Source organism: Mangifera indica, chromosome 2 (genome assembly GCF_011075055.1).
Source record: "Mangifera indica cultivar Alphonso chromosome 2, CATAS_Mindica_2.1, whole genome shotgun sequence".
Taxonomy (NCBI): domain Eukaryota; kingdom Viridiplantae; phylum Streptophyta; class Magnoliopsida; order Sapindales; family Anacardiaceae; genus Mangifera; species Mangifera indica.
The window spans coordinates 271,856-343,944 of record NC_058138.1 but is presented as its reverse complement, the minus strand read 5'-3'; the positions used below and the strand labels follow the sequence as shown (position 1 = coordinate 343,944).

The 72,089-nt window shown below is 32.1% G+C and overlaps 6 protein-coding genes across 8 annotated transcripts; 3 read left to right on the top strand and 3 right to left on the bottom strand.

Annotated features, from left to right (window-relative positions):
• Positions 1-2,136: 2,136 nt before the first annotated feature.
• LOC123209486 (hydrophobic protein LTI6A) lies at positions 2,137-2,957 on the bottom strand. The gene is made up of 3 exons (XM_044627561.1): positions 2,798-2,957; positions 2,600-2,699; positions 2,137-2,313 (listed from the first exon to the last, which is right to left on the bottom strand). The coding sequence occupies exons 1-2, from the start codon at positions 2,882-2,884 to the stop codon at positions 2,616-2,618; spliced, it is 171 nt and encodes a 56-aa protein (XP_044483496.1). The 5' UTR covers positions 2,885-2,957; the 3' UTR covers positions 2,137-2,313; positions 2,600-2,615.
• Positions 2,958-19,213: 16,256 nt separating this feature from the next.
• On the top strand, positions 19,214-22,385 carry LOC123199376 (3-methyl-2-oxobutanoate hydroxymethyltransferase 1, mitochondrial-like). The gene is made up of 5 exons (XM_044614349.1): positions 19,214-19,714; positions 19,984-20,190; positions 20,271-20,417; positions 21,599-21,652; positions 21,736-22,385. The coding sequence occupies exons 1-5, from the start codon at positions 19,319-19,321 to the stop codon at positions 21,979-21,981; spliced, it is 1,050 nt and encodes a 349-aa protein (XP_044470284.1). The 5' UTR covers positions 19,214-19,318; the 3' UTR covers positions 21,982-22,385.
• A 7,564-nt stretch (positions 22,386-29,949) lies between these two features.
• Positions 29,950-34,782, top strand: LOC123196852 (transcription factor PIF3-like). 3 transcript variants are annotated; one of them, XM_044611004.1, is made up of 9 exons: positions 29,950-30,157; positions 30,709-30,809; positions 30,945-32,178; positions 32,268-32,372; positions 32,497-32,562; positions 32,747-32,812; positions 32,908-33,453; positions 34,293-34,359; positions 34,513-34,782. In XM_044611004.1, exons 1-9 carry the CDS (start codon positions 29,996-29,998, stop codon positions 34,521-34,523), a joined length of 2,358 nt encoding a protein of 785 aa, XP_044466939.1. In that variant the 5' UTR covers positions 29,950-29,995; the 3' UTR covers positions 34,524-34,782. The 3 variants fall into 3 exon arrangements, with proteins under 3 accessions (XP_044466939.1, XP_044466932.1, XP_044466946.1); XM_044610997.1 differs by having other exon boundaries at positions 29,952-30,157; positions 34,293-34,410; XM_044611011.1 differs by having other exon boundaries at positions 30,022-30,809; positions 34,293-34,410.
• A 2,132-nt stretch (positions 34,783-36,914) lies between these two features.
• On the bottom strand, positions 36,915-39,317 carry LOC123198773 (neurofilament medium polypeptide-like). The gene is made up of 2 exons (XM_044613546.1): positions 38,992-39,317; positions 36,915-38,751 (listed from the first exon to the last, which is right to left on the bottom strand). Exons 1-2 carry the CDS (start codon positions 39,025-39,027, stop codon positions 37,198-37,200), a joined length of 1,590 nt encoding a protein of 529 aa, XP_044469481.1. The 5' UTR covers positions 39,028-39,317; the 3' UTR covers positions 36,915-37,197.
• Positions 39,318-50,348: 11,031 nt separating this feature from the next.
• On the top strand, positions 50,349-52,248 carry LOC123206828 (transcription factor MYB61-like). The gene is made up of 3 exons (XM_044624089.1): positions 50,349-50,670; positions 50,758-50,887; positions 50,978-52,248. The coding sequence occupies exons 1-3, from the start codon at positions 50,538-50,540 to the stop codon at positions 51,990-51,992; spliced, it is 1,278 nt and encodes a 425-aa protein (XP_044480024.1). The 5' UTR covers positions 50,349-50,537; the 3' UTR covers positions 51,993-52,248.
• A 4,172-nt stretch (positions 52,249-56,420) lies between these two features.
• On the bottom strand, positions 56,421-61,471 carry LOC123201654 (pectin acetylesterase 12-like). Its single transcript, XM_044617248.1, has 12 exons — positions 61,145-61,471; positions 60,524-60,606; positions 60,201-60,330; positions 60,008-60,081; positions 59,233-59,319; positions 59,022-59,146; positions 58,840-58,900; positions 58,211-58,264; positions 58,003-58,080; positions 57,764-57,869; positions 57,520-57,665; positions 56,421-56,763 (listed from the first exon to the last, which is right to left on the bottom strand). Exons 1-12 carry the CDS (start codon positions 61,347-61,349, stop codon positions 56,653-56,655), a joined length of 1,260 nt encoding a protein of 419 aa, XP_044473183.1. The 5' UTR covers positions 61,350-61,471; the 3' UTR covers positions 56,421-56,652.
• Positions 61,472-72,089: the final 10,618 nt, after the last annotated feature.

The following is a 72,089-nucleotide window of genomic DNA, read 5'->3' as shown; positions in this document are numbered from 1 at the left end:
TTATTTTACGAGTAAATTACATTTTTCCGACTATGGTTTGGCTTAAAAATACAATTTTACTCTAGATGAAATAAGTAACACGTTGCTATCTAAAATCAAACCTACTAATGAAAACAAAAAACCAATACAATGTTAAAAGTGAAATTATTATTTCATCCTTACTATTTCCTTTTTTTTTAAAACAAATTATCATATATCCCAAATTATTAAAAATTAAAAATAAATTTTTTATGTATTCAAATCACATAAAATTCCACTTATTCCTCTTTCCTTTCATCATCACCCTCTTCTTTCTCTTTTTTCAGTTTCAGGCCGAGAATGATTACAAGTGACATATAGTTATTGTACTGGTAGAAGTGTAGATAGATAACATATAATCGTACGTTTAAGGGCAAATTATAATTTTTTTAATATATTAAGGGTCTTCATAAATTTTGTTCAGCTTTTTTATTTTTAATTTTAAAAAAGTTCATGGATTTTTGAAAATTTTAAATATTTATCTATTCATCAATAGTTTCAAAAATAATAATTAAAACAAAATGTAAAAAATTAGGTTTACAAATGTCATATTATAAACTATTAGGCTCATAATAACATTGTAAAAAAATATTATATGAACATAATAATTTTCCAAAGAACAACGAATTTCAAAAGTTTTAAAAATTTATTTATGATTTTTCAAATTTTCTTAAAGATTAAATCGTTACATTTGAAACAATTGATTCAATTGAAAGTAGTTATTTTTATTCTTTTTCAAAATTAATAAATAATAAAAATATTATTTTACCTGTACTCGGTTAGATTTTTCTAATTGGTTTTATTTTTTGATAAAAGTATTATTTATTTTATATAAAATGGACAAATATTTCTTTGGCAAGTTCATTTCCTGTGTGCCACCATGAATGACTTTGGCAAGTTCATTTCCCAATTAGATTTTATATTATTTTACCAATAAAATTATCAAAATCCAGACCTGGCAATTGTTTTGTCAAAATATTTCAGTTGGTTTCAATTTTGGATACAAATAATTAAATATGGTAACAAAATCTCTATCATGATATGGATATTATTGTGACCTGTAAAGTTCATTTAACGTGGAAAACCATATAGAATAATCAATTTTATTTATGGACTATAATTCAGTTTTTTTAATATTTTAATGTTTATTTATTCTATCTGCAGTCGAAGACCCCGACCTCGACTAAACTGTCAATATCATGTTATATTCTTTGATATATTATGCGTATATATATTTTTATCTAAGGTTGTAGATGAACTCGTCCAGGAAATTTGTAGGAGAAAATTCTCTCATGTTAATTGACAGCAAGGGTGTCCCTTTAAGCCAAATTTACATCACAAAAAATGAAGAAGTATATGATGAGATACATGGTAAGTTTTTTTTTTTTTAAATTAAAATAAAAAAGCCTTATGCGTATCAAATTATCCTTTTCAATTTGAAATGATCACATCAAACAAGAGAATCTCAAAAGTTTAGTGATTTACTCTATAATTATTGTATTATATAAGTTAAAAATTTTATTTTTGTATATTTATAAGTGAATTTCAAATTCAAACACTTTTATTTAGATACTCACTTTGTGATTTATGTTGTCACTCGGATGTCAACAGACTTATTTGTATAAATTACAGTAATAAATTATAATTAAGTGATCTAATTATTTATTTTTTATATTTTAAAATCATTAAATCAAATATTAACACATCAAATCATATACTAAATTTATACATTTTATTTTTACAAGTAATATTACTTTTTCGTGTTTGTTTTAGTCTTTGTTATCCTTTCAATAAAAGGTATCTAAACATCGAATATAGTATTCATTATTTGATTTGAAATAATTTATTTTTTATCCAAACTATTCATGTTTAAATTTAAATTCAGGGTAAACAAATTCAATCCAAATTAAGAATTTTATTTATTTTTATAAATGGGTCGCATTCAAATTAATTTGAACATGAATACTACAATTGAAAGATAGGGAAGAAAATGACAAAAATGCGAAGTAATGGATAAATTTATTTGGTGCACAACATGATAAACATTTTTGAAGAAAAATCTAGTACCGGGGGACAATAAAATAATGCAGTGGAGAATTGACAACCCACTAAGCTTAATTAATCAGAAAACCAACCACTCAAAATAATCCAATTAACCCCATATAATCAAAAACAGAAAAATCAAGAACATTGATTCACAGTACAAAATCATTAACAAACAAAAAAAAAAAAACTGTCCATCGAACTATTGTTAATCACTCTGCATCTTCAACCTTGGCCTCTGTTTCTCTCCATCTGCAGCAGAAAACAATTTATGTGAGAAACAGCATGAATAATTTACAGTATAACAGTACAGTCAGGTTGTGGAGTACAGGAGAGGGTAAGGAGAGTCATATGCCCTCTTACCTGAGTTTATATCCAACCCTGTCGAGAATATATTGAATTGTGGAGATTGAAAATATATTGATTTTTGTTAAATCCAATCTATCACACTTATTTGTTACTCACTTTTATTTGATATGAAAGTCTTTTTTTTTAGTCTCCAACAAACCCGAACATTAAAGGATAAGTGATTGCTTACCGGATATGGAAGATGGTCACTTGGTGATGGCATAAACGGCATAAATAATTCCAGGGAGATAACCCAAGATTGTGAGAAGCAAACATATCCAGAACTCAACCTGCAAAAACAAACGGACCCGATCTTTCAATATGGAAAATTAGAAAAAAAAATCTGCAAACGAAAAATCATTCAGCAAGTTCTGAAACATGATCAAACCCCGCAGCCATATTTGAAGAAGACGCCGAGAGGAGGCAAGAATATGGCCAAGAGGATGTCTACGCAGGTGGCGGTGCTTTCTTTCATTTTTTGAAGAGAGGTTTCAAGTGATCGACAAATAAATATGAAGAGGAGATTTTGAATTCTGAAGTAAATTATTTATAGCCAATGGAAAGGGGACATTGGACCCCCCACGTGGCCTCTCCATGCGTTTGGCGGTTTGAGTATTACGTTTTCTTAACGCGGTTCACTTGCTTAGAGGATGAACATGTAATTTTTTAAAGTTTGATTTGTTCTTTTAGGTGTTAATGAACCCTAGAAGTTTCACTACATGCCGTCAATATCTATGTAATCGTAAAGATATCATCACCTAATTTCAGCTCATATCTAGGACAATCTTCTTAATCTTGAATCACATATTGACCAAATCAAAAGTTAAGTTTTGACAAGTTAGACTGGTTTGATCAGTACTCAAACCAATCAACTATTTGAAATATAATACTATAACAATATTCGATTAAATAGAATTATGGTTTGATAGTATATGATATATATATTTTTACTAAATAGACTTAACTCGAGTTTCAATAATTATAAATTTTTTAAAACAATTTTATCTATTTAATGATTAAATGTGAAATTTTAATTACATTTAATTAAAACCAAATTTGGTGTGATGACACACATGAATATGTGTCATTAGTTTGGGTTTGAATCCAAATTATTACAAAATTTTATAAACAAAAATTAGCCCACAAACATGTTAGGTTGATCAAATCGACCTGATGGAGAAGCTTTTTGTTGAGCTTGATCTCCATGATTTTATCAACTTTTTTTTTTTATATGAGTTCAGGTTGGATTTAATCAGGATAAACTCAAATGAGTAATGTTATATGTACTCATTTTTTATACACAATTCATGTATACAGTGATATGTCATCATGTAATTAAATGATTTTAAAATATGTGTCATTATATGATAAATAAACCCTCAATCATATGATAATATCTCCTCTGTGTATATAAATTGTGTATTAAAAATTGGTATATATAGGTTCAACTCAAATCAATTCTAATTCTAAAGAATTAGTTTGAAATCGATGAATAAAGGTTTAAACTCAACTAAGAAAATATTAACTTTGGATTTCGGCTCTTTTTGCATTTTAAAATGATAAACAAATTGGATAGTAATGATGATATTTAATAGATTGATTTTAAAATAAAGATTAAATATTTCAAATTAAAAATAAAATATCATTCAAATACATAGTTTTATTGTTAATGTATAGAGTTTTGAAATGGTTTTATTATTTTTTATTTTTAGTACATAGTTTAATGAGAAGAAAAAGTTGATAAAATCACAAAAAGAGTCAAATCTAAAATTAAGAAGTTTCTTAGTCGAGTTTGATCATTTAGTATTCTAGTGCGTGTGCTAATATGGGGACATAACGATTTGGGAAATAAGTTTATGGGATTGAACAATGTTATACGTATCCACTTTTGGATACACAAATGAGTACATATATAATGTGTTATTATGTGATTGGTTGTTGTTTTATCTTTAATTCAAAATTATCTAATCATTTGATGATACATATCAAATGTATACTTATTTATATACCCAAAGTAAGTTTACATAATTTTATTATTGTTGGAGTAGATGTTTCAGTCTTAACAATAATCCCATAAAACAATACTATGTGTACATATTTTTGATATGCAATTAAGATATATAGATGATATATTATCATGTGATTAGATGTTACTTTATCTTTAATTCAAAATCATCTAATCAAAAGATGACTCATAATCTATATACTCAAATTATGTATAAAAAATGTGCATGCATAGTTCTATTATTGGTCGATGGACATGTAATGTGGCATGGATTATTATGATCATGGTAACAAATTTCCAGTAGCTTGTAATTTTTTTCAGTCATGAGGTGGTAGAGCGTATTACCTGATTAAGCATCATATTCTACTGTTCTTCGTGCTTCTGCTACTACAGGAGAACAAAATCAAGGAATATTGATACATGGCCATATGATCAAAACTGGATGGATTGATGAAAAGTATGTCTGTTTCGAGTTCATGGGTTACAATGCATGCAAAATGTAGGAGCTTGGTTGATGTGTCTCAGGTGTTATAGAAATGGGTTTGTTGGACGGCCATGATTGCTGTTTTTCTGTAACACGGATGTCCAGATCAAGTGATTAGACTGTTCGAGGAAATGCCAGGAGAGAAGTAAAACCTGAGTGCATTACTTTCATTTGTGTCTTAGGTTGTAGCTACAATGGGACTGTTGAAGAAAGATATACGTCAATTCCATGAAAAAGGTTCATGTCAATTAGGTGAGGCCAAGAAGATTATAGCATCAATGCCAAGCAAAAGGGACAGTCAGTCTGGCGAGCCCTGGCTGCAGCTTGCTCATATTGTGGCAAACTCGAAATGGGTAGAGAAGCTGCAGAGAGGATTTTTGAGTTGGGACCAGAAAATTCATGAAACCATTTGCTACTTTGTAATATGTATTCATGCAATGGAAGGTGTAAAGAAGCTGATGGAGTTTGCAGATTCATTAGGGTTAGTGGAGTTAGAAAGGTGCCTGGATGCAGTTGGATGTTAAGTAGGAGAAGTTGGTGAAGAAGAAAGAAAATATAGCTGCAACACTAGCTGTACAGATTGAATAGTTTAATGCCTCATAAACACCAGAATCCTACAAACCAGACCTTAAGAGTTTAACCATTGAGATTGAAAAATCCAAAACTATATAAACCCCACACCAAAAAGTTATATTTTTCTATGTGGGATTCAGCTCCTATTCCTTACACTTGGGATACTAACCAACGCCAATTTGTGATAAATAAGAACCTTATGACTTTTGGTGGTTGTCATTGGGTAATGAAATTTGCTTCAGAAATTTTTGAGAGAGATCACCGTAAGAGATAGCAATTGGTTCCATTGGTTCATTAAAGTTTCTTGTTCCTACAGATATAATTGGTGATTGAATTTTGAATGAACTCCTGCAACCATTTTTTAGTCCTTTTCTTTGTCACACATACAATTTAATAAGTTACCTCAATACAATTTAACATGGTAAAGATATCAAGCTTTACCAGGTTTCTGGTTCAAGCAGGAGATTTTACAGGGCTGATACTTCTGGTTCCAAGCATATGAAGGCAAAAGCTGATAGGTCATCAAGATGCTGTTGGAGGCCTTCTTAAGATGCTTCTGTCAAGTTGTGACTACTGACTAGTGAATGTTGGAACAATATTGGCTAATTCACAGTCCCAGATGCTCCTTTCTCCACATGCTATTTGGAAGACCAATTCCATTTATAGCTTTTTTATATTCACAGAGCAAGTAATTCTCAAGGATCACTTTACACCTTAATCACTAAACTTCTCTTTCTAATTTCCATTGCTGAGAGCTACTCTCTATTTTATATTGTGTTATTTATTGTCCATATTATCAAAATTTATGCATGATAATGCAGAATGATTGACATATCTGTCAACTTCATCGTGAACGGCTGACCTCATGTGAGCATCTGCATCACTTTCTTTTCCTTTCAACTAAAGGACTCTCCACTTATGGACTAAGGCCAATTGCACACATGATAACTGCACATCTTTTTGGATTTTGCTTTTTGGTTACTTAAAGGAATCTTGCTACTGCTGAAATGTATCAAGCACATATCCTATCATCTTCCTGTCCCTAAAAGTCTCTAGCACAAAAACATAGGATGATGACAGCGTGAAGGCAATTCTAGATTCATCAAAAATTGCCTCCACCACCAAAGAAAGTTGGATTTGAGCAGAGTTAAAGTTAAGGTTGCCTAAGTTCGAGTTCGAATTTGTTTTAGTGAAGTTTAGTTGTAATTCACTTTAAAGATGTTTGAACTTACTTTGTTTGTGAAGAGTCAAACTCAAGTTTGATTCAATATTAAAAAGACGTTATTTTAATATGTATTAATCAAAACAATATCGTCTTAGTCGATTCATATTGAAATTTTTAAGCTCATAAATTTTACAAGTCAAACATCTTTATAATTCGAACTCGAAAATATTAAACTCTCAAACTTGAATTTGAGTTTAAATTCGTTTGAGACAAGCATATTTTGAACTTGTTTAAACTGAACTCAAACTCAAATAAACTCGGTTTGAATTTAACCTACCACCAACCCCATATCCCAAATAAATGTAATTTCATGAGTCATCATAATCTGTATTACTGAGATCTTTTCTGATTCTTTTTATTGGTTCATTTCTTGGCTCTATTATATTTACTTGTTAAGATATTTACTCCGTTTGCATATACATTCATTTTGATTTTATGATCAAATCAAGATAGGATGTGTAAGATTCACAAACTTGTATTCAAATCAATCTGTAATATATACAAAAAATTGAGGTTAGATACGAGATTGACTTGAGAAACAGTAAGTCTTGTCTTGGATTTAGTAACTTTGTGGGAATATGTACAAGTAAATACAAAGCGTTTTTTAGGGGTAGAAATCTACACTAGGCTTAACCAGTTGTTTATGCATGAAGAAGCAAAATCATGAGACAAAACCAAAGATTCTCTCTTCAACAGTGTTTTTCTTTCCTTGGTTTCAGCTGCAAGGTCATTTCCAAGAACCACCATGCCAAAAACCTGAAACATCTGGAAACAAAATAAGGGTTTGCCACAAAAACAACAAAAGAGATTAATCAACACAACCCTCCATGCATGCTTCATAAAAACAACCATCCATACATCCATCTATCCATACATACATGCATATAATCAAAACATAGTGACAAAAATGAAATAAACTAGCAAAAATGGTAGCGTCTGATCATGGAGCAACAACAGCTCCTTCGACTAGTAGAGGAAGTTTTAGGAGAGGGAGGAATAATGGGAAACCTATGGCATGGGTGGAGTAGGGAAGGTATACAAAATCTTTAAACTTATAGTCACTTTTATATATAAAAGTAACTAAAAGCTATGTCTACATAAACCATGTATCTTCCCTACTCACCCACACCAAAACCTTCCCAAAATCCTGAACTCCCTTTCCATTCTCTTCCATGGAGGCTAAGCTAAGCAATGTTAGCTACTTGCTCTTGTGTTGTGTTTGTAGTATGCTCATTTGCTATACATGAAGGCAGTTTATATAGTGGCGTGAGATGTGGAGTTTGCAGCAACCCTAGTTAAGGAGTTTGGTAACCAAGGATATAGCTTTATAAAAAGGCTTGAATCTTGTCCGTTCATTTTTATTGTGGTTTGGTAAGGTTACTTTGATTCTAATTGCGTGTTTCACTAGTGTCACTCTTTGTCACTTTGTGTTTTTTTTCTCTTGCAACGCGTTGAACCAGTCGGTCAATGAGGAAATGAAGTCATCAGGACACGGATGTATCGAAGAAACATGAAAAAGATGCTCATTATTCGGACTCCAAACCCAATTCAACAACCTTTAGCATACACCCATTTCATTTTAAAGCCCAAAACCCAATATGCTATTGGTGATATGAGACCAGTGAGATGAATAAATCGAGGCTCGAATTTGGCTTAAAAGTAACTTAACTTCAGATTCAATTTAAGTCAAGTTTGAATTTAAATGTTTGTTAGAGTTTAAGTTTGACCCATTCATATTCATTTGATTCAATTTGTTATTTGAGTTTGAACTATTCAAATCCAATCCAACCTTTACATCTTGAATAATAATTTATAGGTTTTCGAGGGTGTAGCGGTGTTCAAAATTAATTAACTAAACCGGTTTAGCAAATTTTTGAATTGAACTAAATTTTTAATTTAAAAAAAATAATAAACCAAAACCTTCAAGATGAACTGATTTTGAATTGAACCGAAAATATTAATTAACTAAACTTAGTTCTCGATTAATTGGTTTTGAATTGAATTTTAAAGGATTATTCTATTTTGTTATTATTTTTTAATTTTTTTAAATTAGTTCGCCTCGGTTGACCAATTTTAAAATTTTAACAAACCAATAATCATACCCAAAAAGTCAATTTTTCTATATTTTTTAATTGATAGCTGAATTAATTTTCATATAGCTAATTTTTTTGGGTTTGATTTTCAATTTAAAAATTGATTAGACTCATACAAGGGGGCGTGGGTTTGCTTCCCTTAATCCAAATCATGACTTATATAACTTTCAATTAGCAAAATCAGTACTTGGCGCAGACAAAACATTCGTCGAATTTTTATCGCATTTTTTTTAAAACACTGACATCGAACCATTAGTGGGATTTATGTAATTTCATAAACTTCAAAGAATTTTTTGTAATTCAATCAAACTTGGGGTACTTTACTTTTCCTGAATAATTAAAGTTTTGCAATCATATAGTCAGCTAATGACAACGTGCCACGTGCAGCTTTCCCATGCGCTGACGGCCTGATTCTGCTTTCATAATATACTGGCGATGTTATGTACCTAGTTAGAGAATAATGGATGGTATACCATCAAAAATATAATCATAAAAATATAAAATGTGTATATATAAGTTTAATACAACATGTCATCAATAATACGTTTAAAAAAAATAACAATATTAATTATAATTTTAACACTTTTTATAAAACATCTTATTAAAATTAGTATAAGATTTTAAATTAAATTATTTAATTGAACATTGGACCTAACATTATATATTATCAATTTTCAAAATATAATATTAATACTTTCAAATATAATATATATTCAAAATTCAATTGTAATCTTTCAAACATGTAACATAATTAATTAAACATCACGACAGTCTTTTTTTTTTTCTATTTTACATGAAGATATTTAACAAAAATAGATGAGTAATTTATATCATATCTTTATCTTCGATAATCAAGTCAAGTTAAAGTCATGTAGATATTATATAGAAGAACAAAAAATTAAAAAACAATTACAAGTAAATATTAATACCTATATTAAAAAAATCTAGAAAATTTATATTATATTTCTAAAATTTTATCTTGACCTACATAATTTGCCTTGGTTGAAAAAAACTTCAAATCCTAAAGATTGTGTTGCAAAATATGATTAATTAAGTTTGTATATATTTTTATTTACGGATCAAGATTGATCTCTAATATCAAATAATAGATATAAAAAAGATAAATTCAACCATTAATAATCAAGTTCAAGTTTCTGATTAAAAAAAAAGAAAAGAATTTTAAAACACATATTTAAGTTAATAAAAATTTGTGATTGATTGTAACAAAATTAAAAATAAGGGGACAAATAAATCTAAAATAATAACAAATGTCGTTAGAACTTTAAAAGATATATATACATAAAATGAAGCATCACATGGGTGGAAATATATGAATCCAAATCTACGGAATCACTCATATAATGATCTTCCACTTCTTAGGTCTTCTAGTTTTATCATTTGACTTTGTTTTTTATGTAGTATTCACATTATATAACCATATAAACTTATGTCAATACTTTAATATGTTATAAGTATCGTAAAAGATATTTCTATTTTATTCCTCTGAAGGGATCATTGATTTTATTTTAGTACTTAAATCTTCAAGGTAAAAGTTGTTTCTGAAATGAAAAAAATTCCCCAATGGCTAGTAGACTACTAAATGCTTATATTATCATGAGTTGATAAACATTCGCCGAATTATTGGTGGTCAAGATTTTAACACCGAAATCAAACAACTAGTGGGATTTGTCCAATTTCATAAACTTGAAAGAAATTTTTGTAATTCAATCAAACTTGGGCTACTTAAAGGGTTATGGAATCATGTAGATAGCTAATGACAATATGCCACGTGCAACTTACCCATATGCTGATTGGCTGATTCTGTTTTCTTCTTAAAAAAAAAACTATTTTTCTTATATCGTAAAAAAAAAAAAAAAACAATATGCAGCCGATTAGGTCACTTAAATTATATATATATATATATAGTATTGTTATTTATCAACATAAATATATATGAATATACTAGGGGTCTTTTCTGTAAAATCCTTCGGAATATATACTCAACTCGATCAAGCAATCAAATTTGTATTAGAATTTCTAATTTTATAAGGATAATTCTAGTTATTCCTGTAGGCAAATGTGTATAAATTTTGACCACCAAATCTACTTGTAAACTTGCATAAATAGTTAATTTTAATCTATGTTTTTTCCTTCGTTTCAAACATAAAAAGTAATAATACGAAGTTTTCTTTCTAAACTTTGTTCTTCCTGTTGTTGAACATTCTTTGAGAATTGTGCATTACTCCCATGAAAAATACACCCGAAGTCGAAGATTTTAGGTATAAAAAGGAAAATTTCACATGTTCTAATGGTAGTGGAGACTATTGTCTTTGCAATGTATGAAAAAAATGATTAATTAAATTTTATTGTGTCCAATAGAGTGGTAATGGATTGTGTCAATCCACAGTAATTTACAACGATTTGATTTTGATATAACTTATAAATTTATAAGTCATACCAAAATTCACAAGTATGACGATTAGGGTAGGGATTCATGAAAAAACCTATAGGCCTACCTAATATGGATTACAAAAATTATAAAAAATTAATTCTTGATAAGTCAACTCACCAAAAAACCTATGAAAGCACAATCTATCTATTTTATAGCCCTTACACCTTCAAAATTTGTGGTTCAATATGACCCATTAATGCTCGCATTTTTGCGAGACTTGACCTAGCATGACCCAGGACACCATGAGTTGTGTCAATTTTGATACAGTTCAGCTTGGCATAGTCCACCATAAGGTTTAGTGTTGATTATAAAAATGACTTATACAAATCAATTGAGTGAATATCTTGTAATAAGGAGCATGTTACCTATAAAACGTTCATTAACTAGCTATCAAACTTTATACCAACCCTTTCAATATGAGGTGATTGCTAGCATTATTTTAAAATCCAATAAAATTATACATATTTATTTTAAGTATATAAATATGTACGTATTTGATATATATTATTATGTAATTTGATAATTTTAAATTAAAGATAAAATAACACTCAATTATATGATAATAAATATAAGTATATACTTATTTGTGCATTCAAAATAAGTATACATAATATTACTTTTTAACATCTAAATTGAACCTCTTAGTCGTAGTTATGAATTTGGAGTTGATTCTTAGTTCAACTAGTTGAACTAGTCAATCTAGTTCGATTTTAAAATATTGTTTTGGATTTTGTCATTTGACTTTATTGACCGATTTACACTTGAACCTCTAACTTTGTCACGTTGAGTCTAAGTCTAAAAATATTGAAATAATATTATATATGAAAATAAATTGTACAACTAAAATAATGGTTTGTGATTATATGGTAAAATTATTTATGTTTTTCTTATTTTGTTTTATCTAAATGTTCTCAAATACGAACACCAAATATCTAAACGTTTTCAAATAAGAACACCAAACATGTATATAAATTATATATATAAGTGTTTTGATTATATGCATGTATGTATGGATAGATGGATGTATGGATCAGAAGCTTCTCCCGCACGCCTATAAATATTTTCAAATACGAACACCAAACAGGAGAATAAATTAGTAAGTTAGTAAGCAAAATTCAAGTCCACATGCACGTGCTTTTCACTGACAAAAGGGCGCGTCAAGTAAAAAACTTGCGGACCAGCTGTCAGAATCTGACCGCTCATAGATTGCCACGTATACGAGAACAAAAGGAGCAGATGAGGGTTAAAGTACGCTCAGCCAATCAGGCGATCCCACTGTAAAACTGTTGACGTGATGTAACCGTCTTCCAATCTTAACGAACAAATAAATGAGAAGACGTAAGCCGCCCTGTCACGGAGTGCGTGATTACTTTTGGCTTAATTAAGATTAATTAAAATTAAAAATGAAATTAAATAATTAAGGAACTGATTTGAAATGGAATTCGGAATACTTTATGAGCTGTTGATGGAATATCTCTTTACAAAAGGATAAAAAGTATGTAAATGGAGAAGCTTTTTAGATCATGATCTCTTTATGTTATTTTATCTCCTCCTTTTTTTAACATGAGTTAGAGTTTGATTTGATTTAAGTGAAACTTAAATAGACCTAACTCAATATCATTTCTAACCCTAGTTTGAAATGGATAAGTAAGGTTAGATTTGATTTTTCGTATTTTATATTTTCTTTTAAACCATATGTGATGGCAATAAATTTAGAAATACTTAAAATGACAAATAACTAGGGTATTTATGATTATGTGAATTGGATACTTATTATTGACGTTTAATCTGGTGTGTACAAAGTTTTATTGTTAACGCATATAGTTTTTGGGCAAGAAAAAGTTAATAAAATCACACAGAGAGATCAAATCCAAAGTTAAATGGTTTCCTAGTGGAGTTTGATCATGTTAGTTTTTCTAGTGTTCTCAATTTTTTTAGCATTGATCAATGTTCTAGTGCATGTGGTAATATGGGAAGGTAAGAATTTGGGAAATAAGTTTACGGAATTGGCGTTAAGAACAGTGAAACATCTCTCTCCGATTATCCAGTCTTCTGTTAAGATATTTGATATAATCCATTTTTGGGTATACAAAAGCCAAAGGTTTGCTTTTGAAGAGCTTTGTTAGTCAAAACATATACTGAACTCATAAAATATTTTAACTAATATTGTATTATCATTCCTAAGTAATGTAAGATATCTATGGGTACAACATGTGTGATTTGACTATGGTGTTCAAATGGTTTGTTTGATATTGACTTATGCATAGTGTTGGTTGTACATACAATGTGGCATGGATTATTATCATCAGGGTAACAAATTTCCAGAAGTTTGTAATTACTTTCAGTCATGGGGAGGGAAGGCGTATTACTTGATGAAGCATCAAATTGGACTGCTCTTACATGCTTCTGCTAGTACTCCAGAACTAAATCAAGGAACATTGACACAGGACCATATGATTAAAACTGGATGGATTGATGAAAAATATGTCTGTTTCGAGTTCATGGTTTACAATGCATGCAAAATGTGGGAGCTCGGTTGATGTGTCTCAGGTGTCTGAAGAGATTGAAAAATAGTAATGTGGTTTGTTGGAAGGCCATGATTGCTGCTTTTTTAAACCACTGATGTGCAGACCAAGCGATTAAATTGTTTGAGCAAATGCCAGAGAGGGATAAAACCTCAGTACACTACTTCTACTTGTGTCTTGTCAGGCTGCAGCTACAATGGGACTGTTGAAGAAAGATATACTCAATTCATGAAGAAGGTTCAATTCAATTAGGTGAGGCCAAGAAGTTTATGGCATCAATGCCGATCAAAAGGGACAATCAGTCTGGGGAGCCCTGCCTGCAGCTTGCTCATATTGTGGCAATCTCGAAATGGGTAGAGAAGCTGCAGAGAGGCTTTTTGAGTTGGTACCAGAAATTCAGGAAACCATTGGTTGCTTTGTAATATCTATTCATGCAATGGGAGGTATAAGGAAGCTGATGAAATCAGAAGATTCATTAGGGTGAGTGGAGTTAGAAAGGAGTCTGGATGTCGTTGGATTGATGCTGGAAACAAAACCTTAGTGTTTATAGTGCAAAATATTCTAGGACACAGGAGATTTAGGAGATATAAAGTTAGAGAACTTGGTGAATAAGAAAGAGTATAAGGCTGAAACACTAGCTCCTGAGATTAGAGAGTCTGTGTCCCATATCGCCTATACTCCTATACTCCTATACTTTTTGATGCAGAATCCATGTCCCATACCTTACATATATCACACCAGAAGCTTGCGTTAACCACATCTCAGGAGTTAGCTATTGAGATTGAAAGTCTCAAAGCCTTATAAATCCTATTCTAAAACGATATTTTATACTTGAGATCCTATCAAGCTCTAGTTTGTAATAAATAAAAACCTTATGATTTTTTGTGATGGTCATTAGGTATTGAAATCCTTCGGGAATTTTTGAGAGAGAGACCATCATAAGAGATATCAACAGGTTCCATTGGTTCTTTAAGGTTTTTTGTTCCGACAGATATAATCGGCGGTTGAAATTTGAAGGAACTGCAACTATTTTTCAGTCCTTTCCTTTGTCATACATACAATATATTAAGTACCTCAATACAAGTTAACATGGTAAAGATATCCAACTTTACCAGGTATCTGGTTCAAGCGGGAGATTTTACAGGGCTGACACTTTGGTTTCAAGCATATGAAGGCAAAAGCTGATAGGTCATCAAGATGCTGTTTGGAGGCCTTCTTAAGATGCGTCTGTCAAGTGGTGACCACTGACTAGTGAATGTTGGAACAATATTGGCTCATTCTCAGTCCCAGATGCTCCTTTCCTCACATGCACTTTTGAAGACCAATTCCATTTATAGCTTTTCTATATTCCCATAAATGAGGGCCAACTTTACAGAGCAAGTAAATCTCAAGGTTCACTTTACACCTCAGTCACTGGACTTGTCTTTCTAATTTCCATTGCTTAGTGCTACTCTCTATTTTATATTGTGTTATGTATTGTCCATATTATCAAAATTTATGCATGAAAATGCAGAATGATTGACATATCTGTCAACTTCATCCTGAAAGACTCATGTGAGCATCTGCATCACTTTCTTTCCTTTCAACTAAAAGATTCTCCACTTAGGGACTAGGGCCAATTGCATGCATGATAACCGCAAATCCTTTTGGATTTTGCTTGGTTGTTTAAAAGAATCTTGCTGCTCTTGAAATGTGTCAAGCACATGTCCTATCATCCCTCTGTTCCTGTTAAATCTCTAGCACAAAAAGATAGGATAATCATAGCATGGAGGCAATTCTAGTTCATCAAAACCTCAAAAACTTGCCTCCACCCGTATCACAAATAGATGTAATTTTGCATAGAGTAATGTTTTGCGCATAAATAATATATATAAATAATCATATATCATTGTATGATAGAGAAATTTTGAATTAGAAATAAAATAATATTCAATCATATAATGATATATTATTATTTATGCATAAAGTTATACAAATTATTTATGTACATAGTTTTATTATTTTTCATAAGTCATTTAAATGAGTTGTAATACTGAAACCTTTTTCTATTATTTTGTATTGGTTAATTTCTTGGCTTTATTGTATTTATTTGTTAAGATATTTACTGCTTCTGCATAAACATTTAATTTGATTTTATGATAAAATAAAGGTAGGATGTGTAAGACTCACAAACTAGTACTGAAATCAATCTCTAATATATGCAGAAAACTGGGGTTATATACAAGAGCTGATTTGAGAAACAAGAAGTGTTGTTTGGGATTTAGTGACTTTGTGGGAATATGAATATGTACAAGGAAAATACAAAACCCTTTCTTAAGGCTAGAAATCTACACTAGGCCCTGACTTCATTTGAGATATCTTTTTAACCAGTTATTTATACATGAAGAAGCAAAATCATGAGCCAACACCAAAGATTCTCTCTTAAACAGTGCTTTTCCTTCCCAGGTTTCAGTTGCGAGGTCATTTTCAAGAACCAGGATGCCAAAAACCTGAAACATTTGAAAAAACAAAACCAGGGTTTGCCGCAAAAACAACAAAAGAGATTAATCAACACAACCCTCCAAGCATGCTTTATAAAAACAACCATCTATCCATCCATCTATGCGTCCACCCATACATATATACATGCATATAATGAAAACAAAGTAACAGAAATGAAATAAACTAGCAAAAACGGTAGCTTCTGATCATGGAGCAACAACAACTTCTTCAACTAGTAAAGGAAGTGATTAGGAGAGGGAGGAATAATGGGAAACCTATGGCGTGGGTGGTGTAGGGAAGGTATACAAAATCTTTAATCATTTAGTCACTTCCATACATAAATGTAACCCAAAGCTAAGTCTACATAAACCATGTATCTTCCCTACTCACCCACGCCAAAACCTTCCCAAAATCCTGAACTCCCTCTCCATCCTCTTCCGTGGAGGCTAAGCTAAGGAATGTTAGCTACTGGCTCTTGTCTTGTGTTTGTAGCATGCTCATTTGCTACACATGAAATTAGTTTATATAGTGGCGTGAGATGTGAAATTTGCAGCAACCCTAGTTAAGGAGTTTGGTAACCAAGGATATAGCTTTATCAAAAGACTTAGATCTTGTCCGTTCATTTTTATTATGATTTGGTAACGTTACTTTGATTCTAATTGTGCTTTTCACGAGTGTCACTCTTTGTCACTTGGTTTTCCTTTTTTGGCCTTGCAACGTGCTGAACCAATCGGTCAATGAGGAAATGAAGTCATCATTCAGGACAGAGCTGTGTCAAAGAAACATGAAAAAGTTGCTCATTATTTTGGGTCCAAACCCAATTTAACAACTTTAGCTTCCACCCATTTCATATTAAAGCCTACAGCCCACCATGTTGTTGGACCCAATCTGTTATTGGGACAAATCCAATATGTTATTGGAGATCCGGCTTGAATGATATGAATAAATCAAAACTCAAATTTGGCTAAAAAGTAACTTAGTCTTAGATTCAATTCAAATATAGTTTAAACTCAAATGTTTGTTGGAGTTCAAGTTTGATCTATTAAAACTTATTTGATTTGATTTGTGATATGAGTTAGAGCTATTCTCATTCTACCAACCCCTTGTCTTGAATCATAATTTATAGATTTTCAATAGGGTGTGGGTTTACTTTGCTTGAATTTAAAAGAGTCACTATTATGTATAACATATCTATGGCCAAATGAGTTATTCTCACCCGAGGTTTGATTTAAACTCAAACTTATATTTGTTAACTTTTGAAAATCTAAATACTCACCATTTTATTAAAATTTTTAGTTATAGTGAAGGATAAACTTATCATTTAAAAAATATATAAGGATATTAAAATTTTATTTCATTTCTCTTCCTTAATTTAAAAAAAACTAATAATTTTCTTCATCCAAAGTTTTAAAAACTCACCTTTTCCACCTAGAGTTTATATTTTCCGCCTTATTTCTTCAGTGCTCTTTTTGGCTAATGGCCAACGTTCTTTCTTTGCCCCTAACAATGACCTTATACTCCAGCACTCTTTGTCATTCTCAATGACACACGGTGCAGAATCGATCTCGGTCTCGTCGTCACACATCTCTTCGTCTCCTCTAGTTTCGTCGCACATCTCTTTGTCTCCTCTAGTCTCATCGCGCGTCTCTTTCTCTCCTTTGGTCTTGTCATTGTGCATCTCTTCCTTTCCTCTAGTCTTGTTGTTGCACAACTCTTTTCAGATGAAGAACGAAGAAGAAAAATGTCAAGAAAGAATGTCGTTGTGCGATTCTCATTCTGCTGTTGTGTGTTGTCCAGACAAAAAGTGCTAGAGATAGAAGGTGTCGTTAGCAGCAGAGAAAGAACATTGACCATTTGCTAGAATGAGTAGCAGAGAAACAGACAGAAAAAATGTGAGCTTTCAAAATGTTGGGTGGAGAAAATTCTTAGTTTTTTAAAATTAGGGGAGAGAAATGAGATAAAATTTTAATATCTTTATATATTTTTTAAATAATAAATTTACCCTTTACCTTAATAAAGAATTTTAATAATAGAACATATATTTAAATTTTTAAAAATTAACTAATACGAATGGGTTTACACAAATCCTAGGGTGGGAACAAGTCTTTTGGGTTATATCTTTGTTTAATGAAAGTGTTTACTCATAGAATCATCCGATAGAGTCAATCGACAACATAACTTTTTATATAACTTTGGTCAAAGGACTATTTCCCATTCAAAGTATACTGTAATCTCAAGTTTCCTCTTTTTATCTTTGATAATATCAAATACTCACTCATGAGCAGTTAAAATTAACGGAACTCTAATTCCTTAAAATTTTATCTCTTTTTGCCCCCATAAGCTTTAAAAACTAAAAGTTTTTCTCAGTTTAAGTTTTAAAAAATGGCAGTTTCACTCTAGAGTTTCGTTTTGAAATCTTCGATGTCATCTCCGGCTCCATTGTCGGTGGTCTCTCCCTCCCGAAGCATCCTTTCCCTCCGGCGGTCTCTATCCTCCCATTTGGACCCTCGCTCAGCATTGGAAAAGTCGTGGAAGATAAAGAACTTTATTGAGGAAGACAAAAAACTTCATCGTTTTGGGAGGACGAAGATTCGTCCTCCTAAACGAAGACGAAGCTGTCATCTTCGTCTGGACCTCTGACACTGATTGAGTGTTCAAATGAGAGGAAAGAGACTGCTAGAAGGAGAGGCCGCAGGCAATGGAGCTAGAGATTTTAAAACGAAACCCTAGGATGAAACTACCATTTTTTAAAACTTAGGGTGACGAAAACTTTTAGTTTTTAAAATTTAGAGGGGTAAAAAGAGATTATATTTTAATTTATTTTTAATATTATAGAGAAAATAATGATTTTACCCTTACTACTGTTAATTTTAACTATTTATAAATAGATATTTTGTATTATAAAAAATAAAGGAGGAAAACCTTCAATCGCAGCATACCTTGGGTGGGAAATAGTCCTTTGGCCTATAACTATCAATTTACTGTGGGACTAAAAGCAGCCGCTGGCGTTGGCAAAATACTCGAGTCGTTAGCTAGACATCTCTTCAGAAGAGAAGACGATACCCTCCAATATGTCGCTCCTGAGAACTCGGAGGATTCCTTCCCTTCTCTCTAAGATTCGGTGCATGAGCAACATCCCTGAAAACTCAGTGTACGGTGGGCCAAAGCCGCAGAACCCGAACCAGCGGGTGACTCTAACCCACCTGAGACAAAAACACAAGAAGGGCGAACCCATCACTGTCGTCACCGCCTACGACTACCCTTCTGCGGTGCACCTCGATACCGCCGGCATTGATGTGTGTTTGGTGGGTGACTCCGCAGCCATGGTGGTTCATGGTCACGACACCACATTGCCAATCAATCTCGATGAAATGCTCGTCCATTGCCGCGCGGTTGCTCGTGGTGCCAAGACCCCACTTCTTGTTGGCGACTTGCCTTTCGGATCTTATGAGTCCAGCAGCAATCAGGTACTTGTTAATTCACATGAGCATTTGGTCAAGAATAGAGCTTGCCCTGAAATTTATGATATAAAGGTTTTGACTTTGGAATAGATTGGTTGTAACATCTTGCTTTGCCTGGGCTTTGGCAACCCAAAACGTGTCTTATCTCTCCCATGCTTTGCCAACGTGGGATTTGGCTGGAGGTGTTACATTGGTGTTTGGTAGATGAGATCAGTTTTGTGTTTTGTCGGGTTGGGTTTATGTTTTGTGATGGTGGGAATCTGAATTATGAGCAGGCAGTGGACACAGCTGTTAGGATTTTGAAGGAAGGTGGGATGGATGCTATTAAACTGGAGGGAGGGTCACCTTCGCGAGTCACGGCTGCAAAAGCAATAGTTGAAGCTGGAATTGCAGTAATGGGGCATGTAGGACTGACGCCTCAAGCTATCAGTGTTCTTGGGGGATTCAGGCCTCAAGGTAAAAACGTTGCCAGTGCTGTCAAGGTTTGTTTGACTCTTGTTGTTTCTATTTGTTATGTAACTATGGATGTATTTGGGATATGTTAAATTTGTTTGGTTTGTAGGTTGTAGAGACTGCATTGGCTCTGCAAGAGGCAGGGTGCTTTTCAGTTGTTTTAGAATGTGTTCCTGCACCTGTTGCTGCTGCGGCCACTTCTGCGCTTCGAATTCCGACCATTGGCATTGGGGCAGGACCGTTCTGCAGTGGCCAGGTTAATTTGGACTCTAATTTTTTGAAGATTTTATGTTATGTATTGATTGTGAAAAAAGACTTGTTTATGTTTAACTATTCATTGTGAATTAGATAGAAGGATTATGAGACCAGTATTAGCAAGTAGTGATGTATGGTGCTGTCACAATTTTTAAAGACAAATTGTGATTCTGCTTTCAGAACAGTGATAGAATCCATAGGTTCGAATTCAAGAGTGAATTTAACCCATTCTAGAAAGTGTTCCAGGTTATAAGAATCATGAATTTGTGCCCAATTAGGAAAATCTAGTCATTTTTTGTGATCATTTTGAGAAATGCCTTGAGTACATATGGTTGTAGTAGTGAAATAAAATTGAGTTTTAGGGTTAAATTCTAATGAACATGTATATGAGATTTCAAATGGTTCTAGGGTGTTATTTATGCATTGTATGATTTTAGTTCTTATAGAGCTTGGTTTTTGACTTCATCGTAAGGAGCCATACCTTCCTTGGAATTTCTTATGGAGATCAAAACTTTATTGATTACCCTATTTAGTTCTGTTGCAATTCTAACGCTGCATGTAATAGCAGTTTTCTTGAGGCTTAGTCTCTGGCAGAAATTTTGTGGATATTGTTTTCAAAAGTTACTAAATAACGTCTTTCTTAAGGTGGGAAAAAAATAGTGTTTCATTGGGAAGCTAATGCCACCTACTTATCGTAGAAATTGAGTAGGTTACTTCAAGGTTGGAAGATATGTTCTCAATTCAGCCATTCCATAGGCTAACAGTCTCATATGTGTGGGTGTTTTGTTCCTCACTAATTTTCTGTTTGAGAAATTTCATAGATTTCCACTCTGTTTTCTTCTCTGACATGGGACAGAGGAGAGGGATTGGAAGACGATGTAGTGTTTATTATATGGCTACTGGTAAATCAAGTTTTTGCATTGTTGAAAAAAAGTATCCCTAGAACTTATGTTTGGAGGAAGGACTAAATAATAGTGTGAAATTCTAATACACACGTCCACGTATAGGGTCAGTTATACTTTATCATTCAGTCTCACATTGACCACTATCACTTGCGTGGCAATTTCACTAATACAATGAAAGTTTTTTACAAGATTCCAGTGCAAGACATCCTGATGAGTTAAAGTTTGATCAAGATCAATCCCATCAGTTTGACGATTTTGTTATCTTATCACTATGCAGGTTCTGGTTTACCATGATTTGTTGGGAATGCTGCAACATCCACATCATGCCAAGGTTTAATCTTAATTCTTGTGTGTTTCTGTTGATCATTTTCTTGTGCAAGCAAAGTTGACTTAAATCTGCTTTCACTTGTGCAGGTTACCCCAAAGTTCTGCAAGCAGTATGCACGTGTTGGAGATGTGATTAACAAAGCTCTTTCAGAGTACAAGGAAGAAGTGACAAATGGTTCATTCCCTGGTCCTGCCCATACTCCATATAAAATCTCTGATACTGAAGTCAGTAACTTCTCTAATGAGTTACAAAAGTTAGGTTTGGACAAGGCGGCTGCCGCTGCTGCTGATGTAGCTGAGAAGATCAATATATCATCTGAAGAAAGAGACTGAATTTCGGTGAGTTCAGTAGCTCTCTCTTTTCACGTATAGATGATGAATAGTCCAACAACAATAGCATTTTTCCTACCATTAGTAGTTATTACTTATCATTAGTTATAAAGTATGCAGTTAGCATATAACAAACATTAGAACATAGAATCTAATCATCTATGAGCTTCCAAATTCTGTGATCGGCATTTTTTAAGCTGTCATGTCAGTAGGGATTGTTTGATAGGTTAAAAGTAAGGAAGTATATTCATAAGAGTATGAGATGGGATTTACAATGTTACAAGGATAACGTTGCTCCCATATTTGTCCTCGGTCCATCCTTTGATTACATTCTGAGGGTTGAGAAGGCGGCAAACTTTACAGTAATAAGGTCCTAATATTATATTTTGGTTGGAGTTTGTTGAAAAGAGGTATATATATACGACTAGTGATTAAAAGTCTGAATTCTCATTCCAACAATTCTCAGCTTCTCTTCCCGCCAAAAGGGAGTGAAGTAATTGAGAATGCAACATCATCAACAAGATAATACATGGTATCTATAGTTAGATATTGGATTAAATTCAAGTGTTACAATAATGGTTTCCTAGACTAAAATGGTACTAATGCTTGAAACGATTACTATAAATCAAGTAGATATTTTCTGCTTTAGAGTTATGGAAATCTTGCGCGCTTTCGGATTGCAGTTGCAGTGCCTCAACCCACAGGTTGCAGCGTGTGATCAAGTTGCATTATAGATTTCATCAACATGTATCTTGAAGGATTCCTTTTAAAATTATATTATATCTCATACAGTCATAATCTAAAAATAGTAGACTAAATAAGTTACTGTCTCAATGATTGATGTATTCTATTTAGTGGCAAGTCCTGTACATCTTGCTGCCAGGCACCACTGTTTTAAAACCCAGGACCAAATCAGTTCGATCAGAAACAAATCAGGTCTGGGCCATGACTAAAGTTTTAGCCATTGAAACCCCCCACGAACACCGCTCTCCTCCCCCCTCTTCCCCTCCACCACACACCCCCACCCCCCACGGGGGCAAAAAAAAAAAAATGCAACTTAATTTGGTTAGTAACTATTGTCAGCCATAATCAACCTTGTGGTGGTAGAGATGAATTCAAACTTAGTCGAATTTAGGAGTAGTTTGAGTTCTTCTTAAATTCATAATACCAACTTACATTGGTGTACAATATCACTGAGAAGTTATTAATGTGATGAACAATGCAATAGTGTTGTTAGATAGACAAATGAATTAAGTTATCATATTGAAGTTGTAACTTGAGTTCGGCGCAAAAATAAAGAATTTGAGCTGAGAAGCCACCCCTAGCCTGGCGGGGAATCTGATGAGGCTTTAATTGAAGGTGAGCCTGGGCAAACCTGCCAAGAAAACAACCACATTAACACCTCCCACCTCTTACTATTACTTCCATTACAGTTAACAGTAACACTTCTCTTCTTCTGCACAAAACAAAATTTGTTCATTCAGATCATTTTCTCACACCTGCACTCGCTGCAAACCTGCTAAAACTCACGTCCAGGTGACGAATATTTCTCTATTTTTCTATCTGTCAATCCTCAGAACAAATGTTATGGGCAGGCCCTCACCTTTATATTTCTTTATTCTTCAAACGGCTCCCATTTCATATGAAATCCTGTAACAAGTACTTTTATATTTTAGAAAACACAAGAAATTTTCTGATTGTCAATCTCCTTTTGTTGTTTTTTTTTTTAAAACTATAGCCATTGTTGTGCTTTGCATAGCAAAGAACTAGACATTTTATCTACATACGGGTAACGTTAAGTGAGTTTTGTCCATTTCAACCGTTTTCATGATCTTTCAATTATGTTAATATCGTCTCATTTTCTTTATTTGAGGAGATTAACCTGGTAATTCACTGTTGAAGTATTCCATTTCAATAGATACATATTAAAAAAGGGTATTGTGAATACTCAAGTTTATTTGTGGGACAAAGTGTGAAGTTGAGTACGAGTCTTCTGACTCTTATGTTTAAAATTTTACACTTTGACAAATCCTAATCTTGTATATTATAATATTTATAAGGCACATGGCAAGTAGCAAGCTGAGAAAACTATGATATCTCAGTGTAACCGTGCATAGTCTGGAAAATATTAGCAATAGAAGAAGACATAATAATAATAAAAAAATCTTATTACTTAAAAGCAGTATCAGCAAGCTGCGGTGATGAAATAGCGAGCTAGCAAATATTTAATCAGTTTTGTTTAAGTGATAAAAGAATGTAATGCCCATGAACAAAGCATATTGAGTACATAACATCTTATATTGTTTGAGAATCATAAGGTAATATTGATTAAATATTATATAATCACTTAAATTCTCAGGATAGTTAAAAGGAAAACCATGACACAAACAAAATTTTGATAGTGAAGAGACCATCAGACGAAGATGTTATAATAATATCAAAACTATTTCGAATGTTTATTTTAAGGCCAAACGACTATTTCCCACCCAAGGTTTAGCGTTTTCTCAAATGTCCCCCTTTTAACTATGAAAACACCAAACACTCATCCATGACCGGTTAGATTTAAAAGAACCCTAACGCTTAAAAATTTAATCTCATTTTCCCCCCTAAAAGTTTAAAAACTACATTTTTTCCCTAAGCTAAGTTTGCAAAGATTACATTTTCCCCCCTAGGGTTTATTTCCAAACCCTTCCAATTTCCAAACCCTTCTCCGTCGCTTTCTTCGACGCCATCACCGGTCGTCTTCCTCGACGAAGTTCTTCATCTTCCACAGCTTCTCCGACTCCGATTGGAAGTGTAAATGGGAGGAAAGAGATCTCCAGAAGGTGAGGATGCTTTGGGAGGGAAAGACCGTCGACAATGGAGCCAGAGACCGTTGGCAACGCTTCGGGAGGGTGAAACTGCGATTTTTTAAAACTTAGGCTGGGGGAGAATTTTAGTTTTTAAAGTTTAGGGGGGTAAAATATATTATATTTTAGTTTATTTTTAATATTCTAGAGAAAATGACGATTTTACCCTTATAGGCGTTAGAGTTTTGTTAAATCTAACCGGTCATGGGTGGGTGTTGGGTATTTCCATAGTTAAAGGGGAGACATTTGAGAAAACGCTAAACCTTGGGTGGGAAATAGTCGTTTGGCCTTATTTTAATGATAATATGACATCCTGTTATTAGAGTTATTAAAATAAGATTGTTTAAATAGTAAGTTAAGATAAATCATCATAGACTTTGTATTTAAAACAAATAATATTTTAATAATAAATCTCGAACCAAAATGTTGAAAAAAAAGAAAGTTGAAGTGGGCATGTGCAGATTGCAGAGAGAAGCATAGCAAATGGGCTGCAGAGGTTGTGTTAACAGTGAGAAAAGCATGCTTCATGTTGATGGTCCAACATTAATTCTGCACTAGTCTTGGCAGCACCAGCAGCCATGAAGATTATATTATTTATTTATTTATACGATGGATTGGAGGTCTATCATCTCCTGGACCAGGAGCCAGCCACCCTTCATTTGTTTATATTATCCTTTCTGTTTCTCCCACATCTTGGTACTAGACACTCTGCTTATTCTTTATATTTTACTATCTACTTTCCGTCTCTCCACTTTTTTATTTTACTTTCATTTCGTTTATAAGCTTTATGCTGAAGTATAAGGGGGTTTTGTTGCCTGGTCAATGGGCGAGCGCCTCCCTCTTTGGTGAGTAGGTAAGGGTGTTGGGGGCAGTGCTCCCAAGCCTGTAAATGGTGTTTAAACTACCACCCCTTTATTATTTTGCGGATAGAGTGCTAAATGTTGCTAATCACTATCCAATGTTTGAAATTTAAGATTTTTCTTAAAATATATAAGTGAGTAGAGTTCGGTTTAATAAAAAGAGCCATGATACGATTTGACTTAGGGATGCCAATTCTAATTAATATAAATGTATTATTTTTTTGCATAAGTCTTTATGTTAATGTATACCGTGTTTATTGCTCAATCAATAGATAAAAGTCTCACTCTTTGGTGAGTAGGACGAGCGTAAAGGACAATACTTCTAAACTCCATAAATGTTGTTTAACTACCTGCTCCACAAAATATTACCCATTATTAGTTACTGTTTATGATACAAGTTTTAGGATTTTTATTAGAAATAGAAATTTTAATAAGGTTTGATTTAGTTGTAAAAGTCCTAAAGAGGTTTGTTTAATGGATGATGATTCACATGAAATGAAAAAAAAGTGCACGTGAAATTCACATTGTGCAAAGGAAAATTGATCCAATTTCAGCTTTCTCTATCTGTTAGTGTCATGAGAGGTCAATTTGCGGACCTCAAAATTTCATCACTTCCAAAGAAAAAAAAAAGGGTTAAAAGCAATATCTCTCAATCATGAACAGAGGAAGAATTATATATAATTTTTTATTGAATTCTCCAATTCTCTAATCAAAAGATTGGACTCTTTTATTTTTAATTAAAGGAAACAAACTTCTAAATTTTCTTATAAAAAAACTAATTTTCAATATTTTTATTAAATTTATTAAACAAATATGATTAGGGTTATTTATATTATTTTAAAAGCTTGGTATCTTCAATAGAATATAGTAAAAGTTTAATCTCTTTAATAAAAAAAATTAAATATTCAATTCATTTAATTAAAAAGAAATAAAGTTTGATTATTTTAATTGAAAAAATATGATAATTTGATAAATTCGAATGTTATTATCTTGATATAATACGATACACTATGCCAAACACAAAAAGTATAGACAATAAAAAAATGTCATTATGTTAATTTCTTCGCTGAGGTCCACACTTGAGATAGAAATATAGAGATTATGCCAACATCAAATCCCTAAATGGGTCATTAGGGGTCCATGTGGACATTGGCCGCATTCTTGGCTTGGAACATGGACATTTTGTTTCACTATTCATATTATCTCTTCTATCAATCGAGTCCCAACTTGTCTTCTTTCATAAGGTTGATTTTTTCTTTCTTTTTTGGAGGATTTATTTCATTTCATTTATTGATTGCTCTCCACAACCAAAGAATCAAATACTTCAATTATATACATTTTCATCTTTCATAAAGGGCCCCATTCACCCAATCTTCACTTAATTTTTATGAACTGCTTAAAGGGTTTTTCAATTGGGTAATATTTCATATACTAACAAAGTGTTAATAGATTGATATATTATTATATTATCAAATAATTTTTAATTAAAGATAAAATAAATAATTAAATCATTCAAATCATATAATGATACGTTAATTATTAGTATCTATCTATTAGTGTACTATTAGTAAATAAATATTACATCAGTAAAATATGAACATGATGCTAGGTATACATAAGGAGCTTACATTGCTTAATAATAAAGATTATAGATTAGTTAAATAATTTATAAGTTTTTAAATTATGAGATACATTTTGGGTTGTAAAATTCATAGACAAAACCCCAATGATATTTTGATAATAGGTTGGGCTTTTGGATAATGAATTTTATAAATGACATCAAAGTTATTTTGAATGTCTTTTTGAATGATAGTCAGACAACCATTAGCAAGGATGCTGAGTCTTGTAATAAGGTGAATATAACACAGGTAAACAAATCTCATATCAACAAAATATGAAAGATATGTTGAGTTTTTATGTACACCCTATATCTCTTAAAGATGACAAAAGATAGATGATTAAAAGCATTTTGAGTTACAAAACAACACCCAATGATGTAATGACACGTATAAATATATATATATTTGTGTACCGAAAATAGTTACATATAGTATTGCTTAAACTCAAACAATAAAACTATGTGTGCTAACTTTGGGTACATAAATGTGCATGCACTTATATATGTTATTATATGATTAGGTGATTTTAAATTAAAGATAAAACAATACTCAATTATATGATAACATGTATACGTGTGTTCATACTTGTGTATTTAAAATAGATATACATAGTATTTCTCAAACATAAAAACAAATCCATGATGAACTATACATATAAACGAATAATATCTTAACAATAAGTCAAACTATTAGAGTAAAGATATTGTAGTTAGTATAAGGGATCACTAAAGTCTCTCCTAAAATGAATTAGGGGAAGACAACTATAATTAAGCAACTCAAACTCAAATGGCTAATCTTCATTAATCAAACCTTGAAATCACCGAAATGAGAAAGAAAGTAGCTAAGAATGGACACTGCAACCTCCTCCAAACATAAGATATGATTTCTGTGTATTTTTAAATGTTCCTTCATAAAGATCACAACTACACAATCAAATAAAGGTTCCATTGCCAGACTGACAAGATAACATTTAGTAATGTCAAAGGATAACATGTTCCATTCTCACATACATAGAATAGGGACACTAGACCCACCTGAATTGAGTGAAGAACCTAACCATATTTGGCTTGTATTTAGTGGTCCTCCATCTAACTTTGAAAATCATCATGAAGTTTATCATTGCCCCATGCCAAATAAATTCACCTGTCAAATTACATATTAATGGTTAAGGATCTGTAAAGATAATGACACAAAACTACTAATAAAATATATCAAATACCTTTTTTTAATATAAATGACACATCCACAAAACACAATTGGGATGCTGGGTATGTATACAAATTTTATATTATTTGGAAATGATAATTAAATATGAGCTAAATAACTTATGAATTCTTGGGTGACCCATTTTTTTATTACAAAATCTAAAAACAAAACCCGTGACAGAGTATATATATAAAATGGATAATATTTTGAAAATGAGTGAATTCTTAGACCAAGGTCTCCGTATGCCCTCCTAAATAATGTTAGGGCAAGCTTATGAATAGGGTTGGATTCAAATTGAACTTATTCTAACTCAAATTTGGGCTTGACTCGAATAAGTCTTAAATAAGCTAAGCTCAAATGAGTTTGAGCTTGAAACTTCAATATTTTCGAGCTTGAGTTTTGGAGTGTTTAGCTCATCAAGCTCATGAGTTAAAATTTTTTATACAAAACGTGTCGTTTTGATCAATATGTATTGAAACAATGTCGTTTTGACCAATACATATTAAAACGATGTCGTTTTAACCAATATGTATTAAAACAACGTCATTTTAATAATAAGCTAATTAAATGCTCGAGCTCAAGTTGAATTAGAGCTTGCCTCTTTTGAACGAGCCAAGCTTGAACTTATTTAAAGCGTGCTGGACAAACTTGAACTCAAGTTCGAGCTCAATTCCATGCAAACGAGCTGAGCTTTAGCTCAAACAAGCTCGAGCTTAAATTGACTTGAATCTAACCCTACTTATGAGTTGGCAAGATATACTTTGAGTTACAAAATGTAAAAACAAAACTGTAAATGACTATTTATTCAAAAAGTACTATATTTTGATAAATCGGTTATTAGATCAAAATATTACAAACACATAGATAAAACACAAAAATATTTCAAATACATGGGTGAAACTCAATGATAATATCTCATGTACAAACCAATGAATATTTATAGGTAAAATAAATTAATATATTACTATATAATAAAATTATGTATATCTATTTTAGATACATAAATATATACATATTTATATGTATCATCATATAGTTAAATGATTTTAAATTGAGAATAAAATAATATCTAATTATATGATGAGACATATAATTATATATCTAAAATATGTGTATATAATATTACTTATTATATTATTTTAAATAAAAGGTAAAATTAACAACAATAAAATGATATCAAATTATCAGTCTGCTTTCCTCAAAACTCAAACCAGATATACTATTTTTAAGTACATGACTTTCAAAATGACACAAACTAAAATCATAACGAAATCAACTCTTGTTCAAAAGTAACAATACATCCACCCACGAGAATTCTTGTGAAAAGAACATGGTACATGTGATTAGAAACAGTGAAAAAAGTAAAAGAGATGAAGCTTCGACTAGTTATACTAGGAGTTAATAAACCCATAGTCTTGTGTTCTGTCTTTGTCCCTAGGCCGCAAGTCTGCAAGACTTTTGCATATTAGAGTGTCAACTTGGCATGAAAGCTGGACTTCTCTTTCTTCGAGCTTCAACTACTCACTCTAAAGATTACATTTTTGATAACTTTTTTTTCATTTATCTTCTTCAACTACAACGCACTTTTGACGTTTTTAATGCATTTGGATTCGTGACCTTTCACTTCTTCCAGGAACTCTCTCAGGTTTTCCCAACATTTTCTTCTATTTCCAGCTCTTGTTCAAGTCTTCAATCTTTCTTTTTTAATGTTTGTTTTTTCTAATGGTTTGATTTGAAAGATTGGTGGAGTTTTTTAATACTCAAAGTCTGATCTAGGATTTTGATATAATGACTGGAGAAGTAGAAAAGATGGAATTTTCTTTTAAAAATTTGTTAAAGGAGCTTAATTTGGGTCTTTAAGAGTGATTAAAGAATTGGTTTGACTGATTACTTTATCAATATTACAACTTTATATTTTTTTTAATAATGGAAGTTTTAGATAAGGACTTCTGTTTTAAAAGAAAGATTTTGTTCAAGTAAATTAGTAACCGTAAAATGAGTTACTGGGGTTGTCTTATTGCGAGGGCTCTTGGTTTGGCTTCTTTGTCTTGAAACCTTCTTGGTTTCATATATACGTTTCTGGGTTCATTGAACAGTTCACATACAAGCGAAAAAATTGTGTGAGAAGTACCAATAATGGCTATGTGCATGATTTTGATTTTGGGGCTATTCTGAGAATCAACATACTCGTTTCAGTCTTCCATCATGCCTTTGTTTGAGCTATATCGTATGAGCAAAGAGAAGATTGATTCATCAAAGGAGGATAAGAACCCTACATCAACTGATTTATCTTTTGAGTAAGTTCCAATTCACTCTAGTTTCATTTCCTTTTGAAGTTTTGGTTGTTTTTTGTTGTTTATGTTATTGAATCATAGTCTTATTATCTTATTTTGATTTGGTTGTTTTTGTTTTGGATGGGGGATTAAATGCAGGCCTGAGAATGACTTTGTTGAACTAGTATGGGAGAATGGTCAGATTTTGATGCAGGGTCAGTCTAGTAGGACCAGAAAGAGTCCTATAACAAATAGCTTACCATCTCACACCGCCAAGACCAGAGACAAAGATATTGGATATGGCAGCAATACAAAGATGACAAAGTTTGGTACAGTGGACTCTGTGTTGAATGAGATTCCTTTATCAGTGCCATCTGGTGAAATGAGTTTGAATCAAGATGATGACATGGTTCCTTGGTTGAGTTATCCTATTGAAGAATCTTTACCACATGAATACTGTTCAAATTTCTTGCCTGAGTTGTCTGGAGTCACTGAAAATGATCTCTCCAACCAGAATAATTTTGCATTGTTTGATAAGAGAGGCAGTGGTAGTCAGTTCAATAGGGAATTCAATTCTGTTTCAGTGCATAATGATGCAAGTTTAGATCATGGGAATGTGTCGAAGAATTCTTCGATAGGAGCTGGTGAGGCTATGAGACCAAAGAGTAGTACTAGTCAATCATACCCATCGTCATCATTGCAATGCCAAACCTCATTTCCATATCTTAAATCAAGAGCTCTTGATAATATTGGTAATAGTATGAAGAATTCGACCCAAAGTTCTGTTTTTGGTGATTCTGCTCCTAGTTCAGCTGGAAGTTTTCCAGGTATAAAAATGCAGAAGCAAGATACAAGGTTGTCTACTAATAGCACTGGTTTGATGAACTTTTCTCATTTCCAACGACCTGCCACTCTTTTTAAATCTAATCTTCAGAATATTTGTTCGACACCTGGTTCTGGTTTATCAAGGATAGAAGGGATGGATAGCAAGGATGGGGGGTCTGCAGCAAGTGGTACCAATCTTGTTGAATCCACACATAATGATTTGAGTAGTGGTATAAGAAAAGGAGCAAGTTCCGATTGTCAACCTGTGGTTGCACCACCAAAGGTTGATGTAAAGCCATCTGAAGCTAAGCCTCCCGAGGAACCAGTTGTTGCCGAACCACATGAGGCTATAGGCCAAGAAGATGCATCAAAGAATGATAAAAACCATATCCAAGTTCTTGGTGAAAGTGCAACTAAACGACTGTCGGATGGTGAGAAGACTATAGAGCCAGTACTTGCTGCTTCTTCTGTTTGCTCAGGCAACAGTGTAGAGAGAGCTTCAGATGATCCAACAGATAATTTGAAGAGAAAACATCGTGACACTGAGGATTCTGAATGTCCTAGTGAGGTAAGTTAATAGGTAGACTAGTTTTTACTGGTATGCCAAATATTTTATGTCCTACCTGATAACAAAAAAAGGGCAATTTTCATGTGCAGGATATTGAAGAAGAATCGGTGGGTGCAAAGAAAAGAGCCACTGCTCGAGTTGGTACAGGCTCTAAGAGAAGCCGAGCAGCAGAAGTGCATAATCTATCTGAAAGGGTGAGCAAATCATTCAAGTTGAATTCTAATACTGAGAGAACTTTTATTTTAATTACTATCTTGCATTCTATTGCTTATTGATTGTAAAATCTTGACTGGTTCTTTTTTGGACTGTCATCAACAGAGGCGAAGGGATAGGATCAATGAAAAGATGCGTGCTTTACAAGAACTTATACCAAACTGTAATAAGGTTACTATATTTAAAGTTATTGATTTGATTGGTTGAAAACTCCCCTCAATAGTTTGAGCATACTTTAATCCGAACTTTTGGTGGTTCCATATTTGTATAAAAAAATAAATACATGACAACAGCAATCAGGCACTTTATAGCTTTTGTATCTTCAGTTCTGTTGACTTTTACATTTTTGCATAAGGTGGACAAAGCTTCAATGCTTGACGAGGCCATTGAGTATCTTAAAACACTTCAACTTCAAGTTCAAGTAATCTCCAAGACTTCCTCTCGCTGATTTATTTTTAATTTTCTGAAATTGGACAATCCAATAATTGTATTTTTTCTTTTACCAAATTTATGCAGATTATGTCAATGGGAGCTGGTTTGTATATGCCACCTATGATGTTCCCATCAGCAATGCAACAAATGCATGCAGCTCATATGGCTCATTACTCCCAGATGGGTATTGGAATGGGAATGGGTGTTGGCTATGGAATGGGTATGCCCGATATGAATGGGGGATCGTCTGGTTATCCCATGGTTCCGGTGCCTCTGATGCATGGGGCACATTTTCCAGGCCCACCAGTGTCAGGACCCTCTGCTTTCCATGGGATGGCAGGATCTAACTTCCAGCTGTTTGGGCTTCATGGTCAAGGACATCCCATCTCAATGCCACATGCACCCTTTCCTTTATCAGGAGGGCCTATTATGAAGCCAGCCATGGGACTAAATGCCTGTGGCACAGTAGGTCATATGGAAAATCTGGATTCAGCTGCAGGCACAACCTCAAAGGATCTGATGCAGACGAACACTTCTCAAGCAATGCCAAAGGCTGCTACCAATAGTTCAATGAATCAGACATTGCAAAACACCGCTACCAATAATTCAATGCATCAGACATCTAATCAGGTTAGTGTCATGTATCATGTTGTCACATTTTGATATCATAACATACAGACTTTGGTAATATGGAATTTTGGTTCTATAAGAACCAATTTTTTTGCCCATCTTGAGCAATGGTGGCCTCTAGTCCTAGGTCCCCATAAATGAGAAAGAAAGAAAGACTGGTACAGTCACACCATAAATATTTACAAATTGAAGAAGATAATTAATAAATGGCTACAAAAGGAAAGGGCTTAGGACCTCTGATTGGGATGGGCATTTCTATCTTAAGGATGAAATATAGATTAGCACAGAACTGAAGAAAAAAATTTTGTCTCCAATTAAGGAATGTGAATTGGACAGCAATTCTGAATTAATGAATTTGCTGTCATTTTCAAAATAAGGATTGACATGAATGCAAGGAAAATCTGTATCTGCTCATCAATACGGAATGCTTACACTTTTAGTTAACAAAATGGATCTCGGAGAATATATTATTTGTTGCTACTTCTGAAACATGGAAATCAAAAACCCTGGTCATATTCCATGTAACATTCTGGTTTAATAAGACAACCCACAATCAAGATATTATCCACTTTGGACACAATCTAACACAATTTTGCTTTACAAATCTTAATAACTTAGGAGGTACCAATCTTTTCTTATTAATCCCAAATGATGTGGGATACTCTTACATACCCAATATCTTTTCCATATTTTGTTGATATGAGATTTGCTTTGGGGTGTTAGATTGCACTTTCTTTTACTTCATCCTGCCCATTTCTTTTTGGATAGATAAATTAAATTCCTTTTGGCTTTTGTTTGCTTGAGTGTATAATGAAACTAAGATTTTTTTGCTATTCCAGTGTCAGGCAACAAATGGACGCTTAGAACAGCCTCCGGAAGTGCAAGATAGTTGTCTAGCCTCAGAAGGTACTTTCAGTTCACCCGGCAAAAATGACAATGTACCTAATAAAGCAGCCTGTGAGTGTTTGTTGGTGACCACAAATAATTTGCATTGATGAGATATAACATTTAATTGTGGTGTCAGGAGTGGATAAATTAAGTGCTTGCGTTTTTTTGCAGGTTATGAATGATAGCTACTTCTGAAAAATTTTGATTAAATGAGAGAAATCAAAGCTGATTGCTATCTCCAAAATAGCCATCTGAACTCTAATTACCAGACAGAACAAGTACAATAGGCACAGATTTTGGTATGCTGAGGACCTTCAACTTCAAAATGTTTTCTTGCACCTGTATATTCATTCATTTACTTGACACAGGAAATAATGCGATAGGACCCGATGTAGATAGAACAATTGTTGATTGAGAAGCCCTCTCAGAGTTATTGTTTCATTGATAATAGGAAAATTACAAGAGAATCATATAAGCCAAATCTCTGCATACAAATATGAGACCAAGATAAGAAAATGATAAAGGTAATTACTCTGAAACTCCTAGCTATTTGAGAGACCAGTGATCCCCCATGGCAGAAACTGATTACCAAATTCTGCCTAACCGTTTGCCGTATTCTACCTGTCACCTAAAGCCACATAGGCTTGCCTAAGTGCTATTGGAATCTTACTGAATTGTCTCCTTTCTAGCAATATTTACTGGTTGATTTCCTCTGCTCTTAATCCTACACCTGTGTGTGTAAACTTTAGTGTTCAGGGCTCTATAAATACCCCCTCCCTCTCAGCCTCACCTTGTCCTTGGGGTGGAAATCCGAAAATTGTTCATTAACCTTAATAAAATCCCCCCAGTACTTTCACATTCGGTAGCCTCCTGATAACCAATAGGAGAGAATGTGGTGCCAAGTAGCTGTTTAGGATGGAAACAAGAGGGTAGAGGTTGAGACCGGTTACTGGGTCTTATAAGCTTCTTGAGTTGGGAAACATGTAACACGGAGTGAACTTTAGATTGAGGTGGCAATTCCGGTTTGTACACCACTGCACCAATTTTTTTCTAGAATTGTATAAAGCTCCTAGAACTTGAGACTCAGCTTTTCATTTGGCCCTTTTAGCTAGATTTTTAAACCTGTAATGCTGCAACTTCAGCAACACTACATCACTAGGGACAAACTGAACCTCACTTCCTTTTATGTCTCTATACTTCTTTATCCTTTCTGGGACATGAGTCAGGTTGTCTTTGTGTTCATTCAGGATCTGATTCCGTGTTTGTAAGAATGTCTCTACCTCATCCACTTTAGACCCATTTGTATCCCAGAAAAGTTATGTATACGGTTTCCTGCCATACAAAACTTTGAAAGGATTCATTACTAAAGCTCTGTGGAACCAGGTGTTATACCAGTATTTGGCCTAGGGGAGCCAACTAACCCACTCCGCATCTTGGTTTGACCATCCGTTTTATATTGTATTTGTTGATCTTTTCTGTTAATTTTTTTTGCCCAATGAATGTTAAGGCTTTTCGCCATATATTCTCTGTGCTTAAGTTTTTTCGTTAAGATAATTTTGTCATATCGTATCTGTCAAAGATCATTGTCGTCCACCTCATTTTTGTACTTACTTTAGGCTCAATAAGTGATTCTCCAGCAAAACAGACAAAGGGCTATCATAGATTCCATGACTTTCTTTTCCCACATTTGGAATTTTATGATGGTGCAGGTCAGTTTGATGCAATGTTTAAGAGTCATATCAGTCACCACATAAAGAGAATGATCCACTTCATTCAGTTCTTTTTCATTGCTGCCATGATTTCAAATATGACCATGATTTCAAGTATGTAAAATTCAAATTGGTTCTGTTTCATCTGTTGACCATATGTGACAAATTCAAAATTCTCGACCATATGATCTAATTGTTTGTAGGGTGTGAATAAATATATTGTCCCACTAATGGAATAAATGTCTTGGAGGAAATTAATAAAGCAAATAATCATGTAGTAAAAATAAAACATGCGAAGTTTAACATAGTTTATCCGAAACAAAGTTACATTTAGGTAGAGTCAACTTTCTTATGAATGTATCTGATAATAGATTGCAAGAACAATGTGTTTCCATATTATAATTCTTATCCTTAAAACAAACACTACTAAGACTTTTATCCTAAGATAAACCTATTATAATTCTTATTTCTAAGAAAAATTTTATAGGGTTCTTTATGAGTTATGCCTAAATAGTTACGAGTGTTGTCTCCTGATCTTTGCTTGTCGAGCCTTTACCTATTAACTAGACAGCAAGAACTTGTATGTATTAATAATGTATCGTTTTATAGACGAAGTGGTCGTCGTCAATTCTAATAAAAGTGAAAAGCAGAACTCTGTACAATATTATTGGAACCATGGAGAAATATGTTGGACTTGAAGCTAATCAATGAGATCCAAAGAGATTCTGATAAGCTTTTCAACCAATTCATGATATATTTTGAAACTCTGATTTCCATAACAGTATGTGTTTATTGAACTTTACAAGCAAACTACAGAGATACAATTAATAAAACCTATGTATATGTGCAAGGAAGGGAAAGTGGTAATCACCAAACTATAACAAACATCTATTATTAATCTTAGAAACTGACAAATTCTTTTTCTTTGATAATACTTGCATCTGAACCCCTAACACACATACTATTTATACATCAGAAAAGATTAGGGTAAAAGAAAATACATTTTTTTTTAATAATTTATATGAAATTTAGCAGTAATACCTATAGCTTCTGTGTACAGAGAGGGAACCAACCAACGAACTGGACAAAACACATTGACAACAGTGTAGAATAATACATATATGCAGAGCTCCTCTAGTGGAGTGCCTTATTTGGATTTAATATCATCTTTGGTTTTTGAAGTTGGAGATTTTCTAGTGATAGCTTTCTTTGCCTTCAAAAGTGACTGTTTCACCTTTGATATAAGGTTGTTTGATTGCTTTTGAGTAGGCTTGACAGGAGCTTCTTTTGGAAGGTCTTGGGATGTTTTTGTGTCATCACCATCCTTGGAGACCTTCCTTTCCTTCACTTCCAAATCAGTTTTTGGAGGCTCTTTAACGTCATCCAGCTTTTCTTCTGTTGTCCCATCTTTGTTTGTTTCAACTATAGCTGGTTTCTCATCTTTTGCAATTTCTTCACTCCCATTTTTCTCTACCGCAGCATCTTTGTCTTCTCCTGTGACAACCTCCTCTCCAATAGGCTGAGCTGATTCCTCAACCACAGGGTCTTTGGACAAACTTTCAACTGAGCTGGCTGCAGTTGATTCCTTCCTTTCTGTGACATCAGGAAGAGAAGATTCAACTACATCTTTTTCCTTAGCATTTTCAGGTTCCTGATTTGTTGAGACAGCTTGTTCTGAACTTATGCACACACTTGTTTCTTCTTTTCTAATATTTTCCTCAATCTTATCAGCCAAGCTCTCTTTATCTTTCACCTTAGGTTCAACTTCAGTTGGCGTCTCTTGTTTTGTGTCAACTTCTGGTACCACAGAAACTGGTTTTTCACCCTCTTTGGAGACAGTCTCAACTTTTTCAGTCCCTTCAGATTGTCCTCCTAATTTTGCTTCAACTTCAGCAGCAACTGTATCCAGTTTATCAACCTTATCAGCCGAGGTCTCTTCATCCTTCACCTTAGGTTCAGCTTCAGTTGGGGTCGCTTCTTTTGTGTCAACTTCGGGAACCACTGACACCAGTTTTTTGCCCTCTTCGGAGACAGTTTCAACCTTTTCAGTCACTTCAGATTGTCCTAACTTTTCTTCAACTTCAGCAGCAACCGTATCCAGTTGATCAACCTTATCAGCCAAGGTCTCTTCATCTTTCACCTTAGGTTTAACATCTGTTGGTGTCTCTTGTTTTGTGTCAAATTCGGGTACTACCAAAACCAGTTTTTTGCCCTCTCTGGAGACAGCCTCAACCTTTTTGGCCACTTCAGTTTGTCCCCCTAATTTGGCTTCAACTTCAGCAGCAACCATATCCAGTTTATCAATCTTTTCAGTTACTTGTTCAGATTGCCCCTCTAATTTTGCCTCAAATTCAGGTGCTACAAAATCCAGTTTATCAACCTCCTTGGACAGAATCTCACCCTTCTCTGCTACTTTTTCAGATTGTCCCTCCAGTTTCACCTCAACTTCGGGAACTACTTTTTCAGTTTCCTCCTCAGATTTCACCTCTAATGTTTCTTCAACTTCTTTCAATTGTTCAACAATCTTTGGTTCCTCTTCAGATTGCTCTGTCTTGCTCTTACCAGCATCAGAAATGGATTCTTTTGAAACCTGAACTGCAGCAGGCTCAATCTGCTGAGACTCAGCCCCTTTCTCTCCTGGACTGAGAGTCTCTTTCTCTGCCACTTTGGGGATCTCTTCATCCACCTTCTCTTCAACTGGCTGCAAAAAATTAGAAAAAAAAACCCAGATGCTGATTAATCAAAACAAATCAAGAAATCACTTTCCATCTTCAGCAATTTGCTACAAGACAACAAAATTCACAGGCAAACATGAATCCCCTTGTTGCATCAAGCATCAAATTAGTCAATTAATAAAATTCTCTTTGTAACACTAGAAATAGTCGCTAAATACTCAATTGATTTCTACAGAAGGGTTCATAAAAAAAATTGAGAAGCATACCTGATGAGCTTCGGTAGGTACTGTCTGAGTAGCCATGACAACTAAGTTGAAGATGAAATAGAAAGAGAAAAACACTTAACCTTTAAAGTGAAAATTAAACTAAGGCAAGGAGTAACAGAATGATATGGTTGGTAACAACCAAATTAAATTAGCAACAACTTCAACAATCAAAACAATAACTGACAACAAAAATCAGAACTTGCTGCTGCTACTACTACTACCATCACTTCCTGATGAAACTTGAAAAATAAAAAAAAATGACTGAAAATAATTACAAAATAGATAAATTATAGTAATAGAGTGTGACAGACTGTGTATCACATGATAATTTGGGCTGCATGATTAGGATTCCACATTACACTTTTTATCTTTAGAAAGAAAAAGAAAATTAATGAAAGCTGGAAAAAGTTTTGAATAATTGAATTTTTGTGATCCACCTTTACCTGTGACTATCAGACAACCTTTTTGGGGGCCATTTTATTTCATTTTCTAATTTGGATTTATAATTTGTATGTTAATGTCAAGTTCATATGCCTTTTTTTCGTCAATCAGTTGACACTTGTTAAAATAGAATCACCTGGTTTTGAAACTAACTAAAAAGAGAAATTTAAATATATATTTTGATTATGATCCATCATAGATAGAATAGTTGCTTAAAGTGTGAAATTTCAAATGTGAAGATAGTGTATTTAGATTCGACTTCACATTTCTGCAATTAAGTTTAAGTGTACACATTAACGCCTTTTGATATGTCAATTGTTGGGTTAATTTCCTCCAATCTATCAGCTTGATGGTTAGGTTCTGTCCAAAAAGCGTAGTCAAACGCCTGTCATGTAGGGTTTCTTACAAAAAAAAATTGATTATGGTGTGAAGATAAAAGAGAATATTTGAAAATGTGTTATATCTACATATTTTGGGTAGGTCAAAAAGTTGGAATGATAAAAACTATATATAAACACTTGACTCATGACTGGCTTTCCGGAAAATGAGACGAAAAAGTTATTTTCCATTATTGCTTAATGCTTATTAATTCAACAATTTCAAAGTCATTCTAGATTATAGGTCAAGATTTCTTCAATCACTCTTCTCTAATAGTCTTTACCTATTTAGGGATACAAATAATTTTGTATTATTATGCAAGTTTCTTTAACTGTGAAAGATCAAGAGATTATGCACATTATAAGTAGTATACCAAAATTATAATCATGTAAAACAATATATTGCCCAAATTTTAGATTTTGACACAACTTAGTGGTAAAAAAGTTTTTTTTTTTTTTGACCAAATTGAAAGATGATCATACTAATATTGTACATCTCAAGTGAGGTTTCTTTCACAACATTTGGTGTTGTAAAATTCTCTTGTATCAATTAATGTCATGTAAAATAAAATAATATATTGTAACATCCTAATGTTACAATATGAGCTCTCATCATTCATAAACGACGTAGGATACCCACCCATACATGTTTGACTATTTAACCATTGTTCACATTGGACATATTTTGATAATTTAAGAGCTTATATACTATTTAACTAATTTTTTTTTATTATTCCCAAATGATATGAAATGTATATATATATAAAATATCTCTCGTGTTTTTTCAATATAATAGTTACCTAAGGATGTTACATGTATTATTGGAAATAAAAAATTTGAGAAATTGCTTAGAAATTTATAGCATTATTCCTCTAGATAGAGTTTTAAAGATTGCAAATTGAACAAGAGGGTGTTAACTAAGTTTCTTGAAGTTGTTAGATCATTATTGGTTGAAATGAAAAAAGGGTGGCAATGGTCATATACATGTGTATTCATTAATTGGCAATTATAGATCATTATAAAAGGATTATATCATCTTTAATTATTTGAAAAAATCTCAACCATATATATAGAAAATAATTTTTTATTTTTTATTTTCAAGAATTTCATTCAAAGATTGCACTAACCAATAAACCTTATGATGTCTAGTTGTCTTCTCACCTTTCCATTGACATATTTGAGAAATGGGGGATGAATATGATTTTTTATTAAATTATTCTTTTTGTATTATTTGAAAGATTATATCATTGTTGATTCTAAATTAACTTGCTTTGGTGTTTTGTGTTATGTTCATTGATCAATTCTCAGGCCTTCTAATAACACCTATAATTCATTTATGAGGTACAAAATATTCTTTTCTTTCTCTTTCTTCTTTTGCACTCCAATTAAAATAGAGGAAACTTTTTGTTAATAGAACACCCTTAAAAAAAAAATCACACATTGATAAAGGAACAAAGATATGTTAGGTATAAATAAACATTTCACATGTCTTAAAATGATAATAAAAGATTAGTTAAATAACATGTAAGATTCTAATTTATTAAAACTTATTTTGGGTTACAAAGTCTAAATGCAAAATTGTGATTGATGTGTCTCAAAAGTAAACAATATCTTGATAATGAGTGAAGTTGTTAGATTATAATATTTCAAATAATATTAAAGTCACTCTGTATATCCTTTTAAATGATGATAATAGAGGACGTTAAATCCCATAAAAAGAGGATGAATGTAACATTTTTAGGTTAATCCTACATTAACAAAATATGATAGAGAGAGATGTTAAACATGTATAAACATCTCATATCGCTTGAATGATGATGATAGACTATTATCCTTGTAAAGAAATAGTGAATGTAATATGTTTAAATCAATTCCACATTAACAAAATAAGATAAGGGAAAATGTTAGACATGTATAAATATATCACATCGTTTGAGAATGACAACATAAGATTAGACAAATAATTAAGATATTTTAGCTTACAAAAACCAAAAACATTTCACATTGCTTGGAAACAATGACACACAAGAATACTTAGTTGTTGAAATTAACCTATAACATGTTCATTTCTTGCACTAAGTTTTTTCTTTAAAACATTTTGAAGTGACCTCTTATCTGTATTTGTAGCTTATTAGGTCAAGGGACATTTATTAGATTTCTGATGTGCTTACATGTGCTAAATGTTCTTCTTTTTGTGAATTTGAATAGACACAACACTCTTTTCCATAAAAAAATGTTTTAGCTAGTGTTGGTTATCCAACAAGCAAAACCCATGGTGAGAGAGAATACGAAGATATATTATTGAACACAATGTACATATATACATTCTAATCACTTTTAAGCTCTCAATTCATTTGGAAATCGAGAAGGAGCTTTTGTATCGTTAAAATGTAAAATCTATTTAATTATGTATTAGATTTTCACCTCAAGATTATCGGAGTTTTCAAAAGAAGCATTATGAAACACTCCATTGAGATTGAAGCATTGGATGTGAGGTATTTATAATGATACGCTTTTGCAATTATTATGTATATTCTCCTATCGATAGCTTCAATTAGAGGGTGACATATCTTTGATGGAGAAAATCAGAATTGAGGCTTGATATTCTTGAAAAGACTCCCCCACCGTCTTAAAAAACAATCAAACTAATAAGCAGCTCGATCGAGACATTAAATTCTCTCTTATAATTAATCTTTTGGCCTCCTCAAGCAATCATGTATGGGTGGGAAGAAAGTTGACTATCATTTCCCCACTAACAAAGCAAAAGCTAATATGTAATTATTCTTTGATGGGGCATCTCAAAAACATTTCAACCCGACAATGCTTTTGATTATTCATATGGGGTTAAAGCCCTTAACCCCCTTTTCATAATTGATTCCGTGTTATTAAAGTCAATTTTTATTTCAATATAATTTGTTCTTAATGCATAATAGTTCCGACCTAATCAAGCAAATATTTTCCCTGTTCAGATCAACCAACGTAAAATTGTTTTTAAATTTTACACAAGTGGTAGCATTCATCTAAAGTACATCTACTTAGTTGAAGGAGTTCTCAACACTTATAGATTAACTGGCAACTAGAGTAGTCACCAAGTTGAATAGAGAATGTGTGGGGAATGAAATGAGAGAAGAGGAGTAGAATAAGAAAAGGAGAGGGGGTAGAACTCCAAAATTGAAAAATTAGTGGGATAGATAACAAAAATGTCAATAAATAGTATATTTGTTGTATTGGTAAGATGATTTAATGGTGAAAGAACAGTAATAGGTTTAACTGATAATGATTATAATTAAGATCTTAAGCTTCCATAAATGGTAAGACATGTCATGATATTGACATTCATGTTTGTGTTATCATCACAAATTCACGATTTTGCTTTGATAAGACTAAAGATATACATAAAAAATTAAAATTAAAGATGGAAGTTTTAGTTATGATTTTATAAACTCATTAGATATCCATGTGCTCATGTTTCCTAGTTTTGTTATAATCAAAGATTATTGAAGATTGAATTAAGAGTCATCTCAAATAAAGCTTTCTCTTTATCCTCCAAGTTCTTGTTACTTGTCTAGGCATTATAATGTGGGATGTTTCCCACAACTTTATTTGCTTTTTCTTTTTTTAACAAGAAAATCTTTATTTAATTATTTGAGTCAAACTATTCCTTTTGTGGTTAATTAGAGATTGCTTTTTCGATATAATTGAGTTTGAATCGATTTCACCAACCAAGATAAAACTTTAATTATTTTCTATTGAAGAAAGTAAACTTTCATATTAATATATTAAAGGGATCAAACTATTACTATTTTTTATTGAAGGTATCGAACGAACACAATTAAAATTATTATCTTGTTTTGTTTCGGAAACAAAATGATTATTTGATGTCTTTAGAAAATAATGAAAAGTTTGATCATTTTAATAAGAAAATCTGAAAGTTTGGTCCATTTTATAAAAAAATCTAAAAGTTCAATTGCTTTCATTGAAAAACAAAGTTTGGTTTTTTCAATAAAAAAAGAAAATTAATGATTCGATACCTTCAAATATTGTTATCGATAATTAGTTTCACAATAGTTAAGATTTATTTACCGTAGAGTCTTATATTTTTTTTTTCGAATTAGGGTTTTATAAATAGAGTATACAATGTTCTTCCTTATCAATTATTAATAAATTAAAACTAATATTACATGCATAAATAATAAATATAACTTTGTGTATAAACAATGTCATATTTATTGTGTGATTGAATGTTATTTTATCTCTAATTCAAAATCACTTAATCATATGATGATATGTTATTGTTTTTGTATAGAAAATTATGTTCATTATTTATGTATATATTTTTATTGTTGGATTAAACTTAGCATATATAAGAAAAAAAAGACATCTTTAAGGATAATGAAAACAAGGATCTTGAATTTCAAGGACATAGAGATTATGTCTCCCTCCATTTCAAATAAACAATTGATTATTATCTTGCAAATGATCTTGCCTGCTTAGCCAACATGTATCAATTTCAATCCTATAGTTAAAATTAATATAACCCCCTTTACACTAAGCATAAAATTATGTCATTGCTTTACCAAGAAATCATCATTTCCATAAATCATCATCAAAATTGCTATTTAAACTAACCCTACTCAATTTTGTCACCGAAACCTCCCACTTGATGATGATAATGAAGAGCATATACAGATTTGACTTTTTTTTTTAATTATTATTAATTTACTCAAGTTGATGGAGCAATTAAATTTATATGTAAATCTTTAAGAGTTAAAAGTCAAAATCAAACATGATTATAAATATTCATATCTTACATCATTCACAAATTAAGTGACATTTAGTTTATGATGTTCAGATCTCCATAACTCATGAGCTTTGAGTTAAAAGATACTTACTTGAAATTATTAAGATATTGTTTATTTTAAATATATAATCTGTTACGATTTTACTTTTGAATTTTGTAGTCTAAAATATGTCTTAATAGTTTAAGAATTTACAGATTGTTTAATCGATTTACCAACACGTGAGCAATATTAAGCCTGTAATTGGTCAATACTTACTCTATTAGACCTAAGATATTTCATTAATAATATTGAAGAGCTCTAGAATAAGACATGGACCTACAACTCATTTCTTAGATGGATCCTATTTAATATGCTGTTTTCTTGTTGGTGGTGGTACATATGAACTCTTAGGGACCCTCCGGCCTCCATTAATAGGGTCTTCTGATTAATATTTCGCCTAATCAAAGCAATCCCAGCTCAGCCATTGCAAAAGAAGACACAAAGGATACCTTTAAATCTATGATGGAAGAGGTTTTTCCCCAAGAATTCATGTGAGCATTGTCTTGACACATGTTAAAATTCTTGTTAATGGTTGTGGATGAAATGAATTGAGTTTAGCTAGTCAACCTAGAATTTGGATTCATTGAACCTCTATCTATGTCAGTGTGGGGTGGGTAGGGGTAGATCCGAATTACGTCATATTGGTTTGGTTTGATGTTTGACTCGATTCAAATCAAATTTAAGTTAGAGCTTTAACTCAATAATTCGGTTTAAATTATCTTTGAATGATATTATTTATTTCACTAATAATATATACTATTTATCTCACTGTCAATTTTTGATGATATCTCCAACTAATTTGAACTAGTTTAAATTCAAACTAACCATTATATATTTGAATCAAGCTTGATCCAATCCATGTTTAAGTTTGTTTTGACTCAAATCTAACTGTCCATGTAAAATGGCAATTAAGCCAATGTAATGGAATAAGAAAACATTAATTATATCAACTAATTATATATATGTGGCTTGTTCAAGCAAGTTAAACTCAATTAAACTATTGCTTGTTTGAAAGTTCTAATCATTTGATGACAAAGATAGAAAAAGAGATAGAGCAATGCATTCCCTACAAACAATATGCTTGGTACAATAAATTTAATATGATTTATTAAAGGAGAAACAATAATTCACAAACAGCCTAATTAGTTATATCATAATAGTAAATTAAACTCTGAATTTTCACCTACCCGCTTTTATTTTAATCTATTAATTTTGCCTACAGTTATGATATTATCTATTTTATATAAAATTCGTCATGATTTGACTTTTGAGCTTTACTAAACAAAACACGTTTTGACGATTTCATAAGCTTAAAGATGTTAAATTAATTTTCTCTTAGCATTCTCAAATATACTAATATTTCTGATATATTTTGTCAATGTAAGATTTGTTTATGAATATTACACTATTATATGATTCTGATAAAGGGCTTACTCAAAAACATTGATGACTTGTAAAAAAGTACACCAATGTCCCCAAGACTATTATTACACCGAAACCGGCCCTTTAACTTTTTTATGATGAATATATATCAGTAATAGAAAAATAACACAGCATAATAACTTTTCTTTTTTTTTTGCATTTTATTGAATTTTAATAACATTTATAAATGTTGTTATTATTTTTATTGTCTCATAAATAAATGTTGTTGAATCATACATCGCTATAAATTTTAATGACAATTATATGATATATTTATAACTTGTGAAAAGATTTTCGGGTGTCTCCCAAAATAAAACCCTAATTTTTTTAATGGAAAAGATATATGTGAACAAAGAAAGATGATTACGGCAGAGAAAGAATATACGTATAACAACGTATATACATATATACATACATACATGAAGTTGATAAAGTTGACTTGATGAAAAATTAAACAGCTCATATTCTTCAAATATATATTAAAATAATCTTATTACAATTATCTCTAGCTTCAATCATGATCATGATGAGTTATGGAGAGATTACAAGCATCTTTTCATGGATTAGCCTTTGTTTAATAAATATTATTAAGGGTTAGCCATTGCTAAACGTCAAGGAAGCTTCATAATTTCAGAACAAAGAGACAGACTATATTACAATAATTATTTAATATAAATTGTGATTAAGTATTATTAACCGAAGTCTCTTTCCATTAAAATATGGATCGTGTTATAAGAAAATTAATCAAAATAAAATATTTTACTGGTTTGGAAGTTTGCATGTCATGCATTACATATCTCGCATAGAATATTTTGTCATCCAGTTCATTAAGCTAGTATCTTTTGACATCTTCCTTCAAGATATGTTAATGTTCTTCAACAAATCAACAATCCTGCTTGAATATTATGTACATCTAGTTTTAATTATCTAATTAAATATTTAAATGATGTATTATTACGTGATTAAATATTATTTTATTTTTAATTTAAAATCACTTAATTACGTGATGACACATAAATTATATTCGAATTGTGCTTATTTAATCTCGACTTGGCTTAAACAAGTGCGAAATGAGCTTAGCTCAATCGAGCTCGAACTTGAGCCTAAAAGTTGACTATTTTTGAACTCGAGCCTCAGAGTTGAATATTTTTTAGCTCGAGCTCGAATTTTAGGAACATTCGGTTTGTCGTCAAACGTGCAAGCCTATGAAATTTTGATATGAATTTATTAAAACGACGTTGTTTTAACCATCATCATTTTAGTCATTTTTTGTTCAGCTACAATTGCTAGCCAAGCTCAAAACTCAACTCGAGTTTGAAGACAAACCACACTTAAGTTGAATTTTAACTCAACTCTTTTTAAACAAACTGTACTTAAACAACTTTAAAATAAGTGCAGTGAACTAGAGCTCAACTCCACTCAAATTAAGTTAAGCTTAATTTGATTCGAATTCAACCTTAATAATTTATAATATAAATACTTAATTGATTATTCATATAACTTTATTAATATATAATTTTTCTTTTTTCTATATCAGTATTTCATTTGTTGTGTGCCTCTATACAAGTGATAGCACATGCCTTCCCTTTGTTTTTACTTATTTATTTCAAGGGTATGCCTATAATGTCTTTTAAGGCATTGATGTGTTCCTTATTGTAACCACAAAAAATTAATGGATGTAACGGATTGTACCACACTTCTTTTACTACCTCTTATCTTCAATAGGAAAAAAAATATAACATGTACATATACAATCAATTATTGAAGATAGATTTGAAAAATATACTATCGAAGTTAAACATTTAAACAGGTTGTTAGAAAAATCTCTTGATAACTTTGTGTTTCTAGAAACCGGTACTCATATAACTTTATTAATATATAATTTTTCCTTTTTCTATATTAGTATTTCATTTGTTGTGTGCCTCTATACAAGTCATAGCACATGCCTTCCCTTTGTTTTTACTTATTTATTTCAAGGGTATGCCTATAATGTCTTTAAGGCATTGATGTGTTCCTTATTGTAACCACAAAAAATTAATGGATGTAATGGATTGTACCACACGTCTTTCACTATTTCTCATCTTCAATAGGAAAAAAAGTATATCATGTACGTATACAATCAATTATTAAAAATAGATTTGAAAAATGTATCATCAAAGTTGAATGTTTAAACGGATTGTTAGAGAAATTTCTTTATTGTAACCACAAAAAATTAATGGATGTAATGGATTGTACCACACTTCTTTCACTATTTCTCATCTTCAATAGGAAAAAAAGTATAACATGTACGTATACAATTAATTGTTGAAGATAGATTTGAAAAATCTATCACCAGAGTTGAGTGTTTAAACGGATTGTTAGAGAAATTTCTTTATTGTAACCACAAAAAATTAATGGATGTAATGGATTGTACCACACTTCTTTCACTATTTCTCATCTTCAATAGGAAAAAAAAGTATAACATGTATGTATACAATTAATTGTTGAAGATAGATTTAAAAAATCTATCACCAGAGTTGAATGTTTAAACGGGTTGTTAGACAAATCTCTTGATAACTTCACGTTTTTAGAAACCGATCATATGTGTGTTTTCATATATATTGAAGACAAATTTGTGGTATGTGTTTTACAAAAGTGTCTATTGAGAATGTTTAAGACATATATGCACATATTATAAGGTAAGATATTGTAATTGATTAATTGTTAGTCCATTCAAAATAAAAAAATCTAAAATTTTAATTATTTTAATAAAAAAATTTGATAGCTTAGACCCTCAAATAGGAAAAAAACAAAGGTCAATAATTTCATACCTTTTATAGATTGTGGGAAAAGATGAGAGATTTCACATTAAAGAAACAAGAATGAGCAATTTGGAGTTGGTGGAATTTGGAAGATACCCTCTTAATATTTACATTAATTTTATGTGGTAAGATGTTAAAATATTCATATATTTTTTTAATTTGTACTAAATATGGAACTTTCCAAAGAGATCTTGATTTCAGAAATTGCCTTAAAAGTGAAAAAGAAAAAAAGGGTACTTAACAATTATTCATTTGAAGGGATGACCAGTCAAAAAACAAGAAAAAAAAAAAAACTGGTTAAAATGAATTTAATTTTCATCATAAGAAATAAGATCTCTATAGGAATTATTAATTATTGCTTCTTATTATAAAATATTTTATTGCAGCATGCCATATTTGAAAGTCTTGGTTAATCATGGACATTTCTTGTTTCAAAAAAAGCTTCCCCACTTTCAAATTTGTGGTTAATTTTGTATAAAGATTCTTGGAATAAACTTTTTTTCAAAAATAGTATCAATATCAACTATAACATCATACTTCTTACGGAAAAAGTCCTCTATGCTTTGTTTCACTTGTTATCTTCATCGGCAAAAGCCAATTTTAGATTAAATTTATGTAATTGACCATTAAAGTCACGGAACTTTTTTCTCTTTTTTCTCAATGTTAAATTTTTTATTTGATTTCATTCAATTTTTAAGGGTATTTATGTTATTTTATAATTACTCGATAAAAATATGATATCATATCGTTACTTGTTATTTTTTAACATTTCTCAAACTTATAGCCTTTAAGTGTTAATTTCAAAAACATTTGTCCCCCAAAATAATATCCTTTTTTTTCAATTATGTAAATATATTCATTAATTTTGGCAAACCTATTAAAGAACTTTCATTTCGGAAATAGTAATATTATATATACAAATTATGCCAATTAATGGATATAAAGAAAATTAATATATAAGTGGGTGATTAATTAATTTACTTTATCTCTAATAAAATATTATTAAATTATATAATTATATATTTATTTATTTATTTTAATTATTATTTAACTATTTATACATAAAGTATTATTGTAATACGAAAACATGTTAAATTTCGCTTCCTCAATCAAATGATTACTTAAGTCGTGATGTCAAACATTTACGAGGACTAAATTGGAAGTTCTCATTTCTACTATGTATTAAGAAATTATTGAAAAGCCCCACTAATGCTACCAAATTTCATAAATTCTCAAACTTGTGATGAGGACATATGCAATGCAAGTCAAATTATTGGAGCTCTTCTTCATCATATCAACATCATAAATGCCGCTGATTTACTTCCATCCTGACCGTCCATGACACACTCAGACCCCACCTTCGGTGGTCCCCCTGCTGACATGGACCAACCAATGAACAGGAAGGGGACAACTCAGAGTACTGACACTGCGATGATATATAAATTGAGAAACCATAATCTACTTCCAGTCTCTCTTCTTGAATGTGACTTTGTATCTCTTTGAAGTCTCTTCTGCTATTAATTTTGATTCCCCACCACCACGACCTCCTGCTACTTCATTTTCTTAGCCTCCTTTTCATCTATCTCTCTCTGTCTCTCTGTGTGTTTTTTACAAGTTTCACCACAGTTTTGCTCAGGCTCCATCATATAAACTTTCTGGTTGACATGGGAAGGCATTCTTGCTGCTACAAGCAGAAGCTGAGGAAGGGTCTGTGGTCTCCTGAAGAAGATGAGAAGCTTCTTAATTATATTACCAAGCATGGACATGGCTGCTGGAGCTCAGTCCCCAGGCTTGCAGGTAGAAGAAGGAGAGAAAGTGTTGTTCTTTTTTTATATTTTGTAATGCATTACACAGGATTTTGAAGGACTGTGATATTGGTTGCAGGTCTTCAAAGATGTGGAAAGAGTTGCAGGCTGAGATGGATTAATTATCTGAGGCCTGATTTAAAGAGAGGAGCATTTTCAGTTCAGGAAGAGAACTTGATTATTGAACTCCATGCGGCGCTTGGAAACAGGTAGGTTTGAGATTTCAATGAATTGAATCTCCATTAGTGTTTAATTTTGTCGTTTTTTGTAATTTTTTTTGTTGTTGGTGGTTTCATCAGGTGGTCTCAGATTGCAGCTCAGTTGCCAGGGAGAACCGATAATGAGATTAAGAATTTATGGAACTCTAGCATTAAGAAGAAGCTGAGACAAACAGGCATTGACCCCAACACTCACAAGCCACTCTCTGAGGTGGAGAATGATAAAGAAAAGAAAATTATAAGCAATGAAAAGGCCTCTGGATATCACTCTAATGAGCCTGCAAACTTGAAACCTCCTTCATTTTCTGCAGAAAGACACCACCCTCTTGAAGTTTCTTCAACCTCGAAGATCATCAGCGGCAGCAGCAACTTGACAGGTACTCCTCACACTCAGGAGTTTTTCCTGGATAGATTTGGTGCTTCCAATGATAGTTCAACCACAAGTTGCAGGCCTGATTTGGTAGGCTATTTTCCTTTCCAGAAGATGAATTATGGGCCTAATATCGGCTTATCAGTTAATGTGAATTCGTCGCTTTGCTTCAATCCAAATTCCTCCTCTTCTGATCAGATGATTTCTGAGATTAATTCCACCATGACACAAACTATTCTCCCTTCCATCCCATCCTCAATGTTCCAAACTCCAATTCGTGTAAAGCCTTCCATTAGTCTTCCTTCTGAGAATCCTTCTAGTGATATCAATGGGGTCCAAAATTGGGAAGCTAGTAGCTTCAGTAACCATGGCAGCGCCAGCAATGGAAGCACTAGTAGTAGCATTGAATTCCAAAGCAACAATTCCTTCTTCGAGAGCAACACTGCCGCCTTCTCGTGGGGACTTACAGACTGTGGAAAATCTGGTGATCAAGAAGACATCAAATGGTCTGAATATCTCAGTACACCATTCTTCCTTGGAAGCACAATACAAAACCAAACCCCTCAGCCTATGTACTGTGAAGTTAAACCAGAAGCACACTTTAAGTCAGATGGATCAAGTACCAGTTGGCACCATCAGAACCAGCATCAACAAACTTCTCAGGCTTCAGATATGTATACTAAAGATCTACAAAGACTTTCTGTGGCTTTTGGACAGACCCTTTAGCTTGTAATTTTCTTGTACTTAGGAGGTGCAGAGTCAACTTGAAGGAGGGATGAGGATTACACAAGTTCGTTTTTTTTTCTTGTCTGATGGATTGTAAAAGGTGTCTTCTTGTTATAGGTGTGTGCCATAGAATTTTCTTTTGATTTTGTAAAGTTTCCTTATACAAAAATCCCCATATTTGTGATTGAACCAAGTTTTTTTAGTTATTCTTGCCCATAAAATGCAATAGAATATAAAGAATAAGTCTTTCTTTCTGGATTCAGAGTCTGCACTTTTTTTTTTTTTTTTTATGACATAACGGTTGATTATAAAACTGAATTTAGAATTATCCACAAGGCTTTAATTTTCCTTGCTCATCAACTTTTGAAGTTGAAAGTTAATGAAGATTGTGACTCTCCTTTGGTTTCCTGGGATTCATGTTTACTTTAATACTGTCAATCTCTTTCCATATTGATCCTTTTCACATTGAACAATACATTAAAATTCCATATGAGCTTTCCCTTAGGCAAAATTCAAGGGACCAATTTTCTTAATTGGTTGTCAATCATTGTCCCCCAACAGATTGTGATAGTTTTCACTTTTTGACAGCCTTTAAGTCACGTCCCTCTCCCAATGGTCCAACACAGTACCACAACAACAAAAAATTATATTCTACTCTTCTTTTGGTTTGTGTTCTCATAAAAGCTCACACAGCTATTCAATTTTCCTTGTTGTCAATCACCATTTCTTACTCCAGCTAAAGCAAATACAAAAAGAATCTGTTACAAACCCAAGTGCAATTTATGAGACTTGGAACCCATATCAGCAAGTATGGGTTTCTGATGTGGATCTATATGTCTTTGGGTTCTCCAATCTCTATAACTAATTTTTTATATGTCCCAAGGCTCATACCTTTATTGTAGTGTTTGCCCTTTGCAAAGGGGTAGCAAGGAGGGGCCATTAGCCATTATATGCTTGAAGTGGACCAATGTTATTTACTTCAACAATAAGAGGGGACCCTCCAAGAGGAATCCATTGTTCTGAAACTTCAATGGAAATGAAAAGGATAAAAGAGAAGAACTAGTTAGGTGAATTAATTATGATTTTCATTTATCATTGCAGGTAAACTAATTTTGGAAAGAAAAATTTTTAGTGCAGAAGTTGTTGCAGTTGAGCTTCATTTCTTATTAATTTCATAGAAAATATAGAATCATAATAATGGGAAGATATTTGTATGAGGTACACTATAAATTTTTGGTCTAATAACCCAATCCACTATTAATATATTATCCGTTTTGGATACACAATCTCCCATGCTTTTGTTTTTTTAAACAACTTAAAATATCACAGGTTATTTAACTAAATTTCTTTTATCATTTTCAAGCAATATGAGATGTGCATATATATTAATATCTTTTTTTAATTTTATTGATGTGAGATTTACTTAAGAGTATTATGTACAAAGACTTAAAGTCAATATTAATCATGTTTATCCGCTAAGCCATAAATAGTGGCAGTTAATTACTCTTTTCTTCTGGCCATGAACTCATCATTGTACCAACTTAATTTCCTCTGTTTACAAGCTAACTGCTAACCAAGAATCTGTTATGCTTTCCCTTTTTAACTTTTAACATATCAATCTTCACACAAGTTTAAAAGTAATAAACAATTGTAGTAGTTCAATTAGTACTCCTGAGTTGTTTCAAAACTTGATATCTAACGAGATTGGTATGACAATGCTGGGGGTGGATTATAGTTGAGCCAAACACAATCAAGAGTCATCTCGACCTCGGAGAAGAATCACTTAAAGAAAAACTTAGAGAAGATGAAAAGTCATTGAAAGAAAATAAATCTATCGAGGACTTTTTGATGACTCAATTGAGTCAATTGAGCTCAACTTGATCTTAAGTTTATCCCTGCTCAAATTCAAATCCTTCTATTTGAATCAAAAACTGAGCATGAACTAATTTGGTTCACATCTATCCCTAAAACTACATAGGTTTTACACAAGTTCCTTTCACAATAAATGAGACACTTATCAGAAAGATTTATAGCTAACAATTTAACAAAATTATCATTTTCTTAGTGGGGATGAGCCAATCAAGCTTAGATGGAGCCTTTGAAATGCATGGTGAGCCTCTTTACAAGGAGATCAGTGGATTACCTTTCAAAATGTATGCCTTAAGCAGAGAGCAGAAGAATCTCTCATGTTTCACCATGTGCTAAGCCACCAGAGAAGTACTCTTTCTCAATATTATAAGCTCCTCCTTTGCAGGCATAGGAGAAAAATAATATTAATATACTGATACGTTTATATTTGTATAATTTATATATCCTTCTGTGCCTCAAACACATGTGAACTAAATTATTCGGCCTTTTCATTGAGGACCTACAATCATGAGTCTAGAAAGAATACAAAAATGGCATCACATAAGACTTGGGAGGGATTTATAACACCTCTAATTAAATTTCATGTTAATAAAATACGAGAAAGATATTAAATATCTTTAAACATTTTATATTATTTAAAGATGATAAGACAAAACTAATTAAATAGTCATTGAACTCTTAAATTATCAATTCGTATTTTGAGTTATAAATCTCAAAAATAAAATTGTGATGAGCTGGATCCAAGCAGACAATATCTAAACAACAGTGCATTGGACTATTGGTCAGGATGTTAGAGGATTGATGATGAGACACCAGCTTTCCTGTGGCCAAATTTTCATTTCTATTAGTATATGTTAGAAACTCTCCATTACAAAGTTGAATGTTTTGGAATCTTTGCTTTTCTTGAAACATATAATAGAGGGCAAGGTTCAAGCTACGGAGAGTTGATAATTTACAGGGGAAGAAGATGAGTGCAATGATGATGAAATCATTTTAAAGCAATGAAAATGATATACATAGTTTATAACATAAACATACCAAATGTAATATGTTGAGAAACCTTTTTAAATAGAAAGTCCAGTTGAAGGTTAAATAGTCAGTCCAATATTAATATATTGTTTGTTTTATAAACAATGTTTGTCAAAGTTCACAAAATATTTAACTATCAATGTCGAATTTCTTATGGGTCTCTAACATTTTAAAATTTCTTGTGGGATTTTAATATTCTAATTTAATAGTCTAATCCATTGTCAATATATTATTCGTTGACGCAAAATTCATTACAATTTTTTTTAGAATTTTGTAGTTAAAAATGTGTTTTAACAGTTTAAGAATTTACATGTTATTTAACTGATCTTCTGTTATTGTTTTCAAACAATATGAAATTCTTTATATAGATCCAACGTTTATCGTATACTTTGTTGTCGTAAGATGCCTAGGGTTGTTGCATTGTTTTAAATAAACAAGAAAAAAGAACATTATGATACCAATTGAGTGGCAGAGCTACTTCTGTTAAAATGTGGAAGAGCAGCACATGATCCTTCTTTCTTATATTGCTGGTCCCTGGTGGCAAAACTTGTGGATTTTACCAGCTTAAAGTCAGAATCGAAACTTTACAATCACAAATGAGAATCACCATGATAATGCCTGGACTTTGCAGGTTTTGGCCATTCTGTCAATTGCAGCAGGTTACTTTCTTCTGCTAATTTCATTTTGGTCCATATGTTAATATTTTTAACTAGTACTGAAACATTTGATGTTGTTGGTTTTTCTTGTCTTCATATGATAAAAATAACCAACTTTAAAAAATTCCCACTTGGTTCCTTTTTTAGAGATGAAACTTTCTGTAAATGAAGTTTGTTATAATTACAAGTTACTGCAAAAGGGATTAATGCTCATTAACTAACAAATCATCATCTTTTCCACCATTTTGAAAGCAACCCTGAAATCTTGCAACAATCATTGCTAATGATTCTCTAATCAACCAATTGTGAGATCAGAGCCTTTTTTTATATATTAAAGATAAGGCTTATTATGGTAGTAGAAGATTATAAAAAGGAGCATGACAGTGGCATGATGAATACAAAAATATGGTAATCAACTAACTCTTAATCAATTGTAAATAAATGATTATTTTTTAAGCAATGTAATGCGATTCAAATGTTGTTGATGTTGAAAATCCCATATCAAATAGGAACCAAAAACCTTGCGTCAATATAATGGGTATAAACCCATTGTCTCTCTCTCCATGCTAAGACCAACAATGCCCAAAACAATCAATAAGTGACCTGCTCTGTGAAGCAGTGGCACTGTTAGTCAAAGGGTTGTGTTGGTACCAAAAATCTCACATCAAACAGCAGCTGAAGATCTCTCAGACTAAGCTCAACACAAATTCAGAAGGCTAAGCTTCAAAGCTCTAAAAACTCAGAAAAGAAATAGGCATGCAAACATATTTGAACCTGAGGTGGTATAGAAGCCAAGGGCATCAAGCTTCAGCATCAACCAATAAAATACAAGCTATAAATTAAGCAGTCACAACATCATAAGCATAGATAAGAGTGGATGCAAAAGAAAAAGAATAGCATTACTAATTTTTAGCAATTACACAGCTGAAGCTATGGAAAAGGATTGCTGGTTGCATTTGCATTTCTCAGCATCCTCTTTTTTTTTCTTTTAATATTTATTGTCTCCGATCAACCTTGGTTGAATTGTGAAGTACATTTAATAAATGATGGGAAGAATATAAGATATACTTAAATGAAGACCATAGAAATGGAGCTGACTGATAAAATTAGATTCTGAAAACTAGATTGTGGCAAGTTTTGTCACAAGGGTAAGGACAATCAACGATCTTAATGCTGGTTCGATCAAAATACCAATCTCCAACAGCTATTGCAATTGCCTGCATAGTATAAACAATAGAGAATTAGATTTATATGTAACTTCTGCTTCTGTTCCGTTATATGTAACACTAATCAACAATGGGGCAAGGTAGGAGTATACTACAAGAAGGCAATAGGCCAATATCAGAAGTCTTGAAGCAAATTCAAAATAAGTCTTCTCTTGGCCTTGAGGATTGTAATGTCCTTTAATAACTAGTCAGAATGAAAGAAAAAGAACTTGTAACACCATTAGATTTTACATTGACAAAACACAAGAGAGATGTTGGATATGTATGAGACATCCCATTGCTTAAATAACATGTGAACTCCTTAACTATTAAGACATGTTTTGAGTTACAAAACCCCAAGAACAAAACCATGATAGACTGTCCAAAACAAACAATATCTTGATATTGGAGCCAGACTAGTGGACCAGAATGTTACATAAATAGTCTCCAATCCATTAAAGACAAAAAACAACAGCTCTTTTCAAGGTGAGTTATCAAGAAAACCACTCAGCAGATGTGGGATTGAGCTAATATGAAATTTTGTTGTTTAAATATAGTGTGAGTTAATCCAAATTGTTTGATATTTTAAGAATGAAGAAAATTTCAAAAACAATGTATTTGTTTATAAGCTAAGTGGCCGCTCATCTGCAAACAAGCACATATAATCACACAGAATGCATGCTTATTTTTAGTAAGGATATATTATGTAAGTTTTCATGGTTTATGATCTTGGAAATCTATGCATTATTCTCATTAGATCAGGCATACCTTATTACCAACAACAGGGGAATCATCAGCAAACCATGTATCTTGCCTCTCTGATTGGCAGTGAGCAAAACATGAATTTATGAACAAGCCATTCTGTCTAGACATTGAGAAGCCCCTGACAGCATTCAACACTTGATTCCTAAAGCCTGTTCCAAGAAAAAATGAAATGCCCTTTTACAATTAATCAGAAGTAAATGGCTTAACCCAATATACATTTGCAAACCCAAATGATTTCTCAATTCACCTTGCAAGAATTGAATCTGTGACGGAGTGCATTTGGCATGGTTTAACCTGCAATTGTGCCAATAGCCGTGGGGATCTGCTGATGGTGGAGCTAAACTTGATTGAATCTAATTACAAGTAAAGGAAATACCTCAGTCCTGCTAGCTTGCCATTTAAATGTTTTGGTGCTAACTAGAAAGCATATAATTTCCAAAAGTTTATTGAGTCAAAGATTACCACTGTACATGAAAAGCTAATTACCTGCCATGAATCATAAGCTGCATTGAGAATAAATAGCGGAGTTTTGACTTGTCCAATTATGTTTTGAGGGAAGAAGCACTGAAGGAACACAAGTACAAAAAATCATTTTTAAGAAAACTGAATAATGTGTTGATGATTCTACATTTCATCTCAACCAACCAAATGAGATGAACAACTACGGAAAAGGAAATTAAGCAATAAGACTTACAGAAGTTGGATCAAGGTGATTAGTACAAATGCGTGGCAGATGGCTTTGCACACCCTGCAACAATCATGAAAATTTCATGTATATATCTCGATCAACTTCCATACATTTTTCAGAAATCAAAAGAAAATCATGTAAAAAGGACATGTGTGGCTGTGGTTCTAGTGTTTATGTGAAATTTCAATCTTCCCAACAATTAATCCAAAATAAATAAAAAGACTTGTTTGATCACTTTATAACAAGATTGTCATAAAAAGTGACTTCAAGATATATACATTTATTATTTGAGCAATACTATGCATACTCACTTTGGGCACACAAATATATATACACTCACATGTATCATCACATGATTAGGTGTTATTTTATATTTAATTCAAAATCACTCAATCACATAATAACACATATACATATGTACATATTTATGTATCCAAAATGGGTACAGATAGTTTTCTTCTTATTATTTTGTATACACTTTACTTTTATTTTGTGTCAATGTGCTTAATGGGCTACTGTCAGTTATGTTGATGCTGAAATGCTTAGTAGCGTGACTTACATAGCATTCATAAGAGCTCTAAAGGATACAATACAAAAAATATGGTAAGTCATGGAAGTTAGCGTCAGTGTGATACCTGCAAGCCTACCACTCCACTGTACATATTCCTGAGAGTGTGCCCACCAGACACGTCAACACTGAAATTTTGGACAGGAAAGACAAGGTATGAATTAAGCTTTCTATGCTACAGAACTTAGAAACAAGTTCATATTTAAGAAGTTTAAAAAAAAAAAAAAACACAAGATCATTGGTCCTTACGCATCAAGGAATAAACCAGCATCACTCAAGCACTTCACTCTGATATTTCTAGGGAAAATGTTCCTGAACTCATCACAGTGTAAAATAGCCGCTAGACCTCCCGCAGAGCACCCAGAAAGGAGAGCCTGAAATTCAATTGTTCTAACATTTTAAGGAGAACAAAAATGGAATTAACTAAGAGAAAAAGACTAAAGGCTTTAAATATGTTAACCTGATTGGCAAAGCGCATTCCCTTGGCCATTAAATCTTCAATTGCAGCTTGCCATATGCGCTGTCCCCTAAATTGCAGTTGTGCAGCCTGCAACCAAAGTCATTTTTAATATATGTAGATGACCCAGCACAACCAGATGCATATCTGAATGTATATTGCAATTCATACATATACTAATTGACTTGATGCTTGAATACTGAATATATCACACTCAGAACTAGTTCCGACTCTTCTGACTACATGAACGCTGCTACTCAATAGCTCACTTTTGTAATAGGACACTAAAAACTCGAAAGAAGGGGAAAAAAACTGAATATAACAAAGCTTGTTCTAACTAGAAATGTAAAACTTTGGGGACATCCATTTTTTCAAAAATGACAAAAAGTCTGGCCCAGAAAACCAACATGGAACAGCCAGATGCTTTATTGCAACCCGATTGTGACATGTTCCAACCATGAAGGATATGCTCAAAACATGCCGGGTTGTTCCATTTATGGGCTGAGTTAATCCATTATGCACCTCCATTTTGGAAATGATAAGTGAATACCACAACCATAAAAGATAAGGTAATGAAACTTTTTAAGGCATATGTGAACATCGAGATACCTATAGCTTTCTAATCATAACCAGCAAAATGATTAAGCTTTGTAGTAATGGGGACCAGGCAATTGTTTGAGGATGGTAGTTGTAAAATCCCAATCAATCGCTTGGCATCCAGACAGAAATTTCACAAATATTCAGTGAAAGTAAGCGAACATCAAAATATTCTGTAGACCTGATTTTCACTGTCCCCAGAGAAAGAAGCACCGTCACAGTAACGAAGCTTTACCCTATTCCAGTTGAAAAAGTCTGCAACACAGCACAGAATAAAATAAGATAATGCTTAAGACAGTTATAGCAATAAAACCAAAATAGTGCCTAGCAGAACTTGACCAGCCTTGAAATCTTGTATAAATTAGATAGGAAACCTGGATTTTCTTCAGCTTTATTGCTTAGTATTCCCGAAAATGGTAACCACTTTTCCATGTACAAGGATGAACCTCGCCTAGTTTTCTTCCGGTAAACACAAGTCCTAATACTATTACACCATCCTCCTCCCTGCCATAAGATGTTTAACCACGTCCAAAACATATAAAGAACATTGATGCTATAAAACAAAACAAAACATTTCTAAGCAATGGCAATTTTTCATCCAGAAAATTCATTATCTTTGCACCAAGAATAAGTTGCCGGCCAAATTTTTCTTTTTCTTACTGGTGTGAAGACTCAATGAGATATCAAAATTACAAACCTCCAACTGAATGAGCCAACTATTTGCTCCTGAACCATAACCACGATGCAAATGATATCCAGGCAATGTTCCATCCAAACAAACTACAAAATTCAGTCACATAAGGAGGACAATTAGTTAGGCCAACAAGTTGGAGAAATTTTAACATGAAATAGTTAAATAGTCACAAGTCACAATCTTTAAAACTTATAACCAGATTTACCAATAGTGACATGTAAACAAGATCAGTTCAACACACCTTAAGAACTAGTAGTAGGAAAAAAAAAAAAAAAAAAAACAAACATGCGATGCAACAGAACATAAATGTTCCACTCAGATCACAGAACCAACATTGAGACAAAAAAGAAAACAAAAGGTTAAGCATTAAAATGTCAGCTAAGTAAATACTAATCCATCTCTCAAGGCTCATTTTTTTAAAATGGTAAAGTGTAGTTGAAGTTACAATTAATGCTTCCATGACAAAAACAAATCCAAATCAAGAGAATCACAACATAAGCAAATTTCAAAAGGATAAAGCAAAAAACAAATATTAAAAAAAAAAAAAACACAACCCATCTGCAAAACAAAGTTTCAGAAAAGAATAATAACACCATTGAAGTGCAAGTTCAAGAGTATGAATACCTGCCCTTTTGGCCCCAGCTCCTTGAATGAGAGTGAGGCCAACCATGAGAGGATTAGCAGAGACTTTTGAGTTGGAGATTTCATCACCATTATGAACATAAGCCTCAATGTTAGCCAGTTCTGTATCATTAAACTCCAAGAACCCCTCAACCCATTTGCCAAAAACAAACACCACTACAAAAACAACCCACAAAGGCTTCATCATTTTTCCGTCAAGTTTCAATCTTTCTGCCCAAATCTTGAAAAGGTTGAAACTTTGACACCAACAATGTGCTTGTTGTCGTCCACAACCACTGCCTCAGCTTCAAATTAATCTTAAATCAAGTGACATGCTTTTAAAGGCAAATAATATTGATAATTATATAATTAGCATTTATTAATTTTGAATATTTTTTATTTTGAGCGAAACATTTGCGGACAAAGTCGACAGTAATGAGTATTTGCCGGGCTTCTTAAGGTTTTAAGAGTGGAAATTAGTAAACCCAACTAGTTTAGATGATGTATCGTGAACCCCAACGGTTACAAAAATAAATATTTTATCCCATTTTGTGAATGGCATGATTGTCCATTCATAATTTGTAAATATTGTCTTACTTCACTTATAATGTTTAGATTTTTTAAAGCATAATAAACATACAAATATTTCAATTGAGATATATAGAAGGAATCTTAGAGTTGAAGATAGAAATATATTTGAATCGAACTAAATATAAACAAAAGTTAATTAGAATTTGACTCAATCAAATTGGTGTATAGTAATATCGAAGAAAGTGAATGACAATGCTAAAGGTATAAAAGAATCTCTAAAGAAAAATAAGAATCACTAAAGAAAAGGAAAAAAAATTATTTGCGAGGTAAGTTCTAACATTAGTATTGATATCAACTTAAACTGAAATTATTTCAATTCTACTTTGACTTATTCAAATCAAATAACAGACTAAGTTTGAACTGATTTGGTTTAAATTCACTTTTAATTAATAACAAAAGAGAGAGATAAGGACAAAAACTTTAATGTTATTACTATTTTTTATATATATAATAAAATTATATATACTCATTTTGATTATACAAATAAAAATATATTTAATGTGTATCATTATGTGATTAAATAATTTTAAATTAAAATAAAATAATATATAATTATGTGATGATCTACGTAAATTTGTATTAAAATAAATACATATAATATTATATATATATATATATATATATATATATATATATATATATATATATATATATATATATATATATATATATATATATTATTTTGATTACATTTCAGTAAAATATTTGGCAATAATTAGGGCTTTTGTGACTAGAATCACTAGATTATCAAAAGTACGTGAAAAATATAGACGAAAGGGGTTTAATTTAACTTTAATATCCATAGGGGGTTCATTGTGATAAATCAATCACGTGGAAGGTGCCATGTAATTTGCCCTCTTTGAAGACAAGCTCACGCCTGGAAGCTATAGTTTGAACTGAGAGAAATCCCAATTATTGAATTTGAACCCGACAGATATTTTTACAACCGTAGGATGGTATCACAAGACAGGTGTAGGGTGGATTTTAAGTATTGGCGAAAGTGGTGGTTCATTTATTCTGGATGGTGGAACCCGTGCGCACTTTAGCGGCTTACAGGTTACAGCTGTTTCTCTCTCTTTTTCATTAAATTTCAAAAGTTTTTATTTTCAAATTTTATTTAAGTCAAAGATAAAGTATAATATTTATATTCAAGAAAATAAAAATAATTTATTTTATTCTAAAATAAATTTTTGTTTTTTTAACAAATGGAGTTTTCATGATAATTTTCGTTCAGAATGAATGATGATATTTTTTCTTTAGATGTTCGGGGGAGAATATTTTATTTTTTAATACTTAAAATGCCTTTTTTTATAAAATAAAAAAAAGAATATTTTTTAGGTATTTTATATAAATAAATTGTTTGGGCAAACGTAATCATGTAACAATCTTGACCTCGTCTCTTTTTATCCATTTTTTAATTTTCATATTTTTGGTGGTCTTTTTCAAAAAATTAATTACTAATTTCATTGTGACAAATTTGGGTCCATTCCCAATATTCCTGTGATTTTTTTTTTGTTTAAATGAAGAAACTTGGAAAATCAAAGTGGCTTAGTTAGAGGTGGATGGTGATCAAGGTATTCGGGTTCAGATTGTTGTTAAACTCAAACTCTCTTATCTTGTTAACATTATTATTTTGACGTTTATCTCGTTGACGATATTTCTTCTTCTTTAAATATTTTTTTTTTCTTTTCAATAATTTTTCTATATTTAAATGATTTTTTTTTCTTTTGATAATTTTTTTCTTTTATTTAACAATTTAAATGAGTTAAGTTTCATCTCATACTAATATTTTTAAATTTAAATCAAATTTAAATTGATTATTATTTTAACTTTATTTAAATTAACATCTAGGTTAGCCAATATTGTTTAGAATGAGTTTTAACATTTTTCAATAAATAATAATATTTTTTAGCTGGTAAAAACAATATTTTCAGATAATAAAATGGTTGACCATGCATATGCCAAATATTAATTGATTATTATTAATTATGCTTAATTAATATATTTCTCCTAATCAACGTCCATGTGCTATTTAGTTAAAAATATGAATTATTCGTGTTTAATCCCTATTTTAAACATATCGTTCTAAATTTTTCAACACAAAATATGTTAAATGTGTAATTTTACCATTTTTTATGTTTTATGATTTTTTTTAAAGTACAAAAATGTCTTTTAAATTTTTAATCAATTACCATGAATTGTTAAAGTACAAAAACTCAATTTTTTGTCATTCAAATTTCTAATCTCTTCCGATAACTTTTAGGTTTAATAATCAATTAAATATTTTATATTTAAATTATTAACTATAAGATTTATGAAAAATGTTAAAATTATATTTATACTGTCATATTTTTATAAACGTATTACAGACAATATATCATATTAAAATCGTATATACGCATTTTGTAATTTTTTTATATCCAAATTTTATAACTTTTTTTTATAAATATATTTTTTATCATTTATTATATTATATCTATATAATGTTTGTATCTTTTTTTTTTTTTGTTATTATATTTACTAACGACTATCATGCACAAAAACAATTAATTTAATTATTCATATATAAAATTGTGTTGACTTGAGGAGTCATTATGCTCTTATTTTGATGATAACAAACTAATATGTCCCTAAGCATATTGACTAATGATTTTACTTGAGTGTGAGCTTAGATTGCAAAGATTTATCTAATGCACTTGAAGGAGTTTCAAGATGGAAATGAAAGAGAAGAGTCAATTGAAGAATTATTGAAGATTTGAAGAAAAACTCAAGTGTTAGGTAGATATATTTGTAATTTAGAGCATTCGTTTTGATTAGAATATTTATTTGCATGAGATAGCTCACTTGAAAACTCATTTTCATATCTTTCACATTTTGGGTTAAAATGTCGTTTTTCAAACTTATTGGTTTAAGCCAATTCTTTCACCAAAGTTTATTAATTCTTTTAAAATGATGAAGTTTTGTGAACTACATTTTCATATCTTAAAGTTGGTTTTGAAAGAATTTTCAAAAATGGGTTAAATTATCACTTTTCAAAGTTTTAGGGGTCAAATTGCAGTTTTTGAAAATCCAGGGGGTAAAATGTAATAAAATTCGGTCGACCGAATTTGACCGACCGAATCAGCTTCCGAATTGTCCAGAAGCCATGTATTTTGGCTTCAGAAATTCGGTCAACCGAATTGAATTCGGTCGACCGAATTTTGGTTTGAATTTTTCCAACGGCTAGTGCCACGTAAGCTCCACGGAGGTGCCACGTCACATCCGGTTGACCGAATTCCATCCGGTCGACCGAATTGTGCGTTTTCTGGAAAATTAAAACGGCTATCTTTGTGCACAACGGTAACTTTCCTTATTTTCCCCTATATAAACCCAATCAATTTCGTTCGAAAAGAACTTTTGCCACCAAAAATTTTCATATATTTGAGAGCAAATTTATTTTGAGCTATTGACTTGCAAACTCTTCTCTCTAATCAAAACCCTTGCTCATACACTTTGTAATTTCATTTGCATTGGGTTGTACTAAGCTTTAACTTTCATATACACTGTTGAGAGAGGTTATATTTCAATTTCATACTAAAATTCGTGCTATAAAAGAGTGAGGTTCACTCTTGGAGAGATTAGCAAATTTCTAGTGAGAGAAATTGAGCTTTAACATTTGTAAAGGTTAATAGCACCTTGGAAGCTATTTTGGTTGTGAAGAAAAGCTTGGTTGAGGTTTAGTCAACCAAGAATTAGTGGAATACTCCAAGGGAGAAAGCTTGGAGGAGTGGACGTAGGCCGGGTTGAGCCGAACCACTATACATCGCGTGTTTGATTTTCTCTTCCCTTAAACTCATACTTTATGTTATGTTATTTTGATTGTGTTGGTTATTTGAAATATTTTTAGTTATTCTCATAAATTGGATTAAGAATAGGCAATATTAATTGATTTGAATAAATTGTTCTAATTCTCTAATTAGGTAAAGATTGTTTTAAATTGCCTAATTCACCCCCCCTCTTAGGCCATTCGATCCTACAATTGGTATCAGAGCTTGGTTGCTCATTATCATAAACTTAACCGTTTAGAGCAATGGCCATGAACCTAGGAAAATCCCATACCGTTAGTGAAGGGCTTGCCCCTAATAGACCGCCATTGTTTGATGGCACCGGATATGCCCATTGGAAAAATCGCATGTCGATTTTTCTTCAAAGTGATTATGAATTGTGGGATGTAGTGCAAGATGGACCTTTTGTTCCTATGAAAGAAGTGGATGGAAAACAAGTGCCCAAAACTAGGGAAGAAATGACCCCTCAAGATAAGAAGAATATTGCCATTAATGCTAGAGCTATGAATGTGTTATATTGTGCATTAAATGAATATAACTTTAACAAGGTACAAGCTTGTACCTCGGCTAAAGAAATTTGGGAATTATTGATGGTGTCAAATGAGGGGACTTCACAAGTCAAAGAGACTAAAATTAGCATGCTCACACACTCATACGAGTTGTTTAGGATGAATGAAAATGAAACCATTAGTGACATGTTTGATAGATTTATTACTATTGTGAATGAATTGAAAAATCTTGGTAAAGTTTATACTAACCAAGAAAATGTCAAGAAACTTCTTAGATGTTTGCCTCCCTCTTGGGATCCCAAAGTAACGGCAATCGAAGAAGCAAAGGATGTCAAGACTCTACCTCTTGAAGAACTTTTAGGTTCACTTCTCACTCATGAGCTTACTATGAAGCAACGACAAATTGAAGAAGTGGAAAAGAAGAAAAAGAGTATTGCCTTCAAATCATCAATCAAAGAGAATGAAAAGTTCCTAGAAGAGGAAGAGGAGACATCAAATGATGAAGATGAAGACATTGCACTCTTGAGTAGAAAGATTGGAAAGCTTCTAAGGAATAGAAAGCTAAGAAGAAATGGAAACTTCATAAAAAGGGATGCTTCTAAAGGTGAAAGGGGAGAAAGACAAAGGAGGGAACAAATTGTGTGCTATGAATGCAAGAAGCCGGGACACATCAAATATGATTGCCCTCTCCTCAAAATTGGTAGATCAAAAAAGAAAGCAATGAAAGCTACGTGGGACGATAGCGATGAAAGTGAATCCGAAAGGGAGGATAATGAAGTGGCCAACATGTGTTTCATGGCAACTACAAATAATGAGGTAACTAACTCTAACTCATCTAATACTTTTGATGATTTAGTTGACATAGATGATGAGATAGATGAAAACCCCTCATATGAAGAGTTATATGATACACTTGAAGAGATGAATGAAAAACTTGCTCTTTGCATGTCTAAAAATGCAACCCTTAAAAAGAAAAATTTTAATTTGGAAAAGGAAAATGAATCCTTAAAGAAAGAAAATGAAAATCTTAACCAAAAAATCCTTAAGCTTAAAGGAAAAGAAAATGAAGAAAACAAGTATTCCATTTTTGAAAAAGAAAAACAAAAGTTTGAAAATGATCTTTGCATAGCCAAAAAGGAAAAAGAAATTATAGAAAATGAAATTGAAGTTTTAAAAAGGGGAGCAAAGGATTTAAGTGAAATAGTTTTAAAATTTAAAAATGGAAAAGACATTCTTGATAAAATGCTTGGTGTGCAAAGGGGAGTCTTAAACAAAAGAGGACTTGGTTATAAACCTTTTATCAAGGCTAAATATTTAAAAAATTATTTTGTTAAAGCTTCAACTTCAAGTGAATCAAATATAACTTGCAATTATTGTGGAAATAAAGGTCATATCTCATCATCTTGCCCAATTCAAAAGAAACATCATATGGGCACTAAGAAAGTGTGGGTTCCTAAGGGAACAAAAACTAACCACAAAGGACCCAACATGATTTGGGTACCTAAGTCAAATTCTTGAATCTTCCATTGTGTTTAGGAACCTAAAAATAAAAGGAAGAAAAGCAAATGGTTCCTCGATAGCGCTTGCTCAAGACACATGACCGGAGATATCTCACTTTTCTCGACAATAAGCAAGAAAGATGGAGGTCATGTCACCTTTGGAGACAATGCGAAGGGTAAAATTATTGGCATTGGAGATATTGGTAACAACTCTCATATTATCATTGAAAATGTTCTTTTGGTAGATAGTCTTAAGCATAATCTCCTTAGTATTAGTCAACTATGTGATAAAGGATTTAAAGTCATTTTTGAGCCAAATAGTTGCACTATAGAAAATATGAATGATGGAAAAACAAGTTGTGTAGGAAATAGAGATGGAAATGTTTACACTATAAATGTAGAAAATGCATCTCATGAAAATCTATGTTTCTCCGCATTGCATGAAAATAGTTGGTTGTGGCATAGAAGATTAGGTCATGCTAGCATGGACTTGATTTCAAAAATCTCCAAGAAGGAGCTTGTAAAAGGTCTTCCGAAAATAGATTTTATTAAAGATAAAATTTGTGATGCATGTCAATTTGGTAAACAAACAAAAAATTCTTTTAAAAGTAAAACTCATATTTCTACATCTAGACCTTTACAACTTCTTCATATTGATCTTTTTGGTCCTTCAAGAACCGCAAGCCTAAGTGGAAAACATTATGCTTTTGTTATTGTTGATGATTTTTCAAGATTCACTTGGGTACTTTTTCTTGCATCAAAAGATGAAGCCCTCCATGCATTTTCAAAATTTGTCAAGAAAATACAAAAAGAAAAAGAAATGCATATTTCTTGCATTAGAAGTGATCATGGGGGAGAATTTGAAAATCATTTATTTGAAAACTTTTGTGATGAGCATGGTATTGAACATCAATTCTCTTGTCCTAGAACTCCCCAACAAAATGGTGTTGTTGAAAGAAAGAATAGGACAATTCAAGAGATGGCTAGAACCATGTTAAATGAAAAAACTTTACCTCAATATTTTTGGGCGGAAGCCGTAAACACCGCATGTTATGTTTTGAATCGTGTTTTAATAAGACCATCTTTAGATTTAACTCCATATGAACTTTGGAAAAACAAAAAACCAAATATTGGTTATTTTAAAGTTTTTGGATGCAAATGCTTTATTTTGAACACAAAAGAAAACTTAGGAAAATTTGATTCAAAATCGGACATTGGCATTTTTCTTGGTTATTCATCATCTAGCAAAGCATATAGAGTGTTTAACAAAAGGACACTAGTAGTTGAGGAATCCATGCATGTTATCTTTGATGAATCTAATCCTTTAACTAGTGTGCAAGTTGATATTGATGATGATCAAGTTAAAAATGGTGACCAAACGGAAATTCATGATTCACCAAATGATGATAAGGATGAAGCAAAACAAGAGCTAGAACATGAAGAAGATAAAGATGAAGATCTTCCTAAGGCTTGGAGGTATGCAAATGCTCATCCTAAAGAATTAATTATTGGTGAGGAAAATCAAGGTGTTAAAACTAGATCATCTTTTAATCTTTGTAATAACTTAGCATTTCTTTCACAATTTGAACCAAAAACATTTCATGATGCATTAAATGATGAATTTTGGATTTTAGCCATGCAAGAGGAACTAAATCAATTTGAAAGAAATAATGTTTGGGAACTAGTCCCTCGTCCGGATCATCAATCCGTTATTGGCACAAAATGGGTTTTTAGAAACAAAATGGATGAATCCGGAGTGGTTGTTAGAAATAAAGCTAGATTAGTGGCTCAAGGCTACAACCAAGAGGAGGGAATAGATTTTGAAGAAACTTTTGCACCGGTAGCTAGACTAGAATCCATTAGGATGCTTTTGGCATTTGCATGTTCCAAAAATTTTATTTTATATCAAATGGATGTCAAAAGTGCTTTCTTAAATGGATTTATCATGGAGGAAGTTTATGTTGAACAACCTCCCGGGTTTGAAAGTCATGATTTTCCAAACCATGTTTTTAAACTTCAAAAAGCTCTTTATGGTTTAAAACAAGCACCCCGAGCATGGTATGAACGTTTGAGTAAATTTTTGCTTGAAAAAGACTTTTGCATTGGAAAAGTAGATACTACATTGTTTATTAAGAGAAAAGAAAATGATATTCTTTTAGTTCAAATTTATGTTGATGATATCATTTTTGGATCTACTAATGTCTCTTTGTGTGAAGAATTTTCTAACCTCATGAGCAAAGAATTTGAAATGAGCATGATGGGAGAACTCAAGTATTTTCTCGGACTTAATATCAAGCAAAGCAAAGAGGGTATCTTCATCAACCAATCTTCATACATCAAGGACTTATTAAAGAAGTTTGGCATGGAAGGACTAAAAGCTTCAAGCACACCAATGAGTTCAACTATCAAGCTCACCAAAGATGAGAGTGGGTCAAATGTTGATGTTAAAATGTATAGAGGTATGATTGGCTCTCTTTTATATTTGACGGCTAGTAGACCCGATATTATGTTTAGTGTATGCTTGTGTGCTCGATTCCAATCATGTCCCAAGGAATCTCATTTAAAAGCCCTAAAAAGAATCTTCAAATATTTACATGGCACTAGATTTTTAGGGTTATGGTATCCTAGAGAAACTTCTTTTGACCTAGTGAGCTATTCGGATGCCGACTTTGCCGGAAGCCAAGTCGATAGAAAAAGTACTAGTGGTACTTGTCATTTTCTAGGTCATGCATTAGTTTCATGGTTTTCAAGGAAACAAAACTCCGTAGCTTTATCAACCGCGGAAGCGGAATATATTGCCGCCGGTAGTTGTTGTGCTCAAGCCTTGTGGATGCAACAAACCCTTAGGGATTATGGAGTTAGCCTATCTAAAACTCCAATCTTGTGTGACAACACAAGTGCTATTAGCTTATCCAAAAATCCCATTCAACACTCTCGAACCAAGCATATAGAAATTAGATATCATTTTATTCGAGACCATGTTCAAAAGGGTGATATTTGTCTTGACTTTGTATCCACCGAAAATCAACTTGTGGATATTTTTACAAAACCTCTTGGAGAAGAACGTTTTTGCAAAATTAGAGGTGAACTTGGGATCATGGAATCACCATATTAGCATTTGCACTTAAATATCATTGTGGTTGTGGTGTTTTGGTTGAATCGAAAGTGTCAAATATGCCTTGTGTATCATTTCATGTTTGACCATATTTGATAATTTCCTTGTACCAATTATTCTTGTATTGATTTTTGATGTGTTTGATTTAATTTTTCCTTATATTTAGCATCAAATTTCGTTGTATTTTATGTTATTGAGTCAAAATTGCATAGTTGGATCATTTTGGGTTGTTTATACTCAATATGGGACAACAAAGTGCATAAAATATACACCAGAATTTTGCAGAATTCGGCTGACGAATTGGAAAATTCGGTCGACCGTTTGCTACAGTGATTCTGCAATGTATAAGGGCAAAATGTTTCTCCACCTTTTTTCATCATGTTTCTTCAATTTTTTTTTTTCTTTTCTTCAAATTGGTTCCCAACATTTTTTTTTTTCTACACTTTCTAAACAAAATTATCTTTCAAAAACATCATAGTTCACCTAAATTTTTAATAAAATCTCTAAAGATTTTAGACCCTAAAAATTTGAATTTTGCTCCAATTCATCCAAAATTCGGTTTTTGTCTTAAAATTTTTTTTTGGTTATTCTTTTTGGATTTCAACTATACCATTGGATTTCTCTCACCATTTTTAACTTGGGTGTGTATTCAAATTTCAAATGTGAGAATGTTCATTTACATTTTTGCCCTTGTACATACATTTGAAGCCATGGTGCATTTCATCTCATTTTATTGCACTCAATATGACATTTATACTTCTTCTCTATTTTCCATTTGAAAACTTACTCTTGTGTTTCATTTTATTTAAGTTGATACTTATGTGATTAGTTTGTGCATAGTTAAACACTTGTTAGTTTATGTGATATATTCGTGTATTTTACATGAACTTACACTTTACATTGTCTAAGCATTAGTACTCTTACTTGGATGATTATGATTGTTTGGATTTTTTTTTATTGGTTTAGCCTTGATAATCATATCTTCTATGTATGTGTTAAGGTATTTTAGTCTTTCTTTGCCTTGTGGATATATATCTTGCTTATTTTCCTTTTTATAATGACAAATCTATGGATTTTCCACATGCTTTTATGTTTTATCTTGTTTGAATTGTTAATGCTCTTATTTTGATGCTCATACTTATTTAGACATTATATTCATGCACTATGTCTTGATGATTATTTTTGGGCCATTTTGGTGGTCATTTGCTTTCACATTCTTTTGTCTCCTTGATTATGTCATTTTATCCATTGCCTTATTCTTTTTGATAATGACAAAGGGGGAGAAAAGTTTGATTGGCAATTGCTACTTTCATTTCATTGATGATGTGGATATTTTAATGAAGATATATGTTGTGGATGTTGTGGATATTTTGATGAGGATATATGTGATTGATGAGATTAATGTTAAAC

Bases quoted from the DNA above. Each gene is read 5' to 3' on its own strand.
- LOC123209486 (XM_044627561.1), bottom strand. From the start codon at position 2,884: ATGAAAGAAAGCACCGCCACCTGCGTAGACATCCTCTTGGCCATATTC. The intron at 2,700-2,797 runs GTTTGATCATGT...TTGTTTTTGCAG, and splicing joins TCTTCAAATATGGCTGCGGG to GTTGAGTTCTGGATATGTTT.
- LOC123199376 (XM_044614349.1), top strand. From the start codon at position 19,319: ATGTCGCTCCTGAGAACTCGGAGGATTCCTTCCCTTCTCTCTAAGATT. The intron at 19,715-19,983 runs GTACTTGTTAAT...AATTATGAGCAG, and splicing joins ATGAGTCCAGCAGCAATCAG to GCAGTGGACACAGCTGTTAG. The intron at 21,653-21,735 runs GTTTAATCTTAA...TCACTTGTGCAG, and splicing joins AACATCCACATCATGCCAAG to GTTACCCCAAAGTTCTGCAA.
- LOC123196852 (XM_044610997.1), top strand. From the start codon at position 29,996: ATGAAAGCTGGACTTCTCTTTCTTCGAGCTTCAACTACTCACTCTAAA. The intron at 30,158-30,708 runs GTTTTCCCAACA...TACTCGTTTCAG, and splicing joins TCTTCCAGGAACTCTCTCAG to TCTTCCATCATGCCTTTGTT. The intron at 32,179-32,267 runs GTAAGTTAATAG...TTTCATGTGCAG, and splicing joins ATTCTGAATGTCCTAGTGAG to GATATTGAAGAAGAATCGGT.
- LOC123198773 (XM_044613546.1), bottom strand. From the start codon at position 39,027: ATGGCTACTCAGACAGTACCTACCGAAGCTCATCAG. The intron at 38,752-38,991 runs GTATGCTTCTCA...AATTTTTTGCAG, and splicing joins TACCTACCGAAGCTCATCAG to CCAGTTGAAGAGAAGGTGGA.
- LOC123206828 (XM_044624089.1), top strand. From the start codon at position 50,538: ATGGGAAGGCATTCTTGCTGCTACAAGCAGAAGCTGAGGAAGGGTCTG. The intron at 50,671-50,757 runs GTAGAAGAAGGA...TATTGGTTGCAG, and splicing joins CTCAGTCCCCAGGCTTGCAG to GTCTTCAAAGATGTGGAAAG. The intron at 50,888-50,977 runs GTAGGTTTGAGA...TGGTTTCATCAG, and splicing joins CATGCGGCGCTTGGAAACAG to GTGGTCTCAGATTGCAGCTC.
- LOC123201654 (XM_044617248.1), bottom strand. From the start codon at position 61,349: ATGATGAAGCCTTTGTGGGTTGTTTTTGTAGTGGTGTTTGTTTTTGGC. The intron at 60,082-60,200 runs GTTTCCTATCTA...GCTGTGTTGCAG, and splicing joins TAAAGCTGAAGAAAATCCAG to ACTTTTTCAACTGGAATAGG. The intron at 56,764-57,519 runs GTATGCCTGATC...TATACTATGCAG, and splicing joins CCCCTGTTGTTGGTAATAAG to GCAATTGCAATAGCTGTTGG.